General features: G+C 36.2%; 1 protein-coding gene across 2 annotated transcripts; it reads right to left on the bottom strand.

Moving 5' to 3' along the window:
* Positions 1–11,643: 11,643 nt before the first annotated feature.
* Positions 11,644–46,214, bottom strand: ANKRD50 (ankyrin repeat domain 50). 2 transcript variants are annotated; one of them, XM_044224036.1, is made up of 5 exons: positions 46,197–46,214; positions 43,261–44,208; positions 22,592–22,821; positions 16,332–19,882; positions 11,644–14,694 (listed from the first exon to the last, which is right to left on the bottom strand). In XM_044224036.1, the coding sequence occupies exons 2-4, from the start codon at positions 43,770–43,772 to the stop codon at positions 16,335–16,337; spliced, it is 4,290 nt and encodes a 1,429-aa protein (XP_044079971.1). In that variant the 5' UTR covers positions 43,773–44,208; positions 46,197–46,214; the 3' UTR covers positions 11,644–14,694; positions 16,332–16,334. The 2 variants fall into 2 exon arrangements, with proteins under 2 accessions (XP_044079971.1, XP_044079970.1); XM_044224035.1 differs by lacking the exon at positions 46,197–46,214 and adding an exon at positions 45,781–46,005.
* Positions 46,215–72,089: the final 25,875 nt, after the last annotated feature.

The raw sequence follows: 72,089 nt of genomic DNA, 5'->3' as shown, positions 1-72,089 counted from the left end.
ATTAAGCATAAAAATGACTTTTATGTTGAGGAATATATTTTATCCTATTTCTATAGTGTTTTTTTCAAGAATTCTTGTTGTAACTCATCAAATGTCTTTTTAGAATCCATGAAGGATATATATTTCTCTTTAGATATATAATTAAAATAACTACTATATTAATAGCTGTCTTAATATTGAACCATGCTTGAATTCCTGGATTAACCCCATCGGTTATGATAAAATATTTTTTTAACGTAGTGTTGGTTTCCAGTTGCCAATATTTACTTAAGTTTCTTTGGATCAAAAATTGTAAGTAAGGGGCGCCTGGGTGGCTCAGTGGGTTAAGCCTCTGCCTTCGGCTCAGGTCATGGTCTCGGAGTCCTGGGATCGAGCCCTGCATCGGGCTCTCTGCTCGGCAGGGAGCCTGCTTCCTCCTCTCTCTCTGCCCACCTCTCTGCCTGCTTGTGATCTCTCTCTGTCAAATAACTAAATAAAATCTTTAAAAAAAAAAATTGTAAGTAAGATCCTATGGGTCCAGTATTTTCTTTTTCATGTAGGTTGGTGCCATTTATACAGGGAGTCCTCATTTTGTGGAATGTAAAAGCGAAAATGTTTTGTGACACATGTTGTGAAAACGTAAGAGTGGCCTGCACACTGAAACCATCCAAAAAGTTCTTACAAACCCTTGCAATCGGGGTGCACATTTCTCAGTGCAGTTGTGCTAACCGCTTCACCAGATAATAATATTATTATATATAATACATAATAATAATACCAATTATTAATACCAATAATACCAATTTGTGCCAACTCCTAACACAAAGAAAGCAACCTTCATTGGCAGTGGAGCAAACCTCAGTCATTCTCATAATGGCTATATATGGTTTCAACCATAGTGGCTTCCTGTCCTTTACACATTTTAAACTAAAAAACACTAAAACAACTGGTTTGTTTTTTATATTTATCAAACTTTGCTAACATGGTTTGTACTATAACTTCACGGAGGCCGAATCTCACCCTCCCTTTGCTACTGCTACTTTTAAATTTTCTCCTCACATCCAATTCTACTCCAGTGTCACCCATTTTCATTCATATCTTTGCTACACTTAAAACTTTGTTGATCCGTTTCCTCTTTCAATGATCCATTCCTGTAAAATGATACAGGAGTTTGTCATTGGGAGACAAAGAAACAACACGGTTTCATGTTTTGCTATCTGTGCATGAAGTGAGTGACAGATACTCAGTGACCCTTCACCAATAGACTTTGAAAGAGGTGACATGATGGACACTGGTCATAATGTGTATCTGTTAAGTACCCAGAGATTTGTGGACTGAAAACCAGCAGTGAAGTGTTTACTTTAGGCAATGACTCATGGTTAATATATCATGGTTACTGAAATTTGAACCCTGCTGTTGAGGGACTAGTGTTATTTAATAAACTTGTAATAACAAGTTCATGCATTATGAAGGATGCATACAAAGTATTTGAAAGTGTTTTTTGTTTGTTTGTTTGTTTGTTTGTTTTTTAGTTCCCCACAATGTTTTAGAATAGTTTTAAAGACATGAAAATTTTCAGCTTTGGGTCAGATAGAATTCTGTGAAGTGATCTATTCTTTTTTCTTTTTTTTTTTTTTTCCCCTAAAGTAGCTGTATTTCTTCTATGGACATAAGATATTTAGTTTCTTAGAGATCTTGTCTGGGGGGTACCTAGGTGGCTCAGTGGGTTAAGCCTCTGCCTTCAGCTCAGGTCATGATCTCAGGGACCTGGGATGAGCCCTGCATCCACCTCTGCTCAGCAGGGAGACTGCTTTCCCCTCTCTCTCTGCCTGCCTCTCTGCCTACTGTGGATCTCTCTCTCTCTCTGTGTGTCAAATAAAAAAAAATCTTTAAAAAAAAATCTTGTCTGGGGTCAGTAGTGGTCAATTAGATTTTCAAGAAAATTATCTATTTCTTCCAGGTTTTCAAATTTACCTAAATAACATTAAACAGATCTTGATGTATGCATCAACTATAGGTTGATTACTTCAGGTTGGTCTTTTACTTCAGGTTGGTATTTTGGCTGCCTTCTTTTGTTACCTGAGTTCTGCTGCCATCAGGCTATCTTGTTGTTCCCTTCCCTTGAAACAGTATTTGCTACTCTTCATCGCAAGAAAGAGGTATTAGGAGATGCTCTTACCACTCACAGCAGACCCTACCCATTTATTTGAACCTGTGAATTATGTCTGTCTTCTGACTTCACTGAAAATGAACATACAGGTTTTATTAATGTTCATCTTATTACTTTTGCATAAAATCCAGAAAGACAAAAGGGAAATAGCTGCCTTGCATTTCATGTTTCACTAGAAATAATCACTGGCTTTTCAACACAAAGTTAACAAATTTTATTATTTTAATATATGCATTTAGCTCAATAAAGTTGGATTTTTAAAATTATGTAATTTACATATATATATATATATAATTTATATAATAAATTATCTGTGAATTCTTTTATCACCATAGATGAGGGGTTTGGTTTGTGGGAAAATTGTGATCATAAAAGGAGAGCATAAGGGAATTTTGGGGTGATGGTGGAACAGTTCTCTATCCTGATAATAGCAGTGGTTATATAAATCCATGTGTGTGATAAAATGTCATAGAATGATTTAAAAATAGGGAAAAATGAGAAATACAAATAAAGGTTTTTTTTTTTAAAGATTTTACTTATTATAAGTTTATTTATTTTAGAGGGACAGAGAGAGAGTGAGTGCACATGAGTGAACAATCAGGGGAAGGGGCAGAGGGGCAGGGAGAGAGAATCTGAAGCTGACTCCTCAATGATCACAGAGTCTGAGGTGGGACTCAATCTCACCGCCAGGAGATCATGACCTGAGCTGAAACCAAGAAGTAGAGGCTTAACCCAGAGCCACCCACGTGCCCCACAAATAAGGCTTATGAGTGTTTTTTAAACAGTGTTTTTCAATGTCAGTTTTCTGGTTTCAATAAGTGTACTATGGTTACATAATACTATCACTGAAAGAATCCAGGTAAAGAAAACACAAGAACCCTAAATCATTTTTGCAAGTAAAATTAAAAATTTGCTAACATTTGGTAAATTTTTGCTTTAATTCTTGGATTAATTTCTATTTATATATTTGTTTATTTGAATGAGAGAGAGAGCAGAAGTTGGGGGGTGGCACTGGAGAAGGGGCAAAGGGAGAAGCAGACTCCTCACTCAGCAGGGAGCCCGAGGACCCTGGGATCATGACCTGAGCCAAAGGCAGATGCTTAACAGACTGAGCCACCCAGGTGTCCCCAATTTCTTCTTATACAAACTTAGACCTTGTAGATATTTAGATATTCTTAGAGATGGTTGGAAACCCAATAATACTGTTTAATCTATGCTCATTCAAAGTTCATATGTCATGGTTGTTTTTTCATACAGTATGGTATCTTCACTTGAAAGATTGGATTAAAAATTTCTCAAAACTGGGGCGCCTGGGTGGCTCAGTGGGTTAAGCCTCTGCCTTCGGCTCAGGTCATGGTCCCAGGGTCCTGGGATCGAGCCCAACATCGGGCTCTCTGCTCAGCAGGGGGCCTGCTTCCCCCACTCTCTCTGCCTGCCTCTCTGCCTACTTGTGCTCTCTGTCTGTTAAATAAATTAAAAAAATTTAAAAAAAAATTCTCAAAACTGGGATAAATACTATTGTTTCCTGTACTGATCTATGATGGGAAAACAGAGGTATCTCTGTTCAGTAGTGTGATGGGTTAAAGGAGATGTGATCTACTCTTCTTTGAAATAATTAAACTTCTCTATGGATTCCCTTATGGGGAGGGAAGAATGTCAGAATCATCAATACAAACACTGGAATGTAAAATCTTAGAGGTTGACATGCGGAACCTGGGCAGGGGAAATCACTCCGCTTGGATTAAGAAGATCTGTCCCGTGACTGAGACTAAGTTTTCCAAGCCATTCCGTTAAAGGAGGACGTTGAACTAGATGACCGAGGGCAGCACTTCCCAAACTTGGGAGGTTTTCAGAAAATACTGAAAAGCTGCTAAAGTGGCTAGCTGAGTTTGGAAATCCACGGATCCAAGATAAATTTTGCGTCAAAAATTACTATTTTAAGCAGGACTATAACATCATCAGTTGCAGAAATAAGAGATATTCTTATCTAACGACGAATTGTTTGAAAAAGGGAGAGTTCTTAAACCAACCCATATATGCGTTTTCAGGCCTTAGAGAAATACTCTTATTTATAATTGCATTTTATCCATTGGAAACTCTAAATCACCTTCAGTCTTTATTCTTAAGCATTCCTTTATGAGTATATTTGACCGAAATATATCTTAAATAGATTTAGTTCCCTGAAGTCAAGATTTTCTTTGAGATATTTTCAAGTACTCCACTATCATGAAGGGATTCATTATTTGAGGTTTGAATAGGGTCACTACCAAAAAAAAAAAACAAAAAAAAAAAAAACAGATAAACCTCTATTTGACTTCTTAAGTGATAAAACATTTCTTTAATGTAATTATTTTTTTAAAATTTTATTCATTTATTTGACAGACAGAGATCAGAAGTAGGCAGAAAGACAGGCAGAGAGAGGGAGGAAGCAGACTCCCTGCCAAGCAGAGAGCCTGATGCGGGGCTGGATCCCAGGACCCTGAGATCATGACCTGAGCTGAAGGCAGAGGCTTAATCCACTGAGCCGCCCAGGCACCCCTTTAATGTAAGTTTTATTTTACATTCTCTCTAGGTTTTCATTACTTAATTTTCAAAAAATGACTGGCCAGTTTTTCTTTCCTTTAAAAAATATTTTTTAAATCGTTTACCACCTCAATGGGGTAACTACTTGAAGTTCTTACTCTTATTTCAACCTATATTAGCATACGCTTGTTAAAAATTTAAAAATAATTTTTTTCTTTAATGCTGTTAAAGACTGTTTTGTTTGTTTGTTTTTCCCCCGTAACACGAATTTTTCCTCTGAAACCACTGATATAGTTTCAAAGCAGAGCTGTTTCTGCAAATATTCCTGTGAGGCCCATTACAGCAGAAACAAATATAGGTAGGATATCTAGGGACATGGCCCACTCTTGCCCTGTCTCTCCCATGAAGGTTAAGGATATCACTCCTGGCTCAAGTCCCACATCTGCACCACCATCACCACCCTGTGAAAAGGCCTGCAACCTATAGTGACTGTGTTTGGTGTCTTTTCTTCTAAGAAGCACCTGTGAGTTAGGACAGAGGAGATGCCTGTATCATTTGGAGTAAGGTTTGTTGAGGAAAATATTTCAAAGCATGATGGCCACAGTCTTCTTCTCCCTTAGGAAACCATCAGAGGCCCAGACACTACTCTGGGAATACCAAAGAACAGTTTTTTGGGTGAAGCATAAGTACCCTGTGGTTAAGGCAGTGGCATAAAGCTGATCTCTTGATTGAATCCCAAACAACTCTTCCTGGTCGTCATGTGTTCCTGGATCTTCTTCATAAATATATTTATGTAAGTCTCCAAGTTACACTCAGCAGATAGAAACACAAACTAACAAAAGATCCATTTTGTTCTTGGTGTCATAGGCCTGCCTGACACATCGCAGCAACACACGACCCTTCGGATTGCAGGACGCGTCCCAGCACAAGTGCCAGTACCACTGCCTTGATCCCTCAGAACGTACAAAACCCAAATCTCTCAGCAATGTCCCTAACCTTATTTTATCCTCTAGTCTCTTTGAACTCGCGTTTTAGTGTTTTAGACATTGTTCTTTTTCTACTCCTTTGATCTGAATCAGACTTTCATCTATCGATGTCTCTCTATCCCTTTCAGCTCACCTTCTGGGCTTGTTAGTAGACAATTCCCCATGAATCCCTCTGTCTCTGCCCATCTTATGACATTATTTGTCTGGAATAGCTTCTCAAGGATGTCTGTGTAGCAGGTAGCCTTGGAAATAGAGTGTTTCCTTTCAGTGTAGAGGGCAGATTTCTTTGCTGTCCAAGATAAAAGCAATGGCTTTCTCTGGGGCAGAGTTTGGGCAAGTCTGCTAGCAGCCCTTTCACAAGATCAGGAGTCCTAGGCCTGTAGCTCCTTAGTTGTGCATGTGGCATCCTTCGGGGCCTGCTCCTGCATTGTTCCCATACAGTGTGGGGACAAGGAGAACCAATGCAAACACAAAGCCATGAGTAAGAAAGTTCTTGGTCTCTGACCTCAAAGTCTTTTGTCTTCTGCTAGGATAGCTATGAAACTGTGGCACGCTGACTTGTGAGTTTATCAGTGGGGTAAAATGTGATGTTACAATTCTTGATGTATCTCAGTTAACCTAAGCACTATGGCTGGCATTTTCTAGCCAGGGTTTCCTAACATTTATTTTCTTTTCCTAATTACACCCCGATTCCCTCTTGAGAATTCTGTATTCCCTGTTGGATACGATCTCAGGAAAGTGATTTGATGTTCTGTCCTCTCCCAGCTAAGAGATCGGAGCATGACCCAAGCTAACCTCACCGAAACTTACACAGAATGACAGACACAATGAAAACAATTGGTATTCATTTATCCCAGCTCCTTAAACAAATACTTCCTGCTATTTCTGAACATCCTTTTTTTAGAATCTATAGACAACTTGAACTCTGCCCTGTGTCCAGGCCAGATTCTTCACATTTCTCATGAATTTTGTGAGTTTCTAATATTCCCCAAATATATTTCCTTTGGCTTGAGTTGGTTTTCGTCACCTTCAACCAAAAACTTCTAAAGTACTCAGCCTTGATCTAACACTCTGCAGGTCCTAATGTGTTTCATATGTGTTGTGGATTGTGTTTTCACAGAACATGATTAGCCTTCACTACAGTTTGGGGATTAGAAATAAGACAATATTAGACACATAATGCATTTCTAGATTCTATAGATCTTTCTCTGGGACAAAGCTATTTCAAAGCATTCATTCATTAATTTAACTAATATTTACTGAGCACCTCCTTTATAGCAAGAACTGCTAGGAAGATGGCAGTGAATAAAATAGAAAATGAATCTTTCTCATGGGGTTTATAATCTTATTCTAAGTTATATCATTTTTGCTCTTTCTTTAAAAAGAGACTGTTAAAATGTAAATGCTTTGTGGGCACAAACCTTGTTTTTCTTGATTACCATTTTTATTGGTAACTGCTTATTAAGTATTCAATAAATATTTGCTGACAAAATAAATAAATCTTACTTCCAATAGGAAGTTGCTGGACCTGAAATGTCTGCATTATTGGTCACAAACAACTGTCCAAAATGGAGATGAAAAGCATTAGAACCCAAAGGAATGAGGGGATAAAGACCTCTTTGTATTTGTCTTAAATTTTTGTATCAATATGACAAATTTTCAATGTTGAATGGATACTAAAAGTCATTCCTTATTAAGTAAGAATTTAACTAGAAAGGAAATATGATTACTATTAAAGAGAACAAGTAATAAATGGAGCAATCACAACTAATAAAGTAAGTCTGAATAAAATTTAACTTACAGTCTAATAAAAGCCTCTTTGCACAAATCAAATGAAATAGAATTTATAACTTTAAAATAAGGCAAAATCACAGTTTTCTTTTCTTTTCTTTTTTTTTTTTTAAAGATTTTTTATTTATTTATTTGACAGAGAGAGATTACAAGTAGGCAGAGAGTCAGGCAGAGAGAGAGGGAGAGAGAGGAGGAAGCAGGCTCCCTGCTGAGCAGAGAGCCCGATGCGGGACTCGATCCCAGGACCCTGAGATCATGACCTGAGCCGAAGGCAGCGGCTTAACCCACTGAGCCACCCAGGCGCCCAAAATCACAGTTTTCATTAGTTAGACAATCTCATCTTGCTTTCTCTTTTAGAGCCTCTTTTTTAAGATCACATTTTCTTTTGTCTTCATTTTTAAAATTTTATTTTACCAGTTTAATCTCATTTTTAATGGGCTGTTTTTCCCCACATGTCCAACAGTTTTTGTTGCGGCTTCTATTAAGATCTACATCAAATGAGTTATTACCAGGTGACAAATCAAATGCCTATTATTATCATCACCAGAAAAAGTTATGGTGGCTTCTTAGGGAAAGGGTCAGGGAGCGATGTGTCTGTGATGTGGAGCAGGGTTGGCAGCCTACACTTACCCTGAAAACCACTGGCTTTTTCCTGCTTGCTGCATAATTAAAGGACAAATGGGTAAGTTTTCTGAATTTTAGTGACAGTTACTCAGTTCTTCTTAAAAGAATAAACTGATTTCAACTTAATTGTCTCTGGTTACAAAGAGGTCAGTTCAGGTTATCAGCTAAAAAGCAATCAGTCATCCGCATATGTTCTAATAAATGATAAATAATTGGCTTGTTTTTCTGCTATATTCAATACAAACCAAGTGAATAGAACAGATGGGGAGGCAGTAATAAGAAAATATGTACTATTTCTTTCTGAGTTTGATCACTTTTAGAACTTGGGTAAGCTCGGTATGTTTTAACAAGTGGACCAAAATAGTATAATTTAAATATTTTTCCCACAGCTGTTTCTGAATGAAAAGAAAGTGCCACGAAAAGAATAGTAACTGAACACTTACTATGTATGAGACAATCCAAAAGATACAAAGCTGAGTAAGACGCAAATCCTGTTGAAAAGAAGATTACAGTGGGAGAACAGGAGATGATATGTTTAGCATAATGCTGAAGAACAACCATAAAAGGCAAGTATAAAATACAACACTAATTAAAAAACACTTCTCTCCGGCTGGGAGATGGGGACAAAGATCAATGTAAGCAGAGAAATATAGGTCGAAAGGAGCATGGAGTGTTCCAGCAATAACAAACACGGCTGTGGGGGCTGGGGAGCGGAGGGTTTGGTGCGTGGCCCACGGGAGAGGAGCAGGAGAGGACAGGGAAGCAGCAGCGGGATGGAGGGGTGAAAGACCCAGTCTGTGAGGGCTTTTGTGACAGTCTGTGAGGGCTTTTTGTGGCAGTCATGAACTGTGCCATTCTGTATGACACACTAGGAGATATCGAAGGCTTCTGGGCAGGTAAGCCATGAACAGAGTGATGTTCTAAAAAGGTAACTGGTGGCTACCTGAAGGACAGACTGCGGAGGAGACAGACTCAAAGCTGGCTGGAGTCTGTGGCAAGAAAAGAGCCATGCTTTCAGAGATGTATCTGCTTTCAATTTGTAGGGCTGCAGAAGGCCCAGCACAGAGGGGGTCATCCTGGTAAAGAGGGGGTTCTGGGAGACCAGGTGAGGCCCATACAAGAATGGCCACAACAGGCATGGAGGAGGGAATAGGAAACCTGGTAGGGGGAGAGTCCACGTGGCTACTTCCTTCTGAGCAGCCAAGAGAGGCAAGATGACACTGCAATATATTTCTCAACCATGTTTTTAACAAGTGCTCTTTCAAAGACTGCAGAGCAGGGTACTCTATCATCAAAAAACCAAAAAACAAAACAAAAACAAAAACAAAACACAGGAGTATATACAAAGTTAAATGAACTTATCTTGTCCTAAAAGACCTCTCCGAGCTTTTAATATGATGATACACCTTGATGGGCCAAGAGAGAAGAACACGTGCAGCATTTAGGAAACCTAGAATATAACATGAAAGTCTATTTTAGACCCAATAACACATATTGGAAACAAAGTGCATTAATGTTACTTTGGAGTTTAAAACCTACATGCCTGGGAGAGTGAGAGCAATGTGTATGTAAAGTAAAATCTCTTAGAGATTCAGCTAGGATGGACATTTGGTTTTCTACAAACTAGTCAGTTATTTAAAATTTTAGTCACATTGTATTTCTAACTTAAAATATACAGAAGTGCATCATCCCTTGGTTAATTTCTTGAGGAAGGACCAAAGCCTTTTCTCCCAAGAAGGGGTCCCTGCCGGGACTTCCTGGTCCTCCTCTTCTGTGCATATGCCACACCCACAGAACATCGTCTACAATATCCAATTTCAGTTTCTTTAAAGTAGAATGGAAAACTATTCACAAAAGAGTTAGGAAGAATGATATTTAGTGAGAAAGTTGACGGCTTTAGTTTTGGATATACTGAACTTAGTGTTTTTAAAACATGCATGTAGTTTTTTAGCAGGTATTTATTTGGAAATGCATAACATGCCTTTCCCTACAGGAATTAATCAAAATTATAGCATTTCTTTTTTCCATGTATACAGCATTTATGTTTGTTATGTCTTTACCTACCTACTAATGGAAGTTATTAAATCACCTTAAATCTCATAAAATCACATGATTTCTTCTAACCTCTACCTTCACAATAATCATTAGTTTCAAACACAGGTTTATCCTTAGATACATGGCTGTGACCTACATTTTGGTCAGGGGGATGGTTAAGTAGGTACGTTCAATTTGTAAAAAAAAAAAAAAAAATATATGGGACAGCACCTTAAGGTTTGTGTATTTTCCTGTATATGTTTTAGTTTAGCCTAACTTTACAAACAAAATGGGAGTAACACACCTTAAATATGTACGGTAATTCTTTTTTTTTTTTTTTTTTTTTTTGTACGGTAATTCTTTGGGGACCTATTGTTACCTCACTTTTAGACATGTGTAACAGAAATAGGTAAAAACTCTAACTAAAAGCTTCTTCTAAATATTAGAAGTATATTCTTCTACCAATATGTTTCTTGTAATTTAAATTTTGTCAGTGTGGGTAATGATTGTATACATTTAAGAATAATCTAAATATGCAGTTAATTTCAAATGATCCCATTTTAATACTGGATAGTTTTAATAATTTTTAAATTTTACTCTATTAGCAAGACAGGCTGGCAGAAGTCCTATCTTGAAAGTAAGATTAGTGCATGTATTTGCTTAATGAATGAAAATTTCCCCCAAACCTAGAGTATGTATCACTACTATTAGTTGGAATCCTTCCAATTACTAGGGCAAGGGATTGAAAACCTTAGTCATTGCCAAGTTCTCACTGTATATTTCTTTGGACCACCAACTAGTGAACTCCTTATGTTTTAGTCAACCAGTCTGTTTTGAAATTCTTCTAAGGATACCACCCCTTTGTGCTTAAACATTGTTCAAAAATTCTGAGTCAGATTTTTTATTAATCCAACACATTTATCAATGATATATGGTAATTACTACAGAACTCTGTAATTATCATAAAATACTCCAACAGAATATCTTGCTGGCCTTTTTTAGAAACCCCTCCCTGGAGTAATACATTGTATATATTCACACACATGCCCGTACATACATAAGGTGTGTTCTGGTGGGAGAAGTGGATCGTGAAGTGACTCAACTTTACGGAGTGAAGAATACACACAAATCAACGATCATACCTGCAATAAATCCCAAACTATCAAATGTGAGATGGCCATAATATTCTATCAACCAAGGAGCTTGCATGCACACAACTGACTGGCTTACTGCAATTTCCGAGTCATGAAGCCTGACACGGTGAGCTATGGTAGTTACATAGTTATCAATCAGAGAAGAGAGAAAAAGAACACTAAGTCCTTACAAAAGCTTTTGGAAGACATAAAGCTAGATCTTTTTGTTTTTCTATCTTCCTTTGTGAAGTGTTTATACCTCATATTTTTTGGTAAAATGTTTACAAATTCATTTTCTCCATATTTATTTAAATTAACAACTTAAAACCTACAGTTGTTTTCACTGTAAACATGTCATGCATGTTCTGTTGGTTCAAGGATAAAATTAAAACAAGATATCCTCTGTAGAGCAAATATATTTATTATGCACTTTCATATACATAGGGATTTTTGCTTAATATAATACAAGGAATAAAATAAAACTTTTACAATGTGAAATTCAATGTACACTTTATGCTATTTACATACCCCAAACCAAGGAAAAAATAAAAAAGAAAGCATTTGTCTGCAACTACATTTGCTGAGAAGTGTAAATGGAGAACATTAAGCAAAACAAACATTTGCATAGCCAACAATATTGAGAAAATTATTTACTCCTGTTTTTAAAGTAGTGAATTATTTTTGGTAAGGATTCCAGTAGGGGTGGGGGATAAGGAAGAGAGACAAAAGATACTGGCTGTACTTTGCAGTACACAGGAGTTCCAGATAATTTTCCTTCCAAAACCTTTCCTACATACAGATTTTAATTTTTCATTACTATATATATTTTTTAGTCACTTCCCTTATCATCAACTCATGACTTCTAGGGAATGGGCGCAGATGGAATGTAAAACAAGTTACAAGCACATGGCATCATAGGTGTGTAGTGACATCAGGTGATTTATAAAATTTAAACATCTTGATTTTTAAAATAGCTATTTAGGCATTTTTAATTGAGGGGACTGTTTTTTACTCTTCTTCATGAAGCAAAAGCCATTTTCAGTCATACTTTTAAATCCCCCACAAAAACAAATAGGCAAAGTGGGGCATCTTCAGCACCCTTATCATCCTTATCATCCTAACTAAAAGCCAATTCTGTCCTATTCCAAAACACAATTAATAGAAAAACATCTAGAGGAATACTTACTTTTGAAAATCGTATTTTCCCAACAGATTTTCTTCCTACCAACTGTTTCAAGTGTACATAATATGGGTATGAAAACATTCAGATCTTTGAAAAACATAAACCCCTTATGTAATGAGTCATATCGTTGCCCATTGGCCACAAGGTGCATTTTTGTAAAAAAACAATAAAATTAAATAAATACAATTCCAATAATTCAAGGTTAATAGAAAAACCGGCAGCTTTCAGGGTTCTCTTTCTAAAGAAAAATACACCTAATAAGAAATTAGAGCTTCATCTTCTACTGTAATGTAAATGTACTATATTTGAGAAATGAGTAAGATTGGTTCTAATAATAGTATGTATTCATATTTATCAATAGAATCATTAACACTTTTAAGGCTACTTTGCAAGAGTCCTATTAAGTGTATTTAATAAATGTCCCATAGGGACAAAAATTCAATACTTGAAACATTCACATTCGAGTTATCACTATTGCCATGTCACCTTAATAGTGAATGAACTTCTCTCCTATTCCTGATTATGACTTACCAATGACAAACAAAATGCGTTTTGCTCACTTTAAAAAAATAAAGAACAAAACCCTTACATGAAGATTCAAGTGAAACACTTATCACAACCAATTACACGTTTCTATTTCTGTGAACAATGCATCACATATGTGTCCTTCATATATGAAGATGGCATTACTGACCTCTTCTACTCAACATTCTTCTCCAGTAGTAGCAGTGTTTTTGTGCTGAATCTCCAAATTCTCTTTCCTCATTCCTCTTTCTTATCAACAGCACATGGGAAAAATAGAATTTGTGGGCTTTCTAAAATTCACGGGGCTTATTCAAAGATCGAACCTACAACCATGGCTCCTCAACAACTCTAACCTTTCCAGACATACACACAACCCAGCTAAGCCAGCCTCACTGATTTAGAGTCCATCCAGGCGGCCAAGGCTGTGGGTCCCCTGCTCATTTGAACCAGTCACCTTTGTTTTCCCTAGTCAGAGACTTCATCTTTAACCCTGCCATCCAGTCATCCTGTGAGCAACCGGCCAAAGAAGAAAACAGGAAAGAGTATGTGGACAGAAAAGTGCAAATCCATCACTATCGTTTACCAAGTATCAATAAAAAAATACACATGTGCTATGACTGACAGGTTAGTGGTGTCATCTTTGAAGGACCGCACATATTACATTCATCAATACTATTCATCCAACTGCCACTAAAACTGACTCAGCTGATTTTGAGAGGGGGCTATTTTGGTCATGCAGTGATTTACAAGATAGAACCAACTGAGAGAGAAGCCAGCATGAAAATCTACACTGGCAAATTGTATTCAACCAGACAGAAGAGATTAAGTGTAGTCAGTGAATTGTTCAGGGATCAAAAATCTACCCTCAGACAGCTGCATCTCCTTCTACTTACACACGCCCTGAGGCATGGCTTTGTCCCTGAGAATTTTCATGCCTCAGGAATGATAGTCTGTCTTCTTGGAGGTGGAATGACAAGTGAGTGGAAGGTGAAATTGCATCCCAGTGAATGAAACAGAACTTTGTTCTGATTATAGTCTGCTTTTTCCTCTCTTTCTCTTTTTCTTTTTTTCATCTTTAGCCAGAGATTAGGAGGATTCTACTGGGAAATCCAAATTTAAACTACTCAGAGCAGCTCCCTAAAACACTAGAATTATTTTTTAAAAAATCTGTCAGCAAACCATTTTCACTTCAATGTGGCATTAAATAGAAACACATTTTTCAACCAATGCTGAAGGTGTACTGAACATAAAATAGTTGCATGATTTATTTTATTGAGCAACATTTTTAAAGATACAAGAAACAAGCCATACACTACAACAATGCAAAATGTGACTGAAACAATATGCTTAAGTTTCATTCGCCACAAAAAAGAAAAAAAAATAAATACAAAGAACACTGCCTTTTCGTACATATTTGATCATGGCACATGCACATTTATCAAATCTTAACTTAAAAATTTTTTTAGCTTTTACAGGGAACTGCAGTATATATCTGCATTTAAAAACAAAAGTGCTTATTCTTGTGTAGTGAATACAAAGCACACAAAATGAAATTTTTTTAAGCACAGAGGGTTACATTGAGAAGGCAGCCTTACTATTTAGGCACATTACAGTAATTAAGGTAACTGTACTGCAGATATCACATTCTTCATTTTTTTTCAGCAAATCAACAGGCATTTTATGATTTCATCCAGTAGCTGAAGAACCACTCCAATCACAATGTCTTCTGTTTCACAGAATAGGAAACTAATGCAAAAGTTAAAGAAAAAATTAATTTCTACATAATACTTATTATATAACTACAAATAGTTTTAAGACCCTATATAATTATATATATATAGATATATATATACACACACACACATACATACATTTACTATGTAAAGCATAAAGTGGATACATCTATTAGAGACTCATTATTCAACTTATAAATCACTTTTAAAGAATCCACAAAATATTTACCCTAATTCATGTGTTTTACTGTTTAACATATATGTATACTTTGCTTTTACAAAAGATGTCATGAGAGTTAGAGGGCTGTACCATCAGAGTTGAATATTTTAAAAATAAATCACATTGCAGAATGAAAGACTTTGCACAAATTATTTTTAAATGATATCTGACCAGTCATCCATCAATTCATATCAAAGGGCTTTACTATTAGAAAGCATATCAGGTTTATAATTTGTAATAATGCTTCACCTGAAATACACCAAAATATAGCTCCAAAGACAAAAAAAAAAAAGCAAAAAATTTGTTTACTAAAGAGTACAACTTTGTTAGAGGATGAAAAATGATTAAGCAAAGTGGGATAAATATACTTGTAATATAAATTAGCAAAGATTCCTAATGAAACCTTTGGATTTATCTCTAATGAGAGAACTGTGCTTCTGAAAAAGTATCTATTATATAAAATTAGGTATATATTTTCCCATTAACTTCCCCTATATAATTAGTGAAACATCCATTGTGGTGGAAAGAAGAAAGTTTTTAATAAATAGGATTTATTTTGAGGTTTAAACACAAAATTCTTATGTCTGAATATACTGTTCTAAATATTCAAACTAAGTTCTAAATATCCTCTTGCTAACACATCCAAACTTACCATCTTTCCTCACCTATTCTTCATGTGTGTGCAAATTTTACTTGGAAGTTTTTTTTTTTTTTTTTTTTTTTTAACTTGGAAGGTTTTTAAGAGATCTGTCATAACAAAAATTACCTTTTGCTGATTAAATCTTTGACTTCCTCCAGGGTGAAAAGGAAAGAAATTAACACTGACTACCTATCTACTAAGCACTACATACGCTATTTTATTCAAACCAAAATGTGAGGTTTACCGAAATGGTCCTCTCCCCTCCTTCCATTACCATCAAAGAACTCTGAAGTGGGGAAATGACGGTATAGGAGGAAATTCTTAATCTGCGATCCATTAAGTAGTATAACTCATTCATTCATCTATTCATCCTCTCATTCATTCATCCATTCACATACTCAATACATTTTCACTGAGAAACGAATACAGGTCCAAACAGTATTCCAAATACACGGAATACGTCAGAGAACAAAACAGATAAAAATCCCTACTTTCACAGAGTTTACATTTTAGTTGGGAAGAGACAAATAATAAACATAATAAATAAAATATATAAAGTATACTAAATAAGAAGTTCTTTGGATAACAAAAAGCAGGAAAGGAAAAGAGTGCTGGTGGCAGGACAATCCGAATTCACAAGGATGCTAAGGGAAGGGCTTGTTGAGAGAGAGGATGGCATCTGAATAGATTAGGCGAGGGAACTGGCCATGTGACTATTAGGGAAAAGAGTATCCTTAGTAGAGGGAACCATACTTTTGATATTTTATTCTCTATGTTGATGAAATGTTACCTTTTATAACGGCGTTTCCTTTTTATAGTTGAAGCTAGGGTCAGAACCCTCAATCTGAAGCTTCAGGGCTTGTTTAAGGCTTAATTCCGTCTCGGAGGAAGGATACCCTTCTAACACTTCCTGATGCCCCCTGTCTTGTATTGTCCGCGGGACTGACACCCTACCAAGAAAAACCTGGTTGCTCTGAAGATGGTAATTCGGATTGGTCATTATCCCATTTCTCTTTTTCTGCTCCCCACTTTGTTGATGAATAAGAAATTGCTGTTGAGATCGACCAATTTCTTGCTGAGTCGAAGGTACCATAATTTTGCACTGCGATTCTGCGGGCATTTGCTTAGGTGGCGCACTCGTCCCTGATTTGGCGGTAGGCCCTCTTTTATCAAACTGAGTCATCTCATATTCTAAAACCTTTGGCTGTGAAGAATTATTTTGTTTAGCTTTTTTCCCAGCTGCCCCAGATTTGCTGGAATTTTCTGATTTCCCCCCTTTGTTTGTTTTAGTCGACTTCAAACTGGGCTTTACCTGACTCCACTCAAATTCACTACTTGGTGAATTATGGCTCTGTCCCAAGGACTGCGTTGTGGAAGACGGGGAAACAATTGACTGTCGACTTCTACTGCGTGGCAACGAATGTTGCTGAATTTGTTCTGTAAAGGACAGGTTATGAAAGCTATCAATTGGCACTGTTTGAGCCGTTGCCGTAGATGATGTAGTTCTCAAAGATGAATTTTTTGAGCTTTTCAGGGAATTGTTTGACAACGACGACTTCTGACGATCGACTGTAGAATCTGGAGATTCTGAAGGAGAACTGAATGCATGAGCTGGCCCATTAGGTAAACCACGCAACGAAGGCTGCATGTCCCCTCCACCAGTACTGCCAGAGCTATTTGATTTAATTGTTAATGACTGCATTTTTGAAGACACCGACTGCAGAGGTTTTTGCTCCATTGTATGCACAGGAGATGGGGAACAGCCATTCAAACTAGATGCACCATATTTTTCTAATAATTTAATTATTTGAGAATGTCCATTTTTGGCAGCAACACGCATAGCAGTGCGTCCAAATTGATCAGCATGGTTTGGATCAGCACCGTGCTCTAATAAAACCTGCACAACATCAATGTGCCCTTCCTGGGCTGCAATACAGAGAGCAGTTGCACCCTGATTACATGTATGGTCAACTATGGCACCATGCTCGATCAGAAGCTGAACCACTTTTACGTGGCCCTGCCACGCTGCAGACTGTAAAGCAGATCGCTTTTCGTTATCTGAGGCATTGACGTCAGCATGGTAGGTTATCAGAACCTGCACCATTTCCAAATGGCCTTGCCAGCAGGAAACGTGAAGTGCTGTCCTTCCTTCAGCATCACTTGCTTCTACATTTGCACCATTTTCTAGAAAATACTCAGCCATTGTAAGTTGGTTTTCTAAGGCCAAAATATAAAGCGTAGGCCTCCCATCAGCATCTTTGTAATTAACGTCAGCTCCATGGCTAAAAAGCAATTCAACAATGTCTCTATGCCCTTCTAATGCAGCAACCCGCAGTGCATTTCTTCCATCATAACCTCTCTGATCAATGTTGGATTTATTTTCCAATAGTATTTGAACACAATCATAATGACCCTCTTGCGAAGCTAATATGAAAGGTATTCGTCCATCATTATCGATCTCGTTTGTTCTAGCACCTTGTTCAATAAGTGCTTCACATATTAACCTGTGACCTTCAAAAGCTGCCATATGCAAAGGTGTCCATCCGGCATCATCTCTGTGATTTTCATCTAACCCTCTGTCCAGTAGAGTACGTACTACCTCAACATTTCCTTGGGCTGAAGCTATGCTGAGGACTGTTCTACCTTCACTATCGATGCTATCCACAGCTGCACCCCAAAACAAAAGCGTGTTTACAACAGAGGCATGGCCCATAGAAGCTGCTGCTAAGAGGGGTGTACGACCGTTGTTATCTGTGTGGTCTACATCTGCTCCCCCTTCTAGAAGCAAGTCAACCACATCGACGTGTCCTTCATAGGCAGCGACCAGCAGTGGAGTCATGCCATCTTTATCACAATGATCTACTTCAGCACCTCGATCAATTAAAAGACTAACAACTGATGCATGTCCTTTACTTGCAGGCACACAAAGAGCAGCTACAGAGAGCGCAGTCCTGCCATCAACATCCTCATGATTCACTTCCGCTCCGTGGTCCAGGAGGTGTTCCACAATTTCTCTATGGCCCATGTATGCTGCTGCTATCAGTGCAGTTCGACCTTCATTATCAGCTTTGTTGACTTCAGCACCATGTTGTAGCAAATTCAGTACAATATCCTCATGTCCTCCCCAAGCTGCTGCTCTCAAAGCTGTTCGGCTATCAGCATCTGCACAATCCACTTTTACACCTGCATAAAGTAGTGCAGAAACTACCTCGGTATGGCCACCCCAAGCAGCAGATCTTAATGCTGTCCAACCATCTTGATCAGTATGATTAATATTTGCACCACACCCAATTAAACAATTAACCACCTTGGTATGTCCTTGTCTAGCAGCTAGGGTAAGTGGTGTATGTCCATGGGCATCTTCAATCTCTAAATCTGCTCCCCTGGAGACAAGTAAATTCACTACATCAAGATTGCCACTGTATGCAGCATTAGCCAATAATGTTCTCCCATTTGAGTCACACTGATTTACTGAAGCTCCATTATCTAATAATGTCCGAATGGAATCCTCTCTTTCCAAGGCTTGTCGGACTATGCACGACGTGCGATCATCTTCACTGTTAACGTGAGCACCAGCTTTAACCAACAGCTGTAGCACTTCTTGTTCCTTGGGTATTAAAGTAGACAGGGAATCTCTGACAGGTGTACCATTCCATATCATCCAGAGAGCTAACTCAGCTGTCTCTAATTGTAAGTTTGAATTAATTAAATGCAATGCAAATTCTTGTGCTTCCAGTGGTGTTAAATTCTTGGCTTGACAGGTATAACTCATAGCCAACATTCTGTGTCCTTCTGCCGCATTACATAAATACTTCTGAGTGCAGTGTTTCACATCCAGAAGCCACTCTGCAAAACTATAATGGAACAGTATTTTAGTATTTCCTAGTCCATCAACAAGAAGTTTGGAGAGGACATCTAACTTACGTTGAAAGTCTTCCAAGGTTAATGACATATTTTTAGTCCATACCGCATGATATAATTCCGTTATGGTCAAAGGCCGGCAGGCTGCAAGAATCACATTCAAAATGGGCTGAACTTTTGCAAACTGTTTCCTTACAAAAAGTCTCTGACACAGCCAGAGATAGAGACCATTTAGAGTTCCTGGGATGTCACGAATCTCTCTTAACATAATAAAATTTTCTACAACTCCATCTAGAACTCGCTCTAGATAAAGAAAGCATCCGCTGCTTTTAATGTGCAGTTGATTTAACATCTCTGCAGTTTCTTTTGTGAGGTGTTGTCGCAAAGCTTCTTCTTGATCTAAACGATGAAGGATGTACTGCTGAACATCCTTAACAATGTATGCCTTCCGAAGGTCATCTAAGCTTATTTTTCGAAAACCTGAAGAGACAAAAATAGATGTCATCAAATGAAAATGATTATAGAAGCTGCCATATATTTGAAGAGGATGTCCTCAATATATAATAAAATAATAAGCAAAGAAATCAATAATAAATCAATACTAATAAATTAATACCTATGAGTGTGTGTATATACACACACACAGATACATATATATATATATATTTTTTTTTTTTTTTTTTTTTTTTTAAGCTTTATTTATTTGAGAGAGAGAGCATGTGTGGGTGGGGGAAGGGCACAAGGAAAAGAATCTTTAAGCAGACTCCTCATTGAACACAGAACCCGCCGGGGAGCTTTGATCCCATGACCCATAAGATCATGACCTGAGCTGAAACTAAGAGATGGCTGCTTAACCAAATGAGCCACCCAGGTGTCACAATATCTATTAGTATTTAAATCCGTTCTCTCTTCCTTCCATAAAAACCACTAATGGAAGATAAAGTATTTCATTTTCTGATCCTCAAAAGGAACTATTTCTTATTGTATTAGTAGCTCAGGGCTCCTCTCAACTTTAATGACAAGAGATACTAAACTCAACATTAGAAAGTCTTACATACATATCCATGAAAACACCTTAGCATGATTTTCTGAACTCCCAAACGACTAAGAAAAAAAAGTTGCCAGAGATAATAATAATAACACTTGCTTGTTTTTAAAGCTGATCCTTTTCACAGTAAAAATTTATATATTTCCATCCATATACCTAAATGTACACTAGCCTTAACGATGGGACTGAACATTTATATCCAATTAAGAGTATTACCTGTCACTGCCTCTGAATTACTATTATAAGTACACTTTCATAAAGAATACACACAAAATGCTTACAGTTTAATAAAGCTCTTCCAAATCTAAGTGTTTAGTAATATGTACTTAGAGTGAATAAATTATTATGTTCATCATTAATGATAGTTAACTGTTCATTAAAACAGAACTGAGAATACCTGTTAATAATTTCATTATCTTAAGTTAACTTTACTAAAAATACTTTTTTAAAAATTGCAACTTCTAATCATTATATATACATTTCTCTTATTATGAATAAGCACAATTTAATATGCTGCCATACAAAGCACTTCAACACATTTTTATAAGGCCGAAAAATTCTCATCGTTTCTAGGGACTAAAAACAGGATTTACTGAAATGTTGGACCATAATCTGTTGAACCACTTTTGTATTCTTACTGAAATATTTCCCAGGGTATGAAACTTCTTAGGGCTACTGACAGTAGAATGACAGAGTGACAGGATGTGTGCCAGGATTTATAACCTGTTGCTCTTTGAAATTATTTATTATCCTGAAGAATCTTTGAGGGTAGGGGCTAGGAAAATTAAACCTAAAAGTAAAACAGTAAGAAAATCAAATAAATTCTGGCATGTTGATACACTAGTAAATTATGTAGCCATTACTATAGTTTTTTGTTTTTGTTTTTGTTTTAAGATTTTATTTATTATTTGAGAGAGAGAGCATGAGAGGAGAGAGGTCAGCGGGAGAAACAGACTCCCTGCCGAGCAGGGAGGCCGATGTGGGACTCGATCTCGGGACTCCAGGATCATGACCTGAGCCAAAGGCAGTCACTTAAACCAACTTAGCCACCCAGGCGCCCCTAAAATAGTTATTAAAAAAATATATAGTGACACTAAAAGGCTTATAAATGTTAAACTTTATTAAAAAGCAGGAAATCAAATTGATAGAAGTATGATCTCAACTAGGTAGGATAACATACACAGAATTTAACACATAATGTTAAAGAGTGGTTATTTAACACTTTATCCCTGAAAGATGTTAATATTTGAGTATCCTGTCATTTAAAGCATTTCCTATATGGAGCATGTATTATTTTATAACCAGATATAAATAATTATGTATGAAGATCTCCAAAAATACTTGAGGATTAATTTGTGCACAAAACAGTTTCAAATGGGCTATTTCCTTCAGTCCCATAACATGTATCAATTGCCATTAGTCCACAATAATATCCTCATAGGCAGTCAAGATTCTGCTTAAGGGCCAAAGTAATTTTCATTAAACTGACTCTAATCTGAACTCATTAATAAAAATGCTAGTTAGTGTACTGAATACATCAGGAAAGAGAAAAATCTCTTCCCAACAATGTTAAATCCTCAGATATGAGTGGGTGAAACTTATTTAGATCCAGTAAAAATATTAATGTTCTTTCCCTAAGGTGATACACCTACCAATTTTAATTCTGAATGCACTCGTTTAAATTCAAAACCCATATATCACAACTTAAAACAACAGTAAAAAGTAGAAAGAAATAAGGAGGACATTGGCAAGGGAAGCTGATAAAAGTCTAGGAAAAAAATGAGTAAATGAAAAAATATGCTATCCTCATGGATGGAAAGAAAGCACATTTCGTATTTCAAAAACTTCTCTTTCAAGTTTTAACTAAATTTAATATTTTTTGTTTATATCATTAATAGTTATAATTTTTAAAAGTATGGTATTAAAGTATGGTATTCCAGAGGAATAAAAGTAAAAGTATATAATTCAGAATAATAATATTGGTGACAATAAGGGCTGGGAAGTAAGTGTACAAAAAATAAAAAATATTAAACCAGTGTGGCATTTGCACAAAAATGCCAACAGACAGTTTAGAAGATAAGACAGTTTAGAAATATATCAATAACACATCGATATACATACATGGCAGTAATTACACTTACCGGTAAACATTTTAGTAACAGCCTTACTCTGTTTTCGGGCAGAACACAGAAGCAATAGCCATGGTGGAAAGAACTCATGGTGACCAGCCAGAAGCTCTGCAACAGTTCCAGATAAGCTGGTAGACGTTTGTTCACCTTCAGTGATATTACATCCTTCATCAACAGAATCAACAAGTAGATAGAGGCTTTGCTGGGGAGGCTTCATTCCCAAAAGAGGGAGGAGAACACATCTGTAAAACACACCCACATGAACATTTTGAATGTTACTGGCTATGACATTTAGTTTCTCATTCAGACATTAGTAATACAGGTTAGAAATATGTGTTAAGAATAAATAAATTTTTAGATACAAATACTGTACAAGTTTCAGTTTCTTACTTTAAGAATACTAGTCCTAAATAGTTCACATTTTTAGTAACATTTTCCACAAAAAAGTGTGTGAGTGAGAGGGTGTATGTGTGTATGCATGTGTGTATTAGTAATTCAGCATAATTAAGGAGGACAGTAGGAACTTTAGGAAAGAAACCACATTTCAATATTCCCATCCTGATTTTTACAATCACCAATAAAAAGCTTGAATTGCTTATAACCAAGTTAAAATGTGTTGCAAAAAACCCAACCTAACAAAAAAAAACAACCAACTTTGGGGCCCACTTTAATAACAAGAAAATATCAAGAGTCCCCTTACAATTTAGAAATGCTTCATTACAAAATTTCATTTCATCTTACAAAATGACTGTAGCTATACTAGCTAGTCATGCACAAATTTTGTTTTAATGATGGTACGAAGATAAATTCTTATAATCTAGGTCCCATTTGGTGTATGTTCACCTTTCAGTGTTAAAGAACAAATTATTACACTTAATTCCACAGAACAATGCATTTCCTACTCATAATTTATACTGCAGTTGAATAGTTGAATATAATTTTTATAACTGAAACAATGCTCATTCATTTTCAACAAATATTTACTTAAGCATGTCATGTGCTGAAAATGGCACTGAAAGGGACATAATCCATTTAGTTATGAATACCAAAAATTTACAGATAACCCTTTCTACAACTAATACCAAAAATTTACAGATAATCCTTTCTACAACTCTCTTCTTAAACTTCCAATCCCGTAGCAACCAAGATCTAATTTGTCACTATGTCCTACCAGTATTTCTTTATAAAAATCACCCCCTTACTCTGCACTTCCAACATCTCTCTCACCCGGACCACCATAATCACCAGTATGTTCTGTATGTTCCATGTCTCCAACCACTTCCCCACAGTTCCTACTGCAGCCAGAGCAACTTTACAATACTACTCCAGCCACACTAGCCTTCTTTCAGTGACTTTTATTAGATACAATTACACAAGGACCTTTTCATTTTTTTTTTTTTTTTTAAGATTTTGTGTGTGAGAGAGAGCGAGCGCGAGCGAGCGCACACAAACAATGCGAGAAGCACGCTCCCTGCTGAGCAAGGACCTCAAGGTGGATTCCATCCAGGACGCTAGGGTAATGAGTTGTGCCAAAGCTTAACCGAATGAGCCACTTAGGTGTCCACACAAGGACGTTTTCTTTTGCAGTTTTATCTGCCTGAAATGTGCTTCTTTTCTAATGTAATTAACTCCTCCTTAATCTTCAGTTGTAAGCCTGAGAGTCACTTTGCCAAGACTGAATCCTTATGCTTTCAGAGCATTAAATATTTCTTTCGTAACACTATCAAATTTGCAATGTTAGATTTACTAATTTAATATCAATAATCCTTATTTCTTCCTTTACACTCAAAGCATCAAGAAAACAGGGGCCATGTCAGTTTTGCTCATGAGTGTATCCCAGGACTTAGTATAGTGCTGTGACCATAACAGATCCTAAATAAAGACTTGACATTGTTGTAGTCTAGAATGGAAAAGAAAGAACTTCAATGCATTGTGCTCAGTGCTCTGATAAAAAGCAGTAGCATTACTAATGTGACTGATAAATGACCAACTCAAGGGAAGTAGAAAGGAAAGGCAGAGGATGTCAAAGAAATATTCAAATATTAGGTGCTCAGATGAGTTGTTTTAAAAAAAACAATCCTAATTCTCCAGGAATTATAATAGATTTTACAATAAATTATAATTAGGAGGAAGAAGGGCAATACTGCCAAAAGGAATATGTTAAAGTTGGGAAAATTTACTGTACCTTATGTATATTTTTCCTCTATTATAAGAACAAAGAAGGTTGATGAATAACAGGTACTACAGTAATATGTATGTCATAGTATATAACATACTATAGTATTGTACCATAATCACTGCCACTTGAGAAATAACACACAGTGCTATGGGAGTACATAGTGGGCCAACTTACCTTATTTTTGATAGGGATTGGGTGGGGGAGAGCTCAGGGAAACTAAAAAAAAAGGACCTTAGTCAGGAGAAAGAGCCAGGATGAGGACAACACACAGGACAAAAAAAAAATCTAGTTGTGGCAACCTCACTCTTCAAAGTCTTGAAGAAGAGAAAGACCAGTGAACAGAGTATGGAAGAAAAGTTAGGAAAATGCATAATTACTGGGTTTTATAAATTTATTATGAAATTTGGACTATGACCCAAGGATACTAAGGAGCCACTGAAGTATTTTTAGCAGGAAATTGATACATTTATATTTGTATTTATAAAGATAACTGGCTATATTTGAAGGAAAGCCTGAAGAAGGTTAAGTCTATAAGGGAAGAGTGAGATGGGAGGCCACTGCTTGTTAAAAAACAAACAAACAAAAAAAGCAGGGGGGGCACCACTGCTAATTTTAATTCAGTGTTTTACATACTTTAGGTACTTTACATAGCCATTAACTCTGTTGATTCTCACATAAACTCTTTAAGATGGGTACTATTATAATACACATTTCCAGATGAGGAAATCAAGGTACATGAGATAAGTCATTTGTCCAAAGTTAAAAGAAGGGATTCAAGTCTAAACATGGGACTCCAGAACCCCCAAGGATGGATCATTAATTCTGGTTTGTCTGGGACTGTCCAAGTTTTAAGCAATGATTTGAGAAACTAGCTGTACCTCCTCTCCACCCCCAACTTCTGGGCAAACTGGTAGTTGGTCACCCGGGTTTATACTCTTAACTGCTAGGCTCTACTCATTATAATTATATTATAACAAATGCTATGAGGATTTGAGGGAAATCTGGTGGGTGAAACTGATAGGGTTTGATGATTATTTCATTGCTTTTGCTTACTCGTTGTTTGCCCTTCTTTTCCTAGTTTCTTACAATAGAAACTGAAATAACTGTTTCATACTTTTCTTCTAAAATAATCCTTCAATACTACAAAGTCCCTTAAGTATTTTCCATATCATCTGGTTCAAAATTCCCAGATTTTTTATGTTATTGTGTTATTATAATTATTTAATTCAACTGTCATCAGATAACATACTTTGTATAACCTGCATACCCTTAAATTTATTAAAATTTGTTTTGTGGCCCAGATTATATCTATCTTACTAAATGCTGTATGGACACTTGAAAAGAATATGTACTCTGTTACTGCTGGGTAGACTGTTCTACAAATGTCAATTAGGTCAATTTGGTGATAGTATTGTTTAATTGTTCTTACTGATCTGCTGTTTATTTGCACTATCAGTTACTGAAAGGGGAGTGTTAAAATATCAGAAGGTATGTGTGGATCTGTCCATGTCTTATTGCAACTGTATTAGTTTTTGACATTTTGAAGTTGTGTTATTAGGAAGAAACAATTATGATTGTTATATTCTTCAGAAATTCGCTCCTTTATCATTATGAAATGATCCTCTCTGACCCCTGCTGGTATTCTTTTCTTCAAATTTTACATCACCTGATATTAATGTAAGCTCTATCTTCTGATTAGAGTTAGCACAGTATATATTTCCTCACTCTTTTTCATTTAAGCTACATGTCTCTTTGTATACAAAGTATACTACAGGTAACATATAATTAGATCTCACATTTTTTCACTAAGTAAACTGCCATTTAATTACGATATTTATCATTTATATTTAATATGATTATTGATATGGTTCAGTCTAAGTCTACCATGTTCTTGTACATACCATTCTATAATGTATAAGCACATCTGTAACATATATTACTAGGATTACAGGTAGGTTAAGGGGCATACCTATGTATACTTGACAGAACACTCTCCTTAAAAATTAGAAAAATAAATATTCCCAACAGCTATGTAAGAGTTCCTGTTTATTTCTTACAGATACATAAAAAAATGGCATCATTGCAGTTTTAATTTACATTTTGCTTATCATGAGGCTAATCACATTTACAAATGCCTAGGAGTTATATAAAGGCATGTCTTTATATCTGTTTGCCCATTTTACAAAAGACTGTCAATTTTTTTCCTTTTGGGGACTCCTTAGTATCAAGAAAATACATTTGTTGCTAATTTTTTTCACTATTTTTCCTTTTGACTTTTTAATGTATTTTTTTTTTGACATGCAGTTTCTTTTTTTGTTTTTATACAGATAATAATATATCAGAGTCTTTTTTTCTTTTATGATTCCTGAGTTTTATGTCACATTTCTTTCTGGGAGGGCCTTCCCAACTTGAAGCTTGAAAAAACATTTCCTCATGCTTTCTTAAAAAGCTTTAAACATTTTGTTTTTCTTTTTAAAATTTTTTTTTTTTTTTAAGATTTTATTTATTTATTTGAGAGCGACACAGTGAGAGAGAACATGATCGAGGAGAAGGTTAGAGAGAAGCAGACTCCCCATGGAGTGGGAGCCCGATGCGGGACTCGATCCCCGGACTCCAGGATCACGCCCTGAGCCGAAGGCAGTCGTCCAACCAACTGAGCCACCCAGGCGTCCCTTGTTTTTCTTTTTAATCAAATTAATTCTGACATAAAGATGTAACCTAGGATTCCAATTTTGTTTTCCACATGGCCCCAAAGATATCACAAAACTATTTATGAAATTACTTCTCCTATTGATCTGAAATCTCTCTTTTCACAGAATAAACCTTCATATATATGTATATATATACACATAAATATATATATATATATGTGTGTTTCATTTCATTCTGTTGTCTTACCTTCTTTTCTCCAATAACTTTTTTTTTTTAAAGATTTTATTTATTTTTCAAAGAGAGAGCAAGGGAGAGCACAAGCAGGGGGAATGGCAGGCAGAGGCAGAGGGAGAAGCAGGCTTTGCTCCAAGAAAGAAGCCTGATCGAGGACTCAGTCCCAACCTGAGGCCAAGGCAGACGCTTAAAAGTGACTGAGTGACCCAGGCATCCCTCTCCAGGCACTTTTATTTCTGCTTCATGCAATTGTTTAACTTAGGCAATTGCTTATCAATTATATTTTCATTTAAGGCTATATGGTTGGCCACAGATTTCTTTTGTTCCATGGCAACACTTTTCTGGTGAGTGTTTCTTGTGCTCTGCTTCTCAGATTCCTTCCTCTTTTGTTCTTGAGATATATTTTTATGTATTTGTGACAGCTCTTCTTCAGTAAGGTAGTTCTCTCTGGACCAGCAACTGCAGGTTAGTATCCAGTGCCCAGGCTTGTAAGAATTCTCCTTATGACTCAGAGTAACAGACATGAAAAATTTCTTTGAGCTTCTACTTCTCCCCAGCCAATTAAGATCAGAAGCTGTGGGGATACATATAAAGCAGGGTTTCTCACCACAACCCTTTCCTGAACTACCCCCAAATGTCTGACTCATTCTTCCCAGCCCTCTTTGTTCTTCATTTCTGCCTAACTCGGTCCAGGGGAACTTCTAGCATAAGTCTATAACATGTCTCCATGTTTCCAAATAAGAGTCTTTATATACTCTTGGTGATAATCAGGGTATGCATTGATTATAAAGCATAAATCCTCTGCCAGTTTTGTCTGCATCTCAATTTAATACCAGCATCCACATTATACTGAGGTTTGGGCCTATAGTTCTCTCACAGTTTTAATTTTTTCCTTTTGTACTATTTTCCATGACTTAGTCATATTATAACCGGAAGCCAATCTATGGCTTTAAAAATGTTGAGCTATTTTTTTCAGCCCTAACCCCACCCTAAACTCAAAAGTAAAAATCCCCCAAACTATCTGCTATCTGTCTCCTGTGTGGATGCCCCACAAGCACCTCAAATTTAATGTTTAAAGAAGTGATCTGAAGGAGGCACCTGCACCCCAATATTTATAGCAGCAATGACCACAATAGCCAAAACATGGAAAGAGCCCAGATGTCCATTAACAGATGAATGGATAAAGAAGATATGGTATATACATAAAGAACACACACACACACAGGAATACTATTCAGCCATCAAAAAAAAAATGAACTCTTGCCATTTGCAATGACATGGATTAACTAGAGGGTATTATGTTAAGCAAAATAAGTCAATCAGAGAAAGACAATTAACATATGATCTCACCCAAGAAAGTTCTTCCCCATCTGCCTTTCCCGTGTATGTCACTTCATATATCTCAGCATCCCCTAGTTTCTTTTCTTTTCTTTTTGTTTAAGATTTTATTTATTTATTGGAGAGAAAAAGAGAGAACGTGCAAATGAGAGTGGACAAGCACAGGGAGCAGACTCCCTGCTCAACTCAATCTCAGGTCCCTGGAACGTGCCTGAGCTGAAGGCAGAAACTTAAACCAAGTTAAGCCAAAGTCCTTATGTGAAAATCTTGAGTGTCATTCCTGAGTCCTCCCTTTTGCTGTAGTCACAATGCTCTCCTTTCAGTTCTAACACCAAACATGTATTTTTGGTTTTTTGTTTGTTTGTTTTTGTTTTTTTAGGCCAATGCACTTTGTACTCCCTCTGCCTAGAAAGTTCCCCCATATAGAATTTCTTATTCTTTATGTTTCAACACAAATTTGCTTCTGAAAGACATGTTCCCTGATCACCATGTCTTACAAAGACTTCATCATCACTTATTGTTATCATTCTAAATTAATTTCTTGCACTATTTGTGTAATGTTGTTGTAAGGCTGAAATGAAACTCTTCCATGTCTATCGCCCCTCCCCTAAGACTTGGCTCTCTCCTACCACGTTAGCTACTCTTCACATCTTCTCAACCTTTCAACATGGAACTATGTCAATATTCAGATCTTGGATTTTCTCTTTCTTCTTCTCTATTTACGTGCACTTTTTACATTAGTTTATTAATGTCCTTAAGTACCATCTATATTCCACTGAAATTTACATATACAGCTAGCACCTCTTTTCTGAATCTAGACTTGTGAATCTAACTACTTACTCAACTTCTCTGCTTAGGTATCTAATGTTAAACATAACAAAACCTAAGCTTCAGACCTCTAACCCTCATCTTGTGCTTCCCTTAGTGTTCTCTGCTTCATTAAAGAGCAATCCCATCGTTCCAGTTTCTCAGGCCAAAAGTTTTAGAATCGTCCATTGTTTAGGAACTTCTCTTTGTTTTCCTCATACTCCACATCCAATGTGCCTTCAGATCAATTTTAAAAATAATCAAAACAGGACAATTCTCACTACTTCCAACACTACCCAAGTCCAAGCACCACTGCCCCTAACCTTCATTTCTACACTAGCCAGCTACTGATTTCCTTGTTTTCACCTTCACCAAACCAGTTCTCAACAAAGTAGCCAACATGATCCCTTAAAATCTTAAGCCAGACAATGTTACTACTCTGTTTAAAAGACCTGATGTCTTCCAAACGACTGAAAGTAAGAGTAAATGTCCTTACAACAGCCTTGAAGTCCATACATTGTATGGATCCTGTTCTCTACTGGTCTCCTACACATACCCTCTTACTTACTCTGTTCTAGCCACACAGGCTCCCTTATTTTTCTTGGATTATATTAAACCAGGTTCCACTTCAGGACTTTGCACTTGATATTTCCTCAGTCTGTAAAGTTCCTGTCAGAAGCTTCCTTCACAATGCCCTAATCTCCCCTATGTAAAATAGCAATCTTTCTCCCACAATCTCCAGCACATCACTACTATTCTCTTTACTCTAGTCTGATTTTCCACACAACTTTTACTGTCAATTGATATGCTATATAGTATCTTAATATTTTATTTTTCTACCCACCACCCACCCCAACCCAAAAAATGTAAGCTCAATAAACATGGATGACATTTTCACTTTTACTAATATATCCCAGTATTAAGAATGGCATCTGGTGCATTCCTAGTATCCAATATATAATTGTTAAGTGAATGAATGAATTAATAGAACCAAGTAAAAGTGAGAACTCAAAAAATACATAATACATGCCTATATCTCACACTGGTACTATTATAGGTTAATAGTGAAAGATATGGCACCCAACAAATGCCAGTAAAACAATCAAGAATTTTTAAATATTATGACCTAAAAAAGGTAAGATATAAAGGAAATAATAAAAAAATACTCATTTTTTTTTACATTTCAAAACAAAATTTTACAAACAAAATGGCAAGCCACAGGATCAAAGATATTAAAAATAAAAAGCTACCACTTCACGTTCACTTTCCGAAACATAAAGAACTATGAGAATACAGTGTCAGTGACCTAAAAGAGTAATGGAAATTCAAATATACAACACTATAAGAGGATAAACTGATACAATTTTAAAGCATAGTTTGGTGCTACCTCACAGAATTGAAGATGAATATACATACCTTACGATCCCAAAGTTCACTTCTAACTAGGCAATTTGGAGTCACCCTTCACTACTTCATTTCTAGTATATATCCCCAAGAGAGAATGTTCTGAGAACCACAGTTCTGTGAAAATTTAAAAGCTCAATATATCTTTTGCGGGCAGGGATTGGGGATGGGAGTGAGAACACACCCATGCATGTGAGTCCGGTGGGGAGAAAGGAAAAGGGAGAGAAAGAATCTTAAGCAGGCTCCACACTCAAGCACAGAGCCCAATGTGGGGCTTGATCCTATGACCCAGAGAGATTATGACCCCAGCAGAAATCAAGAGTCAGACATTTAACCAAGTGAGCCACCCAGGTGCCCCATAAAAAGCGGAATACACCTTAAAGGAATATCAACATCACAACAACAAATGAATTACAGCATAAAGACTGGAATTATATATTGTATAGTAGTGAAATGAATCATGAAGAACCACAAATAATAACATAGATAACATAAAAACAAAAGTTACACAAAAAATACTGCAGCATACTGCCAACAACACAATGCCATTTATATAGAAGAGTGGTTTTGAAAGTGTGGTCTGAGGATCCCTAAGGGATTCCTATACCTTAAAACCTTTCAGGGTAAGAATAAAACTAAGATGTGATTTGCCTTTTCACTCTAGATCACTCTGAAGGATACAGTGGAGTTTTACAGAGGCTGCATTCAAAAGCAGATATGATAATCCAACTGTCTTTTATTAAGCCTAAAATTGGAAAGAGTTGCAAAAAATATAAAATAATGCTCTTAAGTATGTGGTTTTGGGTTTGGTTTTCTTTTTGTTTCTTTTTTTTTTTTTGGTCCTTGACAATATATATTCTTTCACTGAAATGTCACTTATGTTAATATGTGATGAATTTATTATTAAATATTTATTAGTACATATTTTTAAAATTCATCAGTTTAAATTTCAAATACAACAAATACTGAAAAGTAACCCACATAAACAAAGGTTCTTTGAGGTCCTTAATAATTTTTAAGAGTCCAAAGAGAACCTAAAATAAAAAAATTTTGAGAACTGTTGACATGGAATCAAAAATATAAAATATAAAATATTTTAAATAATAAATAATATTTATAAATATTAAATAAATATTTATAAATATTAAATTATAATTATTAAATTAAATTATAAATATTAAATATTAAAATAAAATATAAAACTTGAGCATACAACTAGTAGGTGAATATACATATCTCCCTATATAGTCAAACTGCATATAAATTAAACTACATAGATATAGAAAGTAAATCCATAAGAGGGATCATCTTATGGGGTGTGAGATCAAAATTAGTAAGGGATACCTGAGAAGGCTTCAAATGTGGATTATTTTTTTCTTTAAAACAAAACAGAAAACTCAGATTTCAAGCAAATATGGTAAATAGGTAGGTAGAGGCATATTTGTTCTTTCTTGTATAACTGAAAAATTTCAGGGGTAGGAACAATCTATCATTTTCTCCACAAATTCTTTTTCTGCAGCCATTTCTTGTACTTGGTGCCACTAATTTTTATGTTTCAATTCCTGTGAAGCCCATGGTTTGCAAGCTGCTTCTCTCTCTAAATTAGCACTTAATAAACATAGTAATTAAACCTTAAGCTACAAAAAGTTCTTTTTTCTCCTAGTGAATATGAATTTTAAATGATAATCTCAGAAAGATTTATAAAAATTAAACTATGAAACACAGATGAAACTATGGGTTTACAGGAGAGGCAAAAGGTGGCCTCATGATTCACATCATGTAACATCAGTCTGATGCTGTTAAAGAGTCTTCTATTTTATAAAAACTAATTTCAACATGCATTTTAAGAGACTACAAATAAAATAAAAAATACTGGTTCCAATGGATTCTTATCATCTAAACTATATAATCTCTCTACATTAATTGCTCCACAGAAAAATGTGTACTATTTCAAAACTGAATATGGTAGAGCAACACAAATTATCAATATGAGCAAATTTATAATGTTTTCAATTAAAATAGTTATTCCTCAATTCAAGAAATAGTTACTGAGTCTCTATTATATTCTATGCCCTGGAGATAGAAAGGGAACAAGACAGGCAAGCTGTCTCCTCATTCCAGTAGGTAGGCATAAAGTCAAAATAAACAAATGCACAAAATAATTTCAGATCATGATAGATACTGAAAATTAAGAAACAAAACCAAGTGGGATGGTCTGATTTAAGAAACTGACTGGGTGGGGAGATTTCTTAAAGACTCGGTGGAAAGGAAAGGCTCTTTGAGGATATAAAGTCGGTTGATATCTAAGTGATATCAGATAGAGTAGTCATAGAAAAATCTGCTCACTGGAACCTGACCTATTTCAAAGCATATTAAGGTAATGATATGGAAAAAGAGCAATTAATAAGGATGAAAGTGGTACAAGCTGAGGTCAAAGGCTAGGCAAAGAAGGGACCATGTAAAGATTAGACTTTATTCTAAAGGTAGTGAGAAGCCATTGGCAGATTTTAAGCAGATAAGTAATATGATCTGAGACTCAAACTGCTTAGTGAAGATAAGCGGGATGAATAGAGATAGCAACAGGAAGACCATGTTGGGAGGCCAGTGCAGGAGTCTACACAAGAAATAATTGGAGTAGCAGAAATGGGGCTGCAGAAGTGAAGGTATTTATTTTACTTGAAATAAAACAAAAGTAGTTAATGAATTGAGTGTAGGGGATGAATGAAATTGAGGAACCAATGATTTCTAAATTTTTGATGAAAATTATGGATTTCCTATTTGAAATATTATTTCCTTAGCTTTTTTATCATTAGTTATTTTTACAATAGTGGTATATTACTGGTTCCATACCTTTCTCATCCTCTTTGAACTGAGAAGCTTGCCACAACAGGTCCTTCTCACGGTCATAGTAGAAGCAAAGAAGATAAGCCCAATTACTCATGCTCACTTTAAGCCTGTTTGGATCATGCCTACTGACATCCCACTGGTCAAAGCAAATCACGTGGTTGAGCCAAATGGAAAAAGGCAGAGAAGCATATTTCTCCTCTAGTAGAAAGAACTGCAATATCATGGCAAACCCCAAGAATACACAGAAAGATGAAGATCAAAAACAAATACTTCAATCTATAACAATTTCTTTTCTTTTTAAGATTTTTATTTATTTGGGGGCGCCTGGGTGGCTCAGAAGGATGGGCCTCTGCCTTCGGCTCAGGTCATGGTCTCAGGGTCTTGGGATCAAGCCCTGTACTGGGCTCTCTGTTCAGTGGGGAGCCTGCTTCCCCCTCTCTCTCTCTGCCTGCCTTTCTGCCTACTTGTGATCTCTCTCTGTGTGTCAAATAAATAAATAAAATCTAAAAAAAAAAAAAAATTTTTATATATGTTTGATAGAGAATGAGCATAAGCATGGGGAGAGGCAGGCAGAGGGAAAGGAAGCAGCAGACTCCCACTGAACAGGTGGCATGAATTGGGTCTGGATCCCAGGACCCTGGGATCATGACCTAAGCCGAAGGCAGATGCTTAACCGACTGAGCCACCCAGGCACCCCAATGTATTACAGTTTTTATGTATTCAAATCATGAGTCATAATTGTAAAAGATTAGCAGCTTCTGGAAAGCTCCAAATCTTTTTTCCAGATAACAAGTAAGATATAATTAGTTCTCTTAATTAATACTTATTTTTTAAATTAAGCAATTACATGAGCACTTAAGATTCTATTTTATTACCAATGACTATATTTATTATTTTTTTTATTTTTAAAAAAGATTTTATTTATTTGAGACAGAAAGTGAGCACAAGTGGAGAGAAGGATCAGAGGGAGAAGCAGACTCCCCATTGAGCAAGGAGCTTGATGCCTGGCTTGGATCCCAGGACCCTGAGATCATGACCTGAGTCGAAGGCAGACACTTAACCGACTGAGCCACCCAGACACCCTTCCAATGACTATATTTAACTATGCATGTATATAGTAAAAAAAAACAACAACATTACATTAGAATATATCTGAGATTAGAGGGACACCTGAGCAGCTCAGTCGGATAAGCATCGCATTCAGGTCAGGTCATAATCCTGGGGTCTTGGGATCAAGCCCCACATCCGGATCCCTGCTTGCAAGGAGCCTGCCTCTCCCTCTCTTCCCCATTCGTGCTATCTCTCACATTCTTTCTCAAAAAAATAAATACCATTAAAAAAAATGTGTTTCTCAGGTTAGAATAACATGAAAGAGAGAAATTGACTTATATAAGACAGTTATGTATATAGTATGGTCAAAGACAAAACTAGAACAATGTAGAGTAAATAAGCAATCAATCAGAATATACTTAAAGGTGCATTTTTTTAAGTGTTAAGCTCTATACCCAACATGGGACTTGAACTCACAACTGTGAGATCAAGAGTCACCTGCTCTACTGACCAACCCAGTCAGGTGCCCCTTAAAAGGTATTTTTAAGGGCAGAAAAGTATTTACTTATTTCATTCCATAAAATCAAACCATTTTATCATATGGAAAACATCTGATTTCATAAAATTTTTTTTAAAACATCAAAAATGCTCGGGGCACTTGGGTGGCTCAGTGGGTTAAAGCCTCTGCCTTTGGCTTAGGTCATGATCTCAGGATCCTGGGATCGAGCCCCGCACTGGGCTCACTGCTCAGCGAGGAGCCTGCTTCCTCCTCTCTCTCTGCCTGCCTCTCCACCTACTTGTGATCTCTGTCAAATAAATAAATAAAATCTTAAAAAAAACCAAAAATACTAAAAACAAGGTGAAGCAAAAACAAAAACAAAAAATCTGCAACATACATAACAGAAAGTCCATATCCTCTCCCCCTCTCTCTCTCCATATATATATGAAGTTCTTACTAGACACTGAGAAAAATAAGACTATTCCTACTTTTCACATCTCTTACCCACAATAACACTGACTTATACACTTAAAATGTTTCTTGAAGCAACAAATGAGCTTGTGTGCTCTGTGCTCTGATGCAGTTTTGGAAACATGATACCTGCTTTAGATGGAATAGAATGAAATTATCAAGAACTTTTAATAAAGGTAAGCAGGGAAATTTGAATTTGCAGTATAGGTTAGATTATCATAATCTCAGAGAAATGACCTAAAGAAAGCACTATTTTATTAAGGCTAATTGGCCAACTATGAACAAAAGGAATTAGAATATAGAGGCTAAAATTAAAAAGATCAACTAGGAGTAGATGAATAAATATTCTAGATTAGGATAAAAGATTCAAGAAACATTCTAAGAAAATGATTAAATACTTTAGAATAAACTAATAGAAAATAATCAAAGAAAACTCTAGAAACAAACTGAGGGCAGTGCTTCTTAAATTTCAACATGCACTGGATTCACTTAGGAAATGGGTTAAAAGGCACATTCAGATTCAAAAGACCTGAGATTCTGCATTTCTAATAACTTCCAAGAGATGCCGATAATATTGATCTTAAGACCACACTTAAGTCTAGGAAGTAAGAACTAAGAAACAACTTAGATACTAAAAGTCCATTTTCCCAGAATTCCAGATAATGACCAAGTTTCATATTAAATGCTTTCATCCTATATCCTTCTACCTGGCAGTTGCTAAAGTTGCATTTTTACATTTATTTTTGTGAATATTTGTCCAGTGTGTATTCCCTTCTACTCCCCGTCCCCCCGACACACACTTAACCCAGTGTCCTGTTTGGCTCACTGCTCTAGCCCTGACACTGAGTGTATTTCTGGCACCCAGCAGGTGCAGAGTATTTGTTTCAGAAATAAATGAATGAGCCAAATGAACAGAAACGCTGAAAGAGATGCTGATTTGAAAAAGACAGAAAGGTTAGTGAAGAACACGCCAGTGAAAAGATACATGTTGATCAGAGTGAGGGTAAAGGTTATTGATGTAGATTTCACTGCTATCATATTAGATATGACCACTGGTAGCCACATAAGTAAATAAAATTATTAAAGGAGCATGTATAAAGAGAGAAGAACTAAGTAAGATTTGTTGGACAAACACTCAAAGAGAACCTAGAGGGAGAGTGACCAAACGATGTAGTCAGGGGATTTTGAAAGGAAGAAATTACAAACAATGAAAAAAGTTCTAGGACTTATCATCTAAGGTTAAGATAGAGAGAGCAATGAGTTCAGAAACTACACTACATAAATATCTTTCTGTGGGTATGTATATACAGAAGTCAAACATCAGTAAGTTAAAAAATGAGGTCATAGAAGTAGTACCTGAATATACAAATTCAAAGTATGAAGATTTGGTGGGAAGTTTTTTAAAAAATCATTTTTTTTTTTTCCCAGAGGAACAGAAAACATGTTCGTGTCTGAAAATGCCAGTAGGAGCCAGGCTGGATATATAAACAAAAGAAGTGATCTTGGAATGGAGTAACAGAGTTGGGGGAACTGGTGTGTAGGTCCCATCTAAAGACAGCACTTAACTCAGCTCTACCAAATAACTGATTCTAAAGAATGAGAACCCAATATTGTCAAACTTCCTTTTGTTTTTTCAAGAAAAACTAAAAATCTGGATGTGTGTGTGTGAAATTTCCTGAATTGGGTAAAAAATATTCTACTTGTAGCGTATAACTTTACTCTCTCTGGTCTAAAAAGAAATTCTGAGTTATTAAGAAGTAAATCAAAGAATGGCCAAGCAGAACTAAAAATATAACTGAAATTAAACAGTAAAAATATGGAGCAATATGTTATGTCATTATAGCAGAGTGATTAAAGGTAGTGGAATGGTTCAGCAAATGATAAAAAGTAATAGGAACGGGAACCAAAGGTAGTAGCTCTTAAGATATGAATATAAAAGAGAAAGTACCCAACAAGGGTAGAAAGAAAAGGTTTTAGGAAGGGAAAGAGGGAGGGCTTGAATGAATGGAAGTCCATCTTAAAGTGAATAACGTGGTTGAAAATTGGAAAATAACAGACAATTCAGTGAAAAATGACTACCTTAGACCATAATGAATAAAGAATTTTGATTATGAAAATTACATTAATCCATTTATTTTATTTAAAAAGTGAACAGTAAAGACACTTTACAAGATCTTTTAATCTGATAACATCTAAGAATGGATAGTGACAGTTAGAAATTATTAGTAGTATTAGTTATAGAAGACAGATAATGGAAAGGGAATATTTTTCCTTGAAAATACCCCCAAACTGAGGGTAAGAGGGAAGCACACATTCCAGTTTCATTCTGTTCTTAGTCCCTTTGTTGAGTATGCCAAAAATACTTGGAGCCAGTTAAGACAGAAGATAGACATCTGGCCACTTAAAACTATCTGGACTAATGCCATATTCATACATGCTAAAGAGCAGACACAGCAGGTTAGTAAATTAATAATCACTATATCAATCTGGTCTGCATTGAAAACTGACCAAAATAATATAACATTTCAATTCCCTTTCTTACACAAGAACTTCAGCAGTCCTTCATTTAGGTTCAAACATATTCTAGAAAGGTAAGTAGCATTATTCACTCATTCAGATGATAATCAGTTAGCACATGCTATATGCAAAGTGCTATTCAAAGCACTATGGTAAATATAAAAAATTAATCAGTCATGAATAATGTCATGAAGAAGCATATGCCTAATAGAGGAGATAACAGAAGAGATATGCATAAATAGCCAGAAAAGAAACTAAAAATCTACAGAGATACAAGTGAAAAATGATATATGTTCAAGGAGAAGGAAATAAAAAGACAAGAAAAAGGATTCAACCATTTGAGGATTCCTAACTGACATAAAAAACAAATGTCAGTTTGGTCTTCCGGTTTCCAATTCTTTTCTAACAAGCATTTCTCTATAACACATTTTCTTGCTAAACTCTCAAAGTTCAGTCAGTCATCCTAATTCTTCATCACAATTTTATTCCATTTACACATTACACAGAACAAAATCTTTTTATTAAGGAAAATTGATATCACACATAGAAAACTCATACCTGGTCCTGCAGATTGTTAACTAGAAATAAAAACCAGAGAATGGTATCTACCAGGAACAAAAAATTTGTATTTCCCACTACCACATCGGTCTAAATCTCCGAGAACATCCTTGGGTTTAAGGATCATGACAGAAAGGTTCAGAAAGGAGATTCTGTTTGAATGAAATAACCATGTCCAGTTGTGTTTCTAAGCCAGTCACAAGATCTGAAACTACTACTCTCTTTCTCACATTCCCTAACTTAGATACCTTGACATGCCTGTCAAAAATAATTGTAATTTGTTTACAGTTTTATGACTACCAGAAGAGTCTAACACTAACTCTAGAAAATACACAAAATACACAAAGTTTTGCAAAAAGAGCCTGAAGGGGAAAAGGCAAAATGAAAGAAACTGCCCCTAATTCTAAAGTAAAAATGTAATTGTCATAGACTTAGTTCCATCAACAGAAATGAGAAAAAAAATTCTAAACATAGGAACAACAGCTTTGCAACTTAACCAATTAAGAGAGAAAAATGAAAAAGGGAAAAAAAGAAATTAATGGGTCTTCATTCATCATTCCCTTTAGATCATATAATTCCTTCCAACTAGTGTTAAAACATTCACGTGTCGCATGAACACTGTAACAAGGATTTACCCCAAATATTACTTCTTTATAGAAATAGGATAATATTACTCTAAGAATTTGAGCTCCATTAAGGCAGGGCATTTTGTCTGTTTTAATTCACTGACTTAACTCCAGGTGGACTCTACTTAACACAGAGAAGGTTCTCAATAAATATCTCCAGCTGTACTGTGCTTAAAACACAAAAGACTCTCAAATATTCGACGTAAGAATGAATGTCAGAAGAAATCTTGTGACAACTAAATAAAAAAATCAAGATAGTATATCTTGTGAGAATGGAAAGAAAGCAGCAACATTTAACTAGATTAAAATAATGTTCCTCTTATTTTTATTATCATATAGTAAAAGACCAGTAGTTAACAAGTTACCACGCAGGTGTAAGACCTGTAATCATGTAAGATTTTTTGTGGTATTACATATTCTATCTAGTATCATTAAAGATAAATACTAGGGAAAAAATTAGGAAGTAAACTGAAGTGTATAAAACACATCTGATACTGAATCACTTCTCTGCAATTTCCGAAACTTTGTTGATCTGTGATAAAGTAATATTTTTATCAATTTTCCAATTATTATATACTATTAAATTGTTTCACACATGAATATATGAAACCATCAATATTACCAACTGTTCGATGTTAAAAAAGTAACAATGTAAAACCGGTTTTGAGTTTTTTCCCAAAAGTGAAAAAAAAATTTTACTTTGCTTATATTTCATCTCCTATCATGTTATAATAAGCTTTGATCTCTGTCTCCCTTAAAATAATATAATTTATTGAAAACAATGATTGCCTACCTGTTGAATTACATTTCTCCCTGCCTAAATAAAATAGATTCCTATCAAAATTCTCTAAAGGACTTTCTTAACAAATCAATCACCAATCAACCTAAAATAAAATCTTGACTCTTTCAAAAGTAAAGGCTTAGATCATCTAATGCCATAGACTATGCAAAAATATTTCTCTTTAGCTATGACTTGTATTCTCACATTTGCATTTATTTGACTATGGTTATAGTAGAGCTTCACAGTCTTAGAGGAAATGTATTCTATGAATTATCAGAAACAGTTGTTACAATACCAAAGTTACCTAATTTATTTAATGATTAATTACTTTAATGATGAAGAAAGTAACTCAGGTTTCTGAAAGATCCAGGAGGAAATTAAAAGCACCAAAATGTTCCAAATAGAAAGACTATATTTCCATTATCATTTGGGAATACAAAGTGATTAGTTACTTCTGTCAGTCAGAAAATCGGGATTGGTGTGGTTTTTACAACTACCTCTAACTGCTTCTTATTTCCCTTCAATTAGTTAATAACTAAAATTCATATAGAGGAAAAAATAGGAGTATCATCTCAGTAGAAGGACATTTTCTCAAAAAAATTTATGATGCCATACATAAAAGTCTGCTCAAAATCGGAATATAGCAAAAATATAGTTATCGGGCATGATTTTAAATATTTAAGGACATTTGAAATTTACACATAAATTCCAAGAAAATAAACTGTAATTACCTACTTTAGTTGGACTAAGTTCAACTTAGTTAGCTAAGTTCTTTGAAACTGATTTCCCAAGGTGTTAAATCCAAATAACATATAAGAAATGAAAATATAAAAAATAAAAATTCAGCTCTTCAATTAGTGATAGGATCTTCACAAAAAGTAGGAAGTCAACAGGAAAAGAGTTGCTTATGTACAGAGACTTTACATCTCTTAAAAAGTACAGATTTATATATATTAAAGATATCACTGATTCCCTATTTAAAACCGTCCACTGAACCTGGTATTTCACGCCTGTGCACCAATATCACCTAACAGATTTACTTGTTATTTAAAAATGATCTTAATAGTTTTAACTCTGATGTCGGTGGCTAAAAGCAAAAGGTAACAGATTTGTCCTGAGTTTTACTGGACTGCACTTATACATTAAAAACTCGGCAATAATATCACACCTCTCAAAGACACATCCCTTTGGGTGACTTTAATATACCCATCCTATGTTTGAATTCCATAACACTAAACATTAAGATAATTCTGGACTACTACTGTATCACTTATATGGGTAATCTGAAACCTACACTCAAATCACAACTGTGACACACACCCCTGTCCTCCACAAACTTCTAATCCACTCCCCCCCACAAGTCCTTCAAAGAATTTCTATGATTACAAATCTGTATTCAGATACACATACTTCAAATCCCAGCTCTGCCACTTACTAGCCTTTAACCTTGGACAAGTTACTGAGGCCTTCTGTGCCTCGGTTTCCTCATCCATGAAATGGGAATAATAATAGTATCTATTTCACAGGATTGCTATGAAAATAATTTAGCATTTGTAAATCACGTAGAACAGGGACACATAATGTTTGCTATATAATTAATATTTTCAATATCAGTTTAAATTAATAGATTAAATACCATTAAATAATAGATTCCATACCATTAGATAATGAGGACATCATAAAAACAAACATCACTCCTTTCATAACAATTCAAATCCTGCTTAAATGACTCCTAGAGACACACAGAGAAACAGACATAGGGTCACACATACATACATGTACCCTAATCTCTACCGTACTGTATACCTGCAGCTTTGGGGAACAAACTTTTGCCTGCTAAGAACTATTAACTGCAAGGGGATCAAAGTGTATGCAAACGAGTAATTCAAGCAGCAGTGAGGCAATAGCAAGCAGAAAAATAACAATCTGCCGACTTCTTTTACAATGAGCAGAGGGGTGATAGGCAAAAAATTCTTTTCAAGGAATCATGTTTTCTTCGCTCACTTGCTCTCTTCTTAGACCAATCAATTTACCAATGGAAAAATGCTTAATTGAGGTTAGGAAAAAAGTTGTTTTTCATACTGCTCACTAAAAGTACTAAAATTACGCCAGATTTTCATTATTTTATAAATATCACATATTTAAAAGCACCACTTAACTTTTTGTTTACTTGATAGTGGAATACATCCCAAAACACAGATTTTCTTCAGATTTTCAATGGCCAATGATCTTTCAAAAAGAACTTGCCTCACTTAAAGAAATAAGAATACTATAAGCAAAAAAGATTCTATGCTGAGAGTTCCTTTAAATTCAGTGCCATATATAGTGCCCTATACCCTCCCTGAAACTGTAGCCTCTTTTCCAGGCAGCTAAGTGGTTTTCTCTACTACAAGAACAAATATCCCTTACCAGTTATAGATAACATTAGAAAAGTAAATAAACAATTGCCATAAATTTGAAAAAAATAAGTTTCTGCAGTGCTTCACATTGTTATTAGAAAGTAAAATAAATTAATTTTAATCCATATCCTGTGCAACACAAAGCTTAAATTTTGTTTCCTTCAATACTCAAAGTAAACATGTGTATTTACAACTACAGATTATCCCCAAATGTGCAGGTACCCCATAAAATTTTAAAACAGACAAAAATACAGACCAAAATCTAGAAAACATTAATTTTTGCTTAGAAACTAGAACATCATGGCATTCTTACTGTTACCTTTTAAACGCTTCAGCTGGGTTCCTTTCACATTCTCCAGGCTGTAAGAGGCTTTGGACTGCTGGATCCCTTAGTTTATCCTCATATCCTTGGAGTAGTCCACTGCGGCAGATCTGGGCAACTAGACCTCTAATAAACCCTCCAACACACAAAGTATCAGAGTCTTGGGCTTTGCAGAAATGAAAGGCCAAAGCTTGGCGATGTAAACCTCTCTGCAAGCTTGCAGGTGAACTTGGCCACAGCAGCTCAGTACATAGGGCTGTCTTGCCACTGCCAGGCCCTCCTACCAACAACACACCCCAGGCAGCTCCTTTTCCAGAGACAACACTAGCATTATTCCCAGAATTCATTACAAGGGATGGTGTGTTGACAGCACTATTGCAGCAGTTAGTTTTCTCCTGGAGGCAATGCTGAAGCTTGTGGAAAACCCACTCCCTACAGTAAAACTGCTTCCCCTGCAGTAAACTCGTTTGAGCCATTTTGCAGACTTTCTCTTCCCAAGGATTAGTCATAATAGGTTCCTTATCTTCAACATTTGCTAGATCCTGGATACATCAACACAGGTCTTTACATCCATTAGGACATAACTTGCAAATTAAGTTGACTTTGAATGATACAGTAATGAGTTACAGTAAAACTCAACAGCCATAGATGCCATTTGCCAACAGAATGTGCATGACTTTATTTGACTCTTTACTCTTGATTATCAGCAGAGACTCTATTAGTTTAACTGTTGAACTGGTGGAAAATTGCCTGGTTCCAAAGCGTGGCAATACTTTCCCTAAATCTTGATGGGTCACATAACTCCATGGTTATATCTTAGAGTTTATGTGATTGTGGATGTTTCAAGTGTGCAGATGAGACAATACATCTGGAAAACTAAAGAGAATGCCCAATCTTTCAATTTGTACAAAATGCTTCTCCAGATTCGAAGTGTTAATTCTGTATCTGAAAATTAGATGCAGAAAAGATGTCTATTATAGTAAATGCCATCAAAGAGGTTACATGTATACAGTAGATCGGTAGTTCTATATTTCTTGTTGGAGGACAATCACTCAAAGTACTAGACTTAACCAGTTTCAGGCATCTGGGCAATTGCCAGGGAGGGAACTGTTTCAGATTATGTGGCAGAAATGACAGCCCACTGTTACCACCTTCTTAATCCAAAGCATTCAAAAACTGCATTTTCAAGAGAGTAGATTCTTAATGAACCTGTTCACAGATTTGTAGGTTCAAAAGAGGAGGCAAATCAACAATTTCCACAAATAACTAAAATAAAACAATATCTTAGTGCAAAATATCGTGTTAAGAGCTTGTTTACTTAAAAGTTTACAAAGGATACAATTTGCCAGTTAAAATAATCTCAAAAATCCATATACTTAAAAAAAAAATCCATATGCTTCATCTTTGGTACTTTCAAAAAGTTGGACAATTGCCCCCCAGAATCAAAATTACATTTTCCTTTCTGAATTCTACTTCCTCTATGGTTATGCTTCCCAAAGAGCTGCATTTTTATCAAGTTACCCTAGATTAAAACAAACAAACCAACAAAACTGTGTAAAAAGGAAAAAAAAAAAAAAAAGGCTTTATGCACATACAGTAACATCCTTAACTCTGGCCAAAAAGGTCTTTCCGACTAGCTTGGTAGAACAGCGCCAGTTAAAGGAAGCTCTATTAAACTGCACAGTCCAGCCAGTCAAGGACTCCGTTTACTCGACTAGTCACACTTCTTTGTTGATAGTTTGCAAAACCTAGGGGATGATTACCAGGGCTGTGGCTGGATGGGAATGAGTTAAAAAAACAAAACAAAACAAAACAAAACAAAAAACTGAGGGGAGGATGGGGATGATCTTAAACGATAAATCTAAACACCAGTACAATGTGAATTCTTCCTTCCTCTGCGCTATAGATACACGTTTTGGATTGGGATGAGGATTGGAATCTACTACTGTGGCCGGAGAAAAGGCTGCTGGGGAGAATTTCTTCCCACGCAGAAAAGGGATAAGGAGTAGAGTGCTCCAGGGCTGGTTGGTGTTTGCCTACAGTTCCGGCCTCTAGTTTCAGCTGATAGACAAAAGGAACTCCGGGATTCCCAGAGACGGGAACCACCTTCGGTCTGAGCAGCCAGGAGCCACAGGGGGGCCACCTCGGAGAAGACACCGACTGAGGTGCAGCTTCTACGCTGAGGTCTTCCCTTCAAGAAGGCTGGGAACGCCCCAAACACCCCGCCCCGCCCCAAGATTTTGGGGTGTGTCTTTTGAAGGGGGAGGGGGGTGCCCGACGTCCTTGCCAATCCCAGATGAGGGGTCGCCTCCCTGTTGGTGTCCAGCTCTGAGCCCCCAACAACACGCGCCGCTCCCGCCCCCGCCCGATCCACGGCGGAACGTGGGGAGAAGTCGGTCTGGGGCCGGAGACTAGAAAGGGTGGGCGGGTGAGTCAGGTTCGAACCTAGCCAAAGCCCCCAAGCTTCCGACCTGAGAAGGGGCCTCGCTTCTATTCCCGCTGCCGCCCCTCAGTTACCTCGGCCCCAGCCGCCGCCGTGGCCGCTGCCGCCCCGGCGGACTCTAAGCCCCAGACACTTGCTCCTCTGAGAATCCGCGACCGCCAGCGCTCCCTGTACTCCAACTGCAGCCGCCTCCTTCGCTCGGCCTGGGGTTCGCTCTCCGGTCCAGATTCGCCTGTTGGCCCCCGGCAACTGCCAGTTCCAGCTGCCCCAGCAGCCTCGGTCGTGCTCCGCCCAACCCCCACCAGCCAACCGCCGCCGCCGCCGTCAGGGCAGTGACTGTCTCAGGCAGCCCGGGACTAGGCCGGCTCCGCCCCGCCCCACTCCTCGGCCCCGCCCCCACGCCCAGGCCCCGCCCCCCGGCCGTTCGCCCTTTCTTCGCCCGCCCGCTCCTCCCCTTGCCCCTCCCCTCCCCTCCCCCCACTGCGCCCACCCGTCGCCGGCAGTGCCTGGGCGTGTGCGGGCGCCTGGACTCCGCTGCCCGCGTAGCTGGGGAACCTTTGGGGGAAGGGGCGGGGGTGGCCTTGGGGCCCCGCCTTTCGGAGGGGCGGAGAAAGGGGCGGGGGCTGCGTTCTCACGTCCCCGAGCTCACGCGAGTCGCTGCTCCCACCCACCCCGTCACCACTCGGCCCTGAGCCTTTCTTTGTCTTCCAGGCCGGAGGGACTCGCTGGCTTTGGGGGCCATATCCGCTCCTGGGAAGGGCAGTTGGGCGGGCAGAGTTCCCTCTTGCCTCTCCCTTAAACCCGTTGTTCCAAAAGACCATTCCAGACCCGTCCTATTCTTCAGTCCGGGTTCCCTTTCAATGCATTAAATTTCTCAGTCTGGGACAGAGAAGCAAGGAAAGGGCTGGAAAGAATATTGTAAAAATAAAAAATAGTAGGGGTATAGGGCGACATTCCCATCCGCCTCATGAAAAGGACATGGCCTCCCACCAGATGTAGTTGAAAGTAGTCATGATTCGGTCTCAGGTTCCTGCCCTCCTGGGTAGTTGGATGACCTGCAGGGGCCACTATAGGGGAAAAAGTCCACAGTGGAGGTTAGACGTACAATCAGATAAACTGCCCTAGAGGGCCTGACTATAGGTAGTTACTGTTGAAGTAGAGAGGCCAGTTGTTTGCACTCGCTGGGACCTGGGTTCTTTTATTAGATTCTACATTTCTGCTGGGAAGGTAAATGTACTGTCAACTGAGAGAGTAGAAAATGTGCTGTCCTTATTGTTTCATTATTTTTGGTAAAGCCATGAGCTCTCCATTTCCCATTCACTATTAATTTGAATGTTTATTTCCCAAATATTAAACCAGCCTCCCATCTGTTTTCTCTGGAATTTCAAAGTACAGCTATCACACGTAACTAGAAAGTCATAAAACCAAATAGATTGTGCTTGTGCTTACCCTTCCATTCTGTTTATTCCTAGCCTATCCATGGCATTTTGAAGCTTGCCGATTTTAGTATTTAATTCATTTTTTGTGGCTTCTGAGGTTCTTTTCCAAAGTAGAAGCAAAAAAGTCAAAAGATACAAATTCTCCAGAATTAGAGAGTTGAAAATTGATTTTTTAAAAAAATACAATTTTGATTTGCATTTGCTTAAGCAATTTTAATTACCATCAGCTTGTTTGCCACACAGCTTTATAGTCATCTAGTCCTTTAATTTCATGGCTGTAATATTATATGTTTAGAAAAATTACAAATAAGTATGTACAGCATACTATCATTTCCATTAAACTATTTGCTAATACAGTAATTAAAATAATTTCTGCCCAATAGAGAGAGAAGTTACAGAAACTTGAGTTTAGTAGGCCTAATTTTTTTATGATAACCAACCATCTTAGAATGCTGTTTGTAATACCATCAAGGATAACGGAGCTGTAATAATCTTCAGACTCGTTTAGAAAACTTTTTGACTTTAAAGTTTATTTCACATTTCACTTTTATGGCTTTTTGCTTTCCCTAATAAAAAAAATCTCTGAAGAGCAGGGACTATGCCCTACACAGCCTTGCATTTCCAACACTAAGCAAGGTTCCCAGGATGTAAAGCCTGTCTGTTTTTTCTCTCCACATTAAAGACTTCCAATGTACCTGACATTATGTTGAGCTTAGTGATAGGTTATACACAACTGGCAGGATGAACACAGTTTCTTAAAGTCTGAGGGACTATTGCAGAGCAAAGGAAACTTCAGATTACTTTAGCCTTCCTTTCTTTTTGGAATATCCATTTATCACCCCAATTTTTAATATGAAGCAATCATGTTTTTTGTTTTGTTTTTTCAACCTCTTCTAGACTACATTGCTGCCTTTAAATCTCTCTCACCAAAAGCTGAAATCTCCATTGTTGGGAAGTATATGTGTGTGTGTGTGTGTGTGTGTGTGCGCGCACGTATATATATTTATGCACATATATACAAATACATGTATAAGAGATATATGTGCATGTATATATCCATATGTGTGTGTGTGTTTGTGTGTGTACACTTAGTGAGTCTATTTATTGACCTAACCAGGACATTTTTTTTTTTTTAAGATTTTATTTATTTATGTGAGAGAGAGTGAGGGAGAGAGAAAGCAGGAACAGGGACAGACGGGGAGGCAGACTCCCCTGCTGAACAGGAAGCCCCATGCAGGGCTTGATCCCAAGACACTGGGATCATGACCTGAGCTGAAGGCAGATGCCCAACTGACTGAGTCACCATGGCACACCTAACTAGGACATTTTTTGAGAACAAAAAAAACAGAAAGACAATAAAATTAATTAAAATTGTGTATTCTTAGATATATTTCTTTATTGACTGGAAACTTGATTGTATTATATTTAGTGGAGATATCGAATAGTACTTTTCAAGCACTATTTTCCAAAAATATAGCAATTACATATATAAACACATAAATATACATTTATTTACAACATGTTATGATTTTTTAATCAATTACATGAATGCCAAAAATGGCATAAGCAGCATATTCACTCTTAATTCTTATTCACATACATTAATCAACTTCAGTATATTTGTTCTAGCACCATACTGATATTTTTCCAAAGAATGTGTTTTTTAAGACGTAGTTTTCCTTATTTTTAGTCTGTTCATAAAAATTGCTTGAATTTTCCTTACATTTGAATAAATTTAAAATTTTTGACACTGTCAATGCTTCTCTGTAGACCATGGTATTTTTAATGGAAAATTTTCTAAGTGCTGAGGTACCTAGTACATTGAAAGCAAACTCTAATAAATAAAATATATTCTCAATTTAAATTTCTTTATATTGAAATGTATAGAGTTTTCAGCCCAAATCTTTCCATAGGTGTATTCTTTTTTTTTAACCTCACTCAGAGTAACATCATTGAACAGACAATTTTACAAGACAAATCTCATCATTTAAATTTTCTTTCCATTTATTTTGATAGTTGTCCTTTTCATGGAATACGTTCAATTCCTTGATTGGCAGAGGTATATTTCAGTATCTTCCTGTTAGCAACTTTTGTTTTCAATAATTACAATCACTGAAAGCTGCAAAATTCTAATATTTTAATTTTAAAGTTTCGATGATTTTAAATGAAGTGATATGAAAATGCAAAGGATTCTAGTTTAACTCTAACTAGTGTAGATCACTCAGATTTGTTTACAAGGTAATTCTTTAAATAAATATCACTGGCAGTTTTGCAAATTATGCCACAAATTTAAAAAAACTTTTACTACACAAAAGCATTCAGTGTACTTGCTGTATGCTCTACTACAGGGTAACTCAGTCTCCATTTCACCTATACCTTACCTTTGGTTTCTCAACATTTACCCCTGATTCTCTGATGTGGCAGCCTGGTGTGTTCATGCATGTCACAGGCGGCAGCAGCAACAGGCCACAGCACACCTGACTGGTACATCAAACTCCTGGTCAGATCAACAGGCTTGAAAGTTTCTCTATTCCAAAGACCAGCAGTTGGCTGTACCTAGCCTCTCATATCAAACTGTACTTCTTTCCCCTAGCTGCTATCCTTCACACCATCCCTGAAAGGAAGGGGTTAGTTACTTTGCATCTGGAAAGAGTCCAGAGAAGAGTTATTGCTGGCAGTCTTTCAAATTTCCCAACAAATTTAAAGAATTTTGTTCACTGCTAATGTATCTCACACACTATTAAACAAGACCATAGCAGAAGCTGCAAATAAGTATGAAGGTCTACCAAACCTTCTGGATTATTTTAATACTACTGTTGATAATGGGGCTTTGTTTACACAAACATGCACTAGTTAACTGGGCCTGATGTAGCCCTAGACTATAGAAGTCTTTGATGCAGTAGGTGTAAAGATAGGAACATCCAGCTGTGGCTATCTGCCTAAACACTCCTTTTAAAAACTGCTTATTCAAGCTCTCCATTTGAAAAGTATTGTTGCCAGCTGTATTTGTTTCTGTTCCTGAAAACAATCCCCCAAATCGTTTTTGCTTATAAAATGTGCAAGGTATAGTCCTTTCCTTCAAACGATTAAACAAACTCCAAAGTAAGATACATTTTGCAGAATTACCAGCTAACCAGAATAAAGACTCAACTAGCTCTGTTTACCGAGTAACTGGCTACAAAGCTCTACCTTATCCTACAGGCTCCCAGATAGAGCAGAAACTCTGTAGACCTCAATATTACACCTATAGTACACAGGATAGTATGAGTCTGAATCTCATGTATGTCCAGCTCCCAAAGACAGCAAGGAATATAAAGTAGCAAACTAGAATCTTCTAAAATATGTCCTTCCTTTGGATTCTCATAACTGCTTTTTCCTACCTTTTCTTTTCTTTTTTCTTTTTTTTTAATATTTTTTATTTATTTATCTGACAGAGAGAGATCACAAGTAGACAGAAAGGCAGGCAGAGAGAGAGAGAGAGGGAAGCAGGCTCCCTGCCGAGCAGAGAGCTCGATGTGGGACTCGATCCCAGGACCCTGAGATCGTGACCCGAGCCGAAGGCAGCGGCTTAACCCACTGAGCCACCCAGGCGTCCCTCCTACCTTTTCTTATATAGGCTTCTATATAGTTTAAATGCCCAGTTCCAAACATGTCGCCACCACCCTTTTCTCACATCTTTTATCCTGATAAGGGTAATTTGTAAAATCTCTGAACCATATTTTAAAGATCTGAGAACAGCTGAAACTGACTTAGTAATGAGTGACATTCCTGACTCCTATGTCATATGGTCATATGCAAAAACAGCAGTAATTACCTATAATTATAGTTATTTAAAAATAGTGCAAAATGTCATTTGTCAAGGTGGACTTCTCTAATTTCATTATGTCTATGTACTATGCATTCTTTGATAAAATGTCAGTGAAATATGAGATATAATTAATCTCTTGATTTGCTGCATGTAATTTGTTAACTTGATAGGCCCCAGGTAAATGAGAGATATTATTTTATTTGTTGTCTTTAGTCTTCCTGCTCTTCTAGATACCATATCTTTTTTTTTCCTTTTTTTCAAGTCTCTGTTATTTGCTACACCAGTATTTGTGAAATACTAATTGCTGGCATCAGCAACCTCTGAGAGGTAGGTAGGTTGTATTAATTTGGAAGATTAATATAATATACTAGAAAGCATAAAAAACTGAATGAAGGAGCTGTGGGAGTAACTCACCTCAGAAAACATTTTTTTAAGGTCACAAAGGCTCCTGTGAATCCCACGCTTCCCATCCTATACATGTTGCCAGGGAACTCATTTATGTATCTCTGTGGTAATGGTAGAGGCAGGGACAGTCATATAATGTAGTAGTGCCAAGAGGTCAATGGCAGGTGGTTTACTTCCCAGAAAATTTGTTTTGTTTTTTCCTCCATTAGGCTAGACGTTAAATGACCTCCATGAAGTAATTCATAATTTTCTTCCCAGTCAGCTTTATCTAGATGCCTATATTTCTTATTAGTGCTCTCCAGTTGGCCTAATATATGATTATTCTTTTAAATTATTTCTTTTATTTTTGTTTAATTTTATTTAAGCCCCTCTATTTTTTAAAAAAATTCTTCTGATGGAAACGCATAGCTGAAATCCCAAGTCTAGAACTGAATTGGTTGAAGAGCGCCTGATGCCAAGTGTTTAAAGTATGAAACATAGCATTCTGTCAGAAATGATTGGTGAACTAGAAACATAGTGAAAATACCACCCAAAAATTATTTTCTAAAAGGCTTATCTATAGATTCCCACATCAAATAAAGGAAAAAATGTTTTATGCTTTTATTTCAACTTCCGTCCTAGGTAGACTCCAAAGATGCCCTTAATGAACCATGATTACTGAACTCTACATCCTTAAGCAGTTGCCTCACACAGTACTGGCCTGGCCTGTGACTTGTATTAACCAATAGAATAAGGCAGAAATGGCACTATATAGTCTCCTGATCTGGATTTGAAGAGGACTGGCAGCTTCTGTTTCATGTCTTAGAATGGTCACCTTTGGGAACCACCATTAAAGAAGTCTGGCTACCTATTAAAGAGACCATATGGAGAGACCACACGAGGAGGCCACATGGAGAGACCCTGAGATCCTCTAGAGAAGTGGAGAGGCTTGCCAGCCCATCAACCCATTTGGACCTTCTGATGACTCCAGCCCTAGCCACCATTTACTACGACTTCATGAAGAATCCCAAGTAGACACACTGCAAGATTTGTCTAGTTGAGCCTCGTGGAATCACAAACTATAAGAGATGTCAGCATGATTGCTATTTTAAGCATCTAAGTTGTAGAATGGTTTGTTATATAGTAGTAACTAAAACATTATATGATAGAAATAAATATCTTAGTATTTCACAAATACCACACATAATTTCTATTGTCCCTCTCTTCATCTAGTCTCTTGGGCAATTTCCATAGTTTGGATAACTAAATAACATACATTTATTTATACCATCCTACTTTTCTGTGGTATATACACTATCCATTTGAGAAATAATTAGAAAAATGAGACAGAAGGGTCGCCTAGGTGGCTCAGTTGGTTAAGCGTCTGCCTTTGACTCAGGTCATTATCCCAGGGTCCTGGGACTGATCCTATGTAGGCTTCTTACTCAGTGGGATGCCTTCTTTTCCCTCTGTCTCCCTCTTCCTGCTTGTGCTCGCTTGCTCTGCTCTCTGACAAATAAATAAAATCTTAAAAAGAAAAGAAAAATGAGACAGAAGTTAAGTGAACTTTTTAAGATCATACAGATTGAGGATTTATATTTATTTCCAAGTGTCTTTTCTCTCCATTGAATATTTCTTATCACATTAGAAACTTTATTCAACAAGGATGTTTCTCACTCTACACTATCAGATAGCCATGTGATATCTCCAAATACATAAAAACATCAGGTTCTAGCACACTGCTTAATAATACATGAGAATCAGAAGTTGCCCTCTCAATTTACCACCAAAGTTTTACATGTGTTGGTGAAGAGCATGGGGTAGATCTAGAAGTATATTATTTTAAATGTTGATTTAAGTTCTGAATGTTGGTAGCTACTTCAAAAAAAGAAAAAAGAAAAAAATTTGTTTAATATTGACCTTAAGAGCTTTTAATTATTTTTTTCCATAGAGGATTCTATATTTGCTAGTAACATATTATTAAGAAACTTAAACAAATAAAAGATAGATCTAAATTTTGAATAATTCAGGTGAGCAAGATCATTAATAAGTTATTCAAAATCTCACCGTGTAACTAGAATATTTAACATGGAGGTAAGCTAGTTTATCCAAGGATCATCCACCTTTATATGAGAATTCCATCAAATTTTTTGTTACAAACATAAAAAGATAAAACTAAATATTTTTCAATCAAATCAGATAAATTAAGACCCCAGAGGAGATAGGAAAGGAAGCAATCAACTTCACACTTGGAGGTACACTTTGAAAAAGAACGAATTCTTTTTTCTAAAAGACCACGTGGAGGGAAGAAAGGGAGTATAGTTTGGGGAAATTTCGAGAAGGAGGATATCAAAGCAACAACATTCTCTGCAAAGAATAATCATCCCTGGAACATCAGGAAGTTCCTGGCTTTAAGAAAGTATAGTTTTGGCACACATAGGCTGTGTGCTATAAAACAGCAGATGACACCATTCAGATGGATTGTCATGTGCTTCAATAGGTCAAGGTAGTGAGGACAGTTAGAGATCATATTTGAGTAGGTACAACAAACCCACATCCAATGGTTTGATACATAAGGACTTATTTCTCTTATGTAATAATAAAAAGCCTAGATGGCATGACTCAAACAGGACCTCCAAAGTGTCATCAGGAATCACCCTTCTATCTTTCTCTTCTTCCTCTTCTGCCATCCTAAGTATATATCTTTTATTTTCATTGTCACATCATGGAGGGATGACCAGTTTGTCCTGGCTTTAAAACTGGAAGTCACACATCTAGGAAACCTCCTTTGTCCCTAGTAAACCAGGACAGCTTGTCACCTTTCATGGGGTCAACATGACATTCTACTTCTACTTTTTTAGATTCATATCTCATATTCTTCTCAAATATTGAAGACAGGAAGAAGATGAGGAGGATTTAAAGAAACAGAGGTGTGTAGAACCTATGTCAGAAAAATAAAACTTTTCCAGTAATTCTCAGTACCCATCTAACTTACCAGAACAACCAAGATAAGCTGGGAGATGGATTATATTAGCTAGACACATTGCTACCCTGAAAAACTCGGGATTCCATTTGTAAGAAGGAACTGAGAGAGTGCATAGGAAGATAGCAGTATGTGTATAATTTTGTGACTTTCTCTAGGAATCCTCAGTATCTATAGGATGACAATAGAAAAAGCAAACAAGAAGGGCAAACCAGGGCTAAAGATTTGTCAAAGGAAGAATTTCAGAAAGGTAAAGAAACACATTATTTTGGGGTATGCATATAATTAATGGAAAAAGGAAACAATCAGACAATAATAGAGCAGAGCAAATATTACTTGCAAAAGTGGCTGCCTAGCCTGAGAAATTGAATGTGGATTTAGGCCTGTGAGCTCTTGAACTGATACAAAGATCCCAGAAATTTTGATTGAAGAAAACATTTATAATAAAATTCTTTCAAAGGTATTTTTTAAAATTATGAAAGCATTGTGAAGTAATACATTTTTCTGAAAATCAGTATCACCTCCTTTTGACTTAGGAGAAGATAGCATGAAAATGTTGATAAAGAGTCTCCATTTGGGCCACATTGGTCAAAATGGTTCTTAGTAAAGGAAAAAATATTTGAAGGGAAACTTGCTGTTTGCCTCTAATTCAGCTTTTTGAGGTGTATTGGATTTTTGGTGAATCAGTTATCTGTTGCTACATCACATACCATAACCTAAAGCTTGGTGACTTAGAACAACACAGGATGTGGATTGACTGGGTGGTTCTGCTTGTTTTACCTGGGATCCCTCTAATACTCTGGTTTCTCTTCAGATCGCATAAATCTTTCACCTTTTACCTGGGATCCCTCATGTAGTTGCATTCAGCTGGCTTCACTCCTATGTTTGGGTCATATGTTGGGTTAGCCATGAGGTGACTGGGCTTTCTTCGCATGGCTTTTTCACAGCAAGGTGGTCTCTCAGTTCCATGAGAGCTAAGGCAGAATCAGGAAAGTCTCTTGAGGCCTTGGTTTGGAGCTCACACCGTGTCACTTCTGCCATGGTTTATAAGTCAAAGTGATTTAGGGGGACAGACCAGATTCAAGGGGTGGGAAAATAGACTAACTTCACCTTTTGATGGATAAAAGGCTGAATATTATTGTTAAGATTTTTAATACTACAAATAGAAAAGTTTGAGAATTTGAGAAATAATTTAAACTCTGGCAGGGTCGGGGGCAAATGTACAGAAAGTCTAATTTTAAAGCAATGATGCCCTGTATGTCATGGGACTCCAGGGTAAGAGTCCCTGATTTAAACAGCTTCCCTTAAATTCAGTGTACAGCTTAATATGAATAAACAAGAATACAGTCAAAAGGATTAGTAAAAGGTTAAAGAAAAATATGGCCATCTGCAATGACATTTTTTTCAGTGTTAGATTCTATCTTCTATATTAAAATTGTGTTTTTACTTAACAGGACTTTGAAGAGTTAAGGCAAAGAAAACTTACATCATAGTTGAACAGATACTGATAATTCACTTGATTTTGGATGAAATTATTACTTATGTAAATTAATGCATAACAAAGGACAATTATTTTTCTAGTTCTTTTTTCAATTTCTTTTTTCTAGTTCTTTAAAATTCTTCTGATTTTAATCAAGTTGTACTCTATCTCTGATTAAATCAAGTTGTCATTCTATCTTTGACTAAATTCTTTTAATTTAAGATGCTTAAAAGCAGCCTATTTTTATCTTCTTTAGTTACTGGTGGTTGAAGGATATTCTCTCAAATAGGAAAAGTGAAGTAGAATTTTTGCATAATTTTAGTAAATAATTAAAAAAATAACTAAGTGTGTGTTAGAACATACATCAACATGGACTTTTTTCAAAAATAATTTCATGTGTAGTAATTGACATAAGTAATAACTTCTGAAGACTTAGTTCTTATTTGATATAATCTTTATGAAATGAACAAGTATTATAACACATGATAGTTTACTTTGACTAAATCCCAATTAAAATAAAGACTTATTTTATTATTTGTATTTATTTATATACATTTATTATTTGCTTCCAGAAGAATTTTAAAATGTCACATAAATAAATGCCTGGCATTTTAGTCTATAATCTGTAATTGATAAGATAAAAGCAAGACTTTCAGATAGGTGCACAGGTTACATAAAGGAAGGCTTTACATGATTTCTGAAAGGTGAGGAACAAGGGGATACCCATTCAATAGATAGAGGTAGAACCTGGAGATATACACCTTAATCAAGATGTGCTCTCAGACCAAGGCAGAAAAGATTATTGAAGTGTTCATTGTGAGAGGTTTATATTAAAACTCAAGTCCACAAATTACATATTAAATAGAAGTAGAAAATCTACAGTTCAAGCCTTACATTTGGACTAAACCCAACTCTGAGTGATGATTTTCAGGTATTTTTTTTTTATATACAAAAAGATTCAAAACTTGAGAAAGATTTAATACACCACTGCTGATTTTGAAGATGGAAGGGGGCAATGTGCAAAGAGTGGATAATGACAGGAAGGAGCCAACAGTAATCCCTGGCTAATTGCCAACAAAGAAATGAAGATGTTAGTCCTACAGTTGCAAGGAACAAAATTCTGCTAATGGCTAGAATGAGCCTGGAATAGGAACTTGAATTCTAGATGAAAACACAACCAGTAGACAACTTTATTTAGCTTTGAATACTTGGAACCCACTCAAGCCTGGCTGGAGTTCTGAGGCACAGAAACTGTGAGATATTAAGTGTATGTTGTTTCAAGCTCCTAAATTTGTGATAATTTATTCTGTAGTAGATTTTGGTATCCATGATGCCATCAGAGCAAATGCCCACAAACATAGAAAGGGATTTGGAATCAGGTAATGAACTGAGGATGAGAAACATGATAGAAAAGCCTCAACTGCTTTGAGAAGACCATTAGTAGAAATACAGACACAAAAAATGCTGCTGATGGAGGTGCCTGATTGGCTCAGTGGATTAAGCATCTGCTTAAGTCTGCTTCTCTCTCTACCTCTGCTTACCTTGTGTGTGTGTGCTCACTCTCTCTCAAATAAATAAATAAAATCTAAACAGAAAAAAAAATCTTCTGCTGAGGGCTCACCAAGAAGCAAGGAACTTGCTTCTGAACACTAGAGGAAGGGAGATCCTTGCTATGTAGTAGTGGAAAGTTTAGAAAAGTGGTTTCCTGCTGTTACACAGAAAGCAGAACTTGTAATAATAAACTTGGATACTGAGTTGAGGAGGTCTCTAAACAAAATGTTGAAGGTGAGGCCTGGTTCCTTCTTTCTGCTTTTAATAAAGTGTAAGAAGAAGAAAAAGACATTGAAGAAAGAACTGTTAACCAAAAAGGACCCAGGACATGAGGATTTGAGAAATTCTCAGCTTATAAAGATGGCAAAAGATGCTAAAATTAAGAAATTACTCCTGAAAATGTGGCACTGAATAAAAGGTGTGGGTGTGTCCATACAACATTTTGCTACCACCCTGGAAAGATCAAAAGGTCAGAGTGTTCAATCACCAGAGATTAAATGTATGTCTCATAGGTCTCAATTAGATCCAATGGCCTCTCTGAGAAGCTTATTGGCAATGTACCTCAGATATTTCATTTCAAGCCAAAAACAGAAAAGGAATTACCTCAGAAAGAAATTTATGAGTGAGTCTTTTGTCTGATGGAGTAAACCCTCCAGAAATCCACATAAAGCCACAAGGTACTTGGGAATATTTTATTAGCAGGAGCATTCCAGCTTCGACTGAAAGTGGCAGCAGGTATATGAAATAAAAAGGAGACTCTCAGTATCCCCTAATTCTCCTGGCAGGAAGCAGGGTCTGATAATATTAGTCAAGTACAAACAGGACCTACCTTTCATGAAAAAGGAAGGATGACTCAGAGCTAAGATCACCAGAGGGCAGAGGTGAAAGCCCCAGAGAATATCCTTAAGTCCTGAAACCTAATAAGGCCTTCCTAGCTGGATCTAAAACTGACTTCATTTTCCTTGTTTTGGGGCCAGAGTGCCTATAAGTATATTAGATTTCTATTGCTGTGTAACAAATTACCACAAATATATAAACTTAAAACAATGCAAGTTTATTGTCCCTCAGTTCTCTAGGTCAGAGTTTATTATGGCTTATCTGGCTTCTCAGAGTCTTAGAAAGACAAAATCAAGATGTCAGCCAGGCTGGGCTCTTATGTTGGGGCTCTGAGGAAGAATCTGTCTTAGAGTTCATTGGCTGAATTGAGTTCATGTAGTCCCCCGTTTCCTAGCTGGCTATTGGCTGGGGTCCAGTCTTATCTCCTACAGACCACCTTCCTTTGCATATGCCCCTCCCCCCCCCAACTTTCTTCAGAGCCAGCAAAGGCACACGGAATCCTTCTTGTGCTTTGACTTTGTCTTTCTTTTCTTGATTTCAAAGTTTGTTCTGGTATTTGAGTGTATGAGCCATTTCAGTTTTAAGCAGTGAGAAACTCTCAGTACCTCAGCAATACACATAAAATGTGTCCCCTCAGTTAAAATGAGAAACACAAGCCAGTGTCTTTGCTGGAACCCCTTTGATTTTATAAGTGTTCCTTTCTACAGCCACACTCTCTCTATAGCCACACTCACACTACACTGCCAAAACCGAATGTTATCTGAAGAATATTGATGGAATAAAATGACAAGTAGTACATAGTACTCTATTTTATTGGCCATTGGGATATAACTATATGGAGTTGTCTGAGAGAGCAAGCCTATCAGAAGAGAAAAATGGAAATCCAGATATCAGGTTTCTGATTCTAATTTTGAGCAAATCATTTATTGGATTCACTTTTCACCATAGGATATTTTTGTAATAAAATCTTCAAAAATACCACTAAAGAAATGCAAAGCTGTGTATTATTATTATTATTATTATTAATTATCAGTTCTGTGACACTGCTGTTACTGCTATGGTTGTCTCTGATAAAATAGTCCTTTCCTCATTTTTTAGAGAGATCTGACTCCTGCATCTCTCTTCAATGATGCCTCTACTTGTGTTCTCCATCCCAGCCACACATACTTAACACTATGTGTAAGTCCCTGGGCATGCTGTTTGTTCTTTTGTGCCTCCTGAGCATTCTACTCTGAACTAACTTGCAATTTTGTCATTTTGTTTTTCCATCTGCACTTTCCATCCTTTAGAAATCAGAGTACCAGACCTCTAACACTTCACCTAGTATTTGGTGCCCTTCCATGTGCCTTTTATTGTGATTCTGAATTGTGTTCTCTCCAAAATTCACAAGTTGAAGACTTCATCCTCAATATGACTCTACTTGGAGGTAAGGCCTTTAAGCGAGTAATTAAAATTAAATAAGGAAAGAAAGGTGAGACCTTAAACCAATAGGGTTGATGACTTTATAAGAAGAGGAAGAGACACCTGGAATGTATACAAACAGAAGAAAGACCATGTAAAGACACAATGAAAAGGTGGTCATCTGCAAGCCAAGGAGAGAGATCTCATCAGAAACCAAACTTGCCAGCATCTTGATCTTGGACTTTCAGCCCCTGAAACTGTGAGAACATAAATTGTTGTTGTTTAAGCCATGTAGGCTGTGGCGTTCTGTTAAAGTAGCCCTGGCAGGGTAGTTCAGTGCCTTTGTTGCTCCCTGTGCAGAGCTCATCCATTATTGTTGTTGTTGTTGTTGCTTTTTTTCAATAGTGAAACCCAGACTGAACAAAAACAGTAATATCCTCTCATAAGCACAACTAGAAATATGAAGGCTGATTGTTGGCTTCTATTCTTAACTTCAAACTTCCAGAAATATTAGGACAAGTTTAATGTTTTCAGTGTCTCAACTTCTGTTTTCTCTGAAACTTCTTATCATTTGACTTTTATCTTCAAAATCCAGCCAAAATTATTTTCAGTTATGTCATTAATGACCTTCTAATGGACCACTCCTCCTCATTGAATCAATCTTACTGTGTCAAAACAACCCTTATAACTTGCCCTTATTTTCAAGTCATAGTTCTGGTTTTTTTTTCCTCATAAATCTTTGACTATCTCTTCCAGTCTTCTTTTGTTCATTCATTTCCATCCATGTTTCTCTTAAATAAGATTATTTTACTTGTTTCTATTCATTGTCCTCTTTTTCTCATTCCAAATTCTCATTCAAGGCCTCAACTTCTGCTAGTATCTGTATTTGAAGGGATCTCCCAAAGAGATATGCCTGGTCCAACTTCTCTGTACTATGCTCACTACTGCAGATTTCCATTTGGATTTCACACAGGATTTCAGACTCATTATGTTCAAAATTGAATGCCAATGATAATTTTAAAATAGAGGAAATTGTGCACTGAGAAAATAGAAGGGAGATAATGTAAATCTTAGAGTTGGAGTAAATATTTTTCCAGCACAAACTTGCTAGAGATAAGAAAGCTAAAGCAAAATACAGCAAGCCCTCAAGTCTGTATTTCTGAAAAAAAGCAGAAGAGTTCAATGGCTATCAGTTAATGTGGCCTCTGGATTTTGTTATGCTCTTGTTTTCAAGGGCAGTACTAAAATTATGAAACTCTGCATTATAATGACAAGTCAGAGAAATATTTTATGTATTCTGAAGTAAACTATAATGGAAGTTGTTAATATCAGCCCCTATATCAGTCATATATTTTTTCATGCTAAAACACTTGTCAGTTCTTAAGTTTTTAGTCTCAAGATACCTTTACATTTTTAATAATTTCTGAGGAAGCTAAGGAAATCTGTTATGTAGACTGTATCTATTGATATTTACTATATTTGAAATTAAAACAAAACTATTATTATTATGTTTAAATAGCCATAAGCCTATTATAATTTTATAAAAATAAGTACATCTTCCAAACAAAATTATGTTTTCCAAAAAAAAAAAGATTATGTGAGAAAAAGTCAATGTTTTACATTTTGCAAATGTCGTTAATGTCTGGCTTAATAAAAGATAGCTGGACTCTCTTATACCTGTGCATGCGCTCTGTTTTGATGTGCTTTTTTGGTTAAAGTATGTTAAAAAAAAAATCAGCCTCCCACAAATAGGTAATTGGAAAAAGAAGAGTATTTTAATAGACTTTCAGACGTATAATATTCTCCTTTATACTACACCAAAACTTGGCAAATGGTGATGTCTTAATGCTTTAAGGCTTTAGCTTCAATATGGAATTGGAACCCATATCAATGGACTTTTCATACTCTGTTACAAAAGATTTAATTGGTGTTTTAGTCTGCTGGGCTGCTATAACCACAGCATAGAATGCCATAGACTGGGTGGCTGATAAACTACAGAAATTTATTTCTTATATTTCTGGATTCTGGGAAATCCAAGATAAAAATACCAGCAGATGTGGTGTCTGGTGAAAGCCTGTTTTCTGTTTCATAGGCGACAATCTTCTTAGTGTTCTCACGTGGCATAAAGGGCATAGAAGCTCCATAGAGAGGACATAATCATCTTCCAAAGGCCCCAGTCCAATTACCAACACATTAAAGTTCCAACATACGAATTTGGAGGGACACAAACATTTCGTTTATAATGACTGGCCTGTCTTGAACTAACTTACTTACTTACTTTTTTTCTTTTTTAATATTGAATTTTCAAATTGACTTTTATCCATGCATGATTTTGTTACTTCAATAATTGGTCATTTGAAAAATTTAGTTCACACAGTTATGTAAATGCAAATACATTTCATTATACGATGTCAAAAAACTCCACATTTGTTCATATTACCACAAATTGAATCAGAAAAGTTGGTCGAGTTCACAGAGATGGAAGCTGATATTTCAAAAATTTAATTTCAGTTCTAAAGCATAAATGTTGTCATTGGCAATAAATACTATTACTTGTATTCTTAAAGTGACAGTCTTACTTCATTCATTTTTTGAGAAAATATTTGCCAGATAGTCAAGTCTGATAGTCATAGTTTGTCCATCAGATGTTCTTTCAATTAAAAATGGTGTTTCATTAAAAAAAAAAAAAAAGTGAACAGTTTACCTCAAAATTCACATTACACAAAAGTGCTTTTCATTGAGTCAGTCATAGTTTGGTATGCAGCAGGAGATGTACTCAACCATGAAATTTAATAAAAATAATTTTTTATTGCTTATTCACATGTATTCTTAGGTGAAACTGGCTCTTTTTTTTTTTTAAACTGTGAGTGTATGGCAGTGAAAATGCAGTGACTACTAGCACAGCACACACTACTTTTGAATTATGTCAAGGTGCCAGCAATTTTATTCACTATTGCTTTTGTAGCTATCACTGAAAATGTCAACACAGTGAAAAAGGTCAAAAGATTTTTAGTTTTATTTTTTAAGATTTTATTTTTTTATTTATTTGGTAGAGAGATTAGGAACACAAGCATGGGAAGTAGGAGAGGGAGGCAGGTTTCCCACCAACTAGGGAGCCTGATATAGAGCTCCATCCCAGGACCCTAGGATCATGAGCTGAGCTGAAGACAGCTGCTTAATGACTGAGCCACCCAGGCACCCCAATTTTTAGTGTTTTTATGAAAGTAATTTTGAACTTATGGATACCCTGAAAAGGTTTTAGGGATCCTTTCTTAGTGATCTAAAGAGCACATTTGGGAAGAGCTAATTACACTCGAGAATGAATTACAGTGGAAAATAGGAAGGGAGAGCATATTTATTATATTTTTCTTTAAACTGGCTCCTCTGTCCATATTCCCTGTCTTGTTTAATGGCATCACTTTCAGTGAAGGTCCGGGCAGGAAAAAGGATGGGCATACTCAAACTAGGTGATTCAGTTGGTTAAGCAACTGCCTTCGGCTTGGGTCATGATCCTGGAGTTCCAGTATCAAGTCCCATATTAGGCTCTCTGCTTTCGGGGGTGGGTGGTCTCCTTCCTCCTTGACCTCTCCACTCTCATGCTTTCTCTCTCTCATCTTCTTTTTCAAATAAATAAGTAAAATCTTAAAAAAAATAAAGATCTACTAAATAAACTAAAGAGAGATGTGTAAGTAAGTTTTATGGAAACAAAGAAAGGACAAGTGCAGTACTCCAAGGTTAGCCACAGCAGAAAGTGTTACCACCCAAGACCTGAAGGGACAAGTGGAGAGTGTAATTACTGGAAACTGGAGGGAGGAGCTCAGAAAGAGGGCTGCCTGAAGCAGGCCTTCAGTTAGAGGACAGAGTCAACCCGTGGTGAACCCTCAGAAAAAGAACTAAAAGAACTTCTTGACCTCTCATCCCTGCCTTCTCCCATCTCTTCTTACTTCCCACTTGCCTAACTCACAGTGAAACCAGAGCGCAAGGGCAGAATTCGCACAGATTAGCCCCTGGGCTCAAGTCTAGTGACTAGTGAAGGATAGATCTCAAAGGACAGAAGGAAGACCTGCAGGGATTCAACTCAGTCTTGGAAGGCATTTTACATCTTCTTCAGTAAACCCATAATTCAAGCATTCACTAGATCTGCTGTTTTGCTTTCCTAATTTAACTCAGCATTTTTCATATCTGATTCCTCTCATCACTGTTTCTGTTCAGGATTTCCTCAGTGCTTATCTAGGCATTATAATATTTTCCTAACAGGTCTTTGCTTATTATCTAGTCTTCTCCAATCCATCTTACATATTGCCAGCATAATGCTCATTTTAAATACATAAGTAATCATAATTCTGAGCTGTTTAAAAATGTTGATATTTTATTGAGCCCATATTACCATAGGATAAAGCCTAACATCCTTTTTGGGGTTATATAGATCCCTCCATAATTCTACTCCTGCCTACTGATACTGCTCTCAACTCCTACTTTTCCCACCCTTCTATCACATGTTCCAATCAAAGGCAGCCATCTTACCTAAATGCTTTTATTCCTCTGTGTATTTGCATGTTATTCTTACCACCTGAGACTCTCCCTCCTCATATCCTTTGAACTCTTACTCATTTTGCTTTGTTTTTCTCCTTCCCTCCCCCTCCTCCTTCTCCTCTTTCTTACATAATGAAGTTGTGTTCATTATGCTTTTAAAATGTATTTAATTTATTTGAATAGGTAATACATATACAAAATTATATTGTGTGGATATCCTTTTCATCCTCCATAATTCAAGTTAACAGGATATCCTCTATAAAGCCTCTGTTTAGCTTTGCTCCATCCATCACCACCGACCCAGTTCTAGTGGCAATAACTCCTTCTCTTTGCATTTCCTGAAGTCTGTATATATCTATCTAAGGTAGGATTTATTCTTGATTATCAATGGATGTATTTTCTGTTCCTAATCATTCTTTTTATCCATATAGCCTATTTTCTATTCAATATAGACAGTAAGCATCCATTGCCTCAGGGGACAGATGATGCCACAACAAAAAGGAAGAAAAAAGTCATTTTCATTTCTGAAGCAAAGCTTTTGATTTATAATATCTTAGGTACTTTGAGCTTCCAAAACCTCGGAAGATGAGGAGTATACATTTTATGCTGATAAATCATGGAGTTAGAAGAATGTATAATGATATAAAAACAACGTTTTCTCATTCTAGGGGGAAAAACATTCTATGAGCGGGGAAGAAAGGGGAGACTCAAAGTGGAAGTAGAGAGAAGGTGATACCAGGGGCTCCCTGAGGATGCACCCTGAGCCTCATGTTCTCAGCTTCATGTCATAGAATATACAATGGAAATCCTAGGTCACTTGCAGAAGATGAAAAATGAGAGCAGAGATTTCCAGAGTGGAGCTGCACGATTAGAGTAGCAAAGAGTACTCAGATAGTGTCTGAGCAAAGGTGCCTGAGATAGACTCCAGAGTTTTCTTGTACCCAGGGTGGTATGAGTGAAAGTCAGTTGTTTGTTATATGCCTTTGAGGGGGGCTCATAAGTACTTTAGAGAGCTGGTCTTCCAGATTAGGGTTTAAATATGATTAAAAAGAGAAAAACAGGCTTGCATGGACTAAAAACTAGGGAACCAATGGGAATATGAACAATTTAGCAGGGGCCAGTGCAATGGGAGGGTAACAACCATTAATAGACTATTCCCATTCTATTCCCCACTGTTTCTTCCTCCATTCTATCTAGGCGCTGAGAGATTCCTTAGAACACTGAAATAATTCTAAGGATCAGGGGAATGTGAAGTATGAATCGGCCAAGGGAATTCAAAAGTTTTCTTGAGGCTATTCTAAATTGACTGATTCTGAGATTAAATTTCTATTATCAAGCAGAATGGAAGTCACAATAGAAATATGTTGAATTACTGAAAAAGTAAAATCACAATTCATGCACACTGTGTTTGAAGACTAAGTTTTTTTTTTATATCCTGACCTTCTAATATAGGATTTATAACACTTTATTTCATTTATTTGTTTCCAAATCTGTCTTCCTCATCTAGATTGTAAACGTTTGAAAGACAGGAAATTGTTTTTATTCATTTCAGTATTACCAGAGCCTTCATAATACCTGCCCACAATGGTTCTTCAAGCAGTGTGGAATTAACACAAGATCATTGACTCTTTCATAAGTACAGGTTTCAGATTGGCCACTAAAGTGGTTTGGAAATATGTTTATTTCTTTATTTATTTATTTCTCTCTTCCTTTTTGATTTTACTGCTATCAAGAAGAAAGTGAAAGTGAAAGAATAGGAAGAAACTATTGTATCTTAATAACACAAAAATTGGATTCTAATCTTGTGTGTGCTCGCTTCGGCAGCACATATACTAATCTTCAATATCCACATACACATATTGAAAGTAGACAGTGAAACTCTGGCTATCTTTATGAGTGGGCTAATAACCCTTGAGAGTTAATTAACAGCAACATAAATTGACTCCACATAAATGAAAAGGAAAAAAGATAATTAGAAATGTAATTAGATCCTATCATGCTACAATGAATGAGTCAGCAAAAAAATCTAAAGGATTTTACTCTTCTGTTATTTATATATCTTAACATATTTATGCATAAAAAATGCCAAATAGTATGAGATAGGAAAGAGCAATTGCATATATGCAGTTAATTATGAAATTTCCCTACAGCAATTCTCTTATTTTTTATGCGGACTGGCAGGTAAAAGACATTAATTATAATGTACAGGCATTTGATAATGTGTGTGTGTGTGTGGGGAGGATTCATGCATATGCATGCCCATATACATATACACAAAAATAACAAGTCTTTTGAAGTTTAAATTCCAAACTTTTTAAACTTTAAATTGAGAGGTATGAATTCATAGAACTCAAAATCAATCAGTTATCCAACAACATTCCTTTAATTGTGTACTCTCAATTCTATTAAACTTTGTGGGAGAATAAAATGTTATTTGAAAACATACTGCCTGATTTAAAGCAGCTTATCCTGCAACTGAAAAAAAAACCGCATACTGATAAAATAGTAAAAGAATATTGGTAGACTATGTCATGAAATAAAGCCTCCTCCATAACAAAGACTCTATTCTATGACTCGCAGGTTGAAATTAAAGAAAATGCCTTACCACCAGGGGCATCTGGGTGGCTCAATCAGTTAAGCATCTGTCTTCCGCTCAGGTTATGATGATCCCAGCATCCTAGGACCAAGCCCCTCATTGAGCCCCCCACTGAGGCCTCCATCTAGCTCCCCCATCGAGACCTGCATCAAGAAGTCTGCTTCTTCCTGTCCCTCTGCTCCTTCCCACTTCTCTTCTCTCTCTCTTACTCACTCTTTCTTTCTCAAATAAATAAAAATCTTTTTAAAAAAATGCTTTACCACCAACCGCATCCAATTTAACTTTAAAAATTTAATATGATCATAGCAGGTTATAGAGAGTAATCATTTGATTAGTCTCTGAAATATTTCAAATGTACACAATGAAAAACTTTTTTACTTTAATAAATACATTTATGTTTCATGGCATTTATTAGAGTTATTGTCCTATTTCTTCATTGCTTTCATTGAAATAATATTTATATGATAAATCATTTTGAGTTAATCATACGTACTAATAACAATTCACATCTAATGGGAAAAACTGTATTTATATTATATATCTCAGTGACATGCATAGCTTATAATAAAAACGTAGCACTATATGACTGCATTTTCTCTCACGAACTGCCCGCACCATCCACCTTACATAACACTTCAACTGACTGGACAAGGAATGAGCAGCTAACCCAAGTTAGGAAACTTAGAGATTGACCAGAAAGCCTAAACGTGAACAAGACTGAAAAGCTCTGCAAAAATTGAGATGAATTGGGCCAACATTGCTGTATATTCTGGAGCAGTCTTCAGATCCACAGAAAAATTCAGGCAGGTACAGCAGAAGCTATAAATGAAAAGATGCAGAGAGATCATGAATTCCAGTAAGAGCCATGATGGGTCATGTTACAGCAGAAGTATAAGAAGACAGAAGCTATCAATAATCATATACTAGAAAAAAAAGAAATATAAAATCAGTTTGTAGTTGAAACAAAAGAGAAAAGACTCAAAAAGGAGGAATGGGAAAGCAAGTAGAGAGATTATATTCCTTGCTAGTTTCTAAAGGGAAGAATCATAAATTCTCACTTCTGAGGTCCCTCCCTATTCTTGCCTTGAATCTAGTTCCAATCCCCATATATACTGATTCTATTCTGCATCTTGCTTATATATTTCTATGTAAGCATCATCATCTCTTACTGAGTCTTATATTAAACTTCCATTACTGGAGCATGTTTAAGTGACTTTGCTCCTTGCAACCAAAAGAGCCTGAACAAACTTTCAACAATGAGTCCACATATTGTGTTCTAGGTGCTTGGGATGCAGAGATACCTCTGCACCTACAGAGTTCAGTCACCAGAAGTAGGACAAACATTATAAATAGATGATTCAGAATACATCAGAAAGACTGAATCTTCAGTTTTCCAACAACAATCCTATATTACTGATTTTTATCAGCCTACAAATCTATAAATCCAGGCCTAACCTCCTTCTTGACTTTCAGTGTTTTGTTTGCAAAAGGCTGCTAGGAAACATCATTCATCCATAGCCTTTCATAATTTTCTTCTAAAATAAAAATGTTTTGGTCTTCTCAATTTTAATGTCACTGCAAGAATACAGTAATATTGGTTTAAAACTTTAGTGCCATCATTTATTTCAGTTCTGTCAATTCCAACAATTAGACAAATTCCATGGATTGGTCTTCCCATTTTCTTTTCCCCCATACCAGCTGAATTTTTTCTAGGTAAGCCCTGATAACCCTTTAAATGGTTTTCCCACTAAGCTGGCTTGAAAATTAATCTTAGTAAGAATAGCTCTGACAGGTCCTTCATTTCCCTTCTCAGAAATTCTCAGTAGATTCCCGGTACTACTAAGTCAAATTGTGATTCCTGGCTTCTTTTAGGTCAGATAAGAGTTTTCCAATGTTTCTGCTCATCACTATTTTAACTACAATTGTCATATCAGTCAAACTAACACTACATGGTCTTTCTGTATGGTTTGCCCTCTCTGCCCACTCTCTTCTCCACTCTTGAAAAGACCTCCCCACATTTTCCATCAAAATCCTTTTCTCAGATGTAATTTAAATTCTATTTTTCAAAAAGAAGTGTATTTGCTGAGGCTGCCACTGTATATAATTTCTCTCTTAGCTGAATTCTCATAGTAATATTTTATGATACAAGCTATCTGTGCAATTTACTGCCACTCTGCTGCTCAGTTATAAGTTCCTGAAGGGCAGGGACCATGCATATCCATTACTAGTCATTACCACCCACCCTCACCCATCACCCTACCTTGACACTGCTATTCCTCAACAAGAATATTGAATAAATAAATATACTGTGACTAATACAGAGAGGCACAGAGCCACTTTATAAAAAGCAACTTCACTCAATATACCCACAGCATGATATTTTCATTTTAATTCAAATGAACATATCTTTGCATCCCACACAAATCTGTTCCTCCTCCTGCATTCTCTCTTGCTGTTTAGCTACATTATCCACTTGGTTGCCCCAAGTCAAAAACCTGGGAATCACCTCACACTTCTTCATATTCTTTACTCTTCATATTAAATTCTATTTTCTTCCTAAATATTTTTTATACCTGTTTTCTCCTTTTCAACATTACTATTTAGTTCAGATTCGCACCTCTCTCTTTTGGTCTTCTACTTAGAGTCTCAACCTTCTGTAATTCATCTTCTATACTATTGCAAGAGTTGTATTTTGACTACAAAAAAAAAAAAAACCTGATCATTATGCTCCTTTGTTAATTTCTCCCCCCTCTTGGCTGCTCTGAAACTATCTGTGTGGGAGTAAAGTTCCTTTGTATAGCCCTTTATGATATGGTACCTAACTAGCAATCTAAATTATCTCCTGACCTTTTTCCCCATATACAATTTGTACCAAGTGAATTGTTTGAATTCTTTATTCTTCCATACTTTTGGAAAGATTCTATTTAGAATACTTCCTTCTCACAACTTCCATTCACCAGAAAAACTATATAACCTTTAGCTTTACATTTCTTTACGGAACCTTTCTTGATTTCCTCCAGCTGTCTTCGCTATATTCATTCTTCTCCCTCCACATTATATGTGTTAATGCCTATTTCATTAAAACAGTGCATTATGTTTGTCTACTTTGCCATTAGATTCTTTAAGGATACAATTTTTTTTAACATGAACTTTTAGAACCTAGTGGAATATATTTAGAACCTAGTAGAATATATTTCACCAAGTCATTCAATAGGCACATGATAAAGTCTTGTGAAAAAGGATTAAGGAATAAATTAATATGCATTATAGGAAAGAAAACCTCTGTATTTCTTAACTTTTAAATCATAGATTTCATTGTTGGTAATTGTTAAATCATCCCTCGAAGTGTAAAAGGGCTATTAAACATTATCTTTGATCAGTACAAATGAATAATCATGAATAAAAATTATGACATGAATTAATAATAACATAGCCAGACTTTTTTTTTTTTTTAAGATTTTACTTATTTATTTGTCAGAGAGAGAAGGAGAGAGAGCGAGCACAGGCAGACAGAGAGGCAGGCAGAGGCAGAGGGAGAAGCAGGCTCCCTGCTGAGCAAGGAGCCCGATGTGGGACTCGATCCCAGGACGCTGGGATCATGACCTGAGCCGAAGGCAGCTGCTTAACCAACTGAGCCACCCAGGCGTCCCGCATAGCCAGACTTTTTATTTCCTTAGTAAGAAAAAGTAAAAGTAGTAACCAACACTAAACACAGAATGCTAGATTATGCTTAAATTTATTGTTTCATATGCACCTACACATTCTATACTTTCTTTTTTTCACATTCTGTACTTTCTAAATGTGACAGTTTAAAAAACGTTTATATCCACTTTCAATGATGAGGATAATTGAGTTGACTTTTTAAATAATGATTATCATCATTTTTGTTATCCCGGTGTCCTTAAAATATATATCTATTAAAGAGAAAGATGAAAGAGTGTGTATCCCTGGAATGATAAGTAGATTTTAATGCACTTAAGAAAAATTATATTATAGTACTAAGAAGTATTATGCTTCAATAAAAAATGAATATATTTTATGCCACAATAGTTGAATTAGACAACATTATACCTGTGACTCCACCTTATAGACCAGAAAAAGTCTTGAGTAATTTTACATGATTAATAAACTTATAAATCTTACTGTTATCAAGTCACAAACTTTATTTCTCCATAATAGCTAAATTTATATTCATTTTACATTCTATTTTGGAGATCTAAGTAAGAATTTTAAATACAATTAATACAATAAACTTGGAAGTCTATATCAAGTTATTAACTATCCAAATTAAGGCAGGTTCTTTGACATCCAAATATATTATATCCTAGTGTCAAAACTTTTTTTTTTTTTGGTCAAGGACACTATAATAAAAATATAAACAATATGAAAAATATATGTATATATAGTGATATGATTTTTTAATAAAAGAAAGTACCTTTGTTTTAGTCTATTAATAAAGGATTCCATAGAGTACACTGTAAAATATTCACTTTATCCTAAAATAATTATGAAATAATATGAAGCTGAAATGATTCAGATGTTTGCTTTAGTTTTTTTTATAAATCAAACTTCATTATTTACTAATATAAAATCTAATTCTCGAGTTTTTTACTGCTAGGAATTGTACTAGATCCTAAAAGTACATTATTTTAGTTAATCATCACAACAATTCTCTAAAGTAGGTATTATTTTCACTATTTAACCAACAAGAAAATGGAAGCTTGGATGGGTTAGGGAACTTCCCCATAATTATGTAAGGTGCCAGTGGATTTGAAACCAAATAGTCTGAATCCAGTCTGGGAACTTTATTGCTCTATTTTAATAGCCTACATATACCTTTATTTTAGATCAACATTGGAAAGTGTTCAAGAGAAGAAGTGTATAGTAACCTGGTAGTGATTTATGGAGAAGATTAAACATTAGATTGGAAGGGTAACTGAATGAAGTTTAAGAGTGATTCTCTCCTTGTGATTTCATGAGGCTATTTCTATCTTCGTTGTCACCATAATCTCTCAACTGCACAGCTGCCCTGTTTACCTGCTGTCCTTGATTTCCCTCTGTACCACCTCCTCTCTGTTCTCTACACTACAGTTAGAATGATCTTTCTAAATCTGTGTGACTTCACAAATTGAAGTTCTGAAATAAACAATAATACTTAAAATGATTTATAAACTCAACATAGGTTAACTCCTATCATTCTAATCTTTCCCTGTACTTCGGTCTTCTTTTCAGTCCTGCCTGAAGAGCCATCATCATCAGCCATGGAAGGTGTAACTTTTCATGGGCAGCATTCATAGAGGCTACAAAAGGGCTGTGAGCACCAATTAAGGTAAGCACCATAATTCGTTCTGTTAAAGGACCTTTGCAAAGG

The sequence above is a fragment of the Neovison vison genome, chromosome 11, assembly GCF_020171115.1.
Source record: "Neovison vison isolate M4711 chromosome 11, ASM_NN_V1, whole genome shotgun sequence".
Classification (NCBI taxonomy): domain Eukaryota; kingdom Metazoa; phylum Chordata; class Mammalia; order Carnivora; family Mustelidae; genus Neogale; species Neogale vison.
The sequence above is the reverse complement of the archived record's forward strand: the minus strand, read 5'-3'. Positions and strand labels throughout refer to the sequence as shown.

What these genes read in the sequence shown, in the direction of transcription:
- ANKRD50 (XM_044224036.1), bottom strand. Translation starts at nt 43,772, where the DNA reads ATGACTAATCCTTGGGAAGAGAAAGTCTGCAAAATGGCTCAAACGAGT. An exon ending in CCAGCTGAAGCGTTTAAAAG is followed by an intron (nt 22,822 to 43,260) that starts GTAACAGTAAGA and finishes TGTGTTTTACAG; the next exon opens with ATGTGTTCTCCTCCCTCTTT. An exon ending in TGTTACTAAAATGTTTACCG is followed by an intron (nt 19,883 to 22,591) that starts GTAAGTGTAATT and finishes TTGTCTCTTCAG; the next exon opens with GTTTTCGAAAAATAAGCTTA.